Source organism: Onychostruthus taczanowskii, unplaced genomic scaffold (assembly GCF_017590055.1).
Source record: "Onychostruthus taczanowskii isolate IOZ18803 unplaced genomic scaffold, ASM1759005v1 scaffold68, whole genome shotgun sequence".
NCBI lineage: Eukaryota > Metazoa > Chordata > Aves > Passeriformes > Passeridae > Onychostruthus > Onychostruthus taczanowskii.
Genome location: NW_024504566.1, coordinates 2,044,182 through 2,116,270, shown reverse-complemented (window position 1 = coordinate 2,116,270; position 72,089 = coordinate 2,044,182). Strand labels below are relative to the sequence as shown.

The following is a 72,089-nucleotide window of genomic DNA, read 5'->3' as shown; positions in this document are numbered from 1 at the left end:
AGAAATGCCAGGATATTACTTTAAGATTAGAAACAAGAAATATTTATAAAATGCTACTCCTCTAAAATAATTCTGCTGAATGCATGAAAAATGGCACGGTGTCTTTTATTAAGTGTCAAATGCTGCATATGATAAAAAACCAAATACATGTTAGCCTAAAAAATAGCAACACTATTCAATACCAAAACACAAACTTAAAGGAATACAGCTGATCACTATTTTCTTACAATATCTACTGTATTTACAAAAATTAAAGATGTTAATATTTTATCTTTAATCACTTTAAGTGTTGCAGAAAAATTAATACACACTTTGTGTCATTTTCCAGACAAAAATATTTGATCCATTTTTCAGTAAAATGTGGGTATGCTTAACATGCATTGTGATGGTTAGATCCAGAATATAACATTTGCAATTTCATAATTAAAACTCAGGATGGAAAACATATTTCCTGCTCTGCAAATGGCTCCAAATCCAATTTTTCCTCTATTGCATTTGGTGATGAAATGTATTTTTTGTCTTTATGAGTTTTAGATGTTTTTCTAACCAATTCAGGAGCTTTCAGGAAATAAACTCTTGATTCCAAGTCTCATTTATTCACTAATCTTATATGTACTGTACACAAAAAAAAAAAGGCATCTCTGACTAGAAAAGGACTAATCACTTCATGGACGTTTACAGACCATTTTTCGGAGTTTCTGGCAACTTTTCCAAAGTTGTCATCCATATGCTTTTTCCTCAGGCATGTTATCTTTTCCAGAGGAAACTTTTTTCCAGACAAAATTTTCCCAAAATCTTTTTCTTTGTTTAGAACCTAATATATGCTTCAAAATACTCAAAAGGTAGTCAGGTCTGGATACTTTTGAAGTATTAGGGTTTCTTAGAAACATCAGATATAGTATGATCAGGGCAAATTCATATTTGTGAAATATGCTGCCACATTAGAAAATTCTAGGATATGCAGTTGTAGAAGCCTACCAGCTGCTAGTACTTCAGTGCTCTTCAGAACCTTCAGTTTCATAACTTCTGAGTTTTTAGAGTATGCTTATAAGAAGTAATCTGTCTCTCCTGGAAATTCCCTGCTCAAGTGCTTCTATTCTTCCCCTAAATACTGATCAACAGGTTTTGACATACAAACCATTTTGTAGGTCTTCACACCCACCAACAACATCCAAATCCAAATGTCAAGAGACCATAACCACATATTTGTTTTCTAAATCCTTTGCTACACCCAGTTTTTTTGCTGTTTCTAAGTTTTGACATTGAAGGGCAAGTGAACAATATATACATTGACAAAGTTTTGCAGTTTTGCAGTGCTGTTAGTCAGGCCAAAGCCGCAACCTTTCCACAGGCCACAAAAGGTGCCAGACTGGAACCCCATGATTCTACAGGAACCACCTGGCTTCCTGCAACCCCTGCTGAGAGTGCACTGGAGGCCACATTCCCATGTTAACATTATACATCACAAAATCTGATTGAATGTGAGTTATAGACCCCCAGGATGTCATTTTAGTTTATTTGCATCTGTGCTACCCTTCTCTACTCCCACGGTTTCATTATATTGCTTCACTGGAAAATTCCCTGACTAGATGCCCAACTTCCAACCCACACATACAAATACTGTGCCTCAAGATGCCACTAGGCTTGCACAATCTTGTGAAAGAACTCTAAGAGGAAGCATTCTCCCAACCTCAAATCTCCCTTTTCTATAGATTAACCTCACTGCAAAGTAAATCCTCATACTATAACAGCTATCAAAAAAAGCTGAAAAGGATTATCAGCAAATGGCAGGAACTGAGGACACTGTTAATAGTGCCTAACAATTTCCTTCTTCGTAACATATCTGGTTTGTGTGCAATCCTACATACAACATCACAATGTATTGTAAGCCTGTAGAGATGAGCCAGAATGTCTAGGTTGTAATATTACATAGAGGCTATTGTGACAGAACATTTCTAGTGCATTCTCTGAGACAAAGGTTCTGACCACTTTTTCTCTTTGTCCATAATTTTTTATTTTCTCAGTAATCATATTGAAGTTAGAAGAAGGACATATTATGGACATTTAGTTACTACCTACTTTGTTAAAGGAATTTTTTCTATTCTTCCCCACTTGACTTACTGGTTACTTCCTCTTTATTCAATATGACTGATTTATAAACAGATAGCAACCTAGTTCTTGTTAGAAACTCCCAAGAGGTGCTGCTGTAACAGATGCTGGGGTTTATCTGCTGAGTCATTGTGTCGTCTGATTATGTAAAAAGCTACTTCCAAATTTACAGGTTTATACCAAAATTAAAACAAAATCACTAGATACTTGTAAAATGCTTTATTCTGGATTTATATTTGTACACTCAGCACTCAGGATTAAGAAAATATGCTGCAGACCATTACAGAGAAGTGGAATATTTAGTAGGATGAAGTGTCTCAGCGTCCTAGCCACTACTTGATGGGACTGTGTGTGCCTGTCTCTCCAGAAGAGACCTTATGCTAGGAAATAGCATTTCTAAAACTTAAGAAGGAAGAAAATTCTAGACGTGTAGCCTCAACTAACAGTCCACAATGTAGAGAACATAGGTGATACAACATTTTTTGGCACTGCTTTCATTAGAAATGTTTTGAGACAGATTTTCTTATTTTCAAACCAAATGCATGATAATTACAGCAAATAGGATAAGGGAAATAAATAGAAGAAAAAAGAATTATTACCAAGACAAAGAGATTATCAAAGCATCCATGACCTTTGTCCCTCCAAAACTACCTGAAAGAACACAGAAACTCCACACAAACCCTGAAGGCTGGGTGCTGCCACAGGCTCTGTTTTCAGAACAGAGACAGGCAGAGGGGAATGCAAGATGGAGAGCACCTCCCCAGCACTTCCTAGAGATTGCCTGTCTAGAGAATAAAGAGAGGCCTGCAATAGCTGGACATTTCCAGTACGTACCTACCAGTCCACACTGATTATATGCTTGCCTTAAGTAATCTATCTCTCCCACTTTTTCTTTCAAAGATGGATACCTAATTTCAGCAAGGAAATTCTAAGCCTGATGTCCTGTATTAGTTCCCTTGACTAACACATGCCCCATATGTACCTCTTCTTAAAAAATATTTCTATGTGCTCTCCATTGATTTCCAAATTATCCTAGTCTAGGAGGAGAAGGACCAAAAATTATAACAGAAGAAAAGCCATGTTGCACTCAGTCAATTCTATCTTTGGTCATGTATTGACAAGGAAATGACAAATTAATCACAAATAAGTTCCTTCTTGATGATCAATAACTGCATGTCATGCTAGAACAGGAACAATAATTACTTTTTGAGATTGTTTGAGTTAAACTTATACAGTGACATTCATGTTATCCTACTTTGGCTTGCAATGTTATTCATGAGGCTTATCATGTAGCTAAAGGAAAAAAATTATTCCTGAAATTCATGTAGCTGAAATAAGCTGTAAACAAACCACCCACTCCACCACACCTTCCTTCCAGTAAAGATATGGAAGAGCATTAGACACAAGAACATATTTCTGTAACCAGTGTGACGTCCATGATTCTTTCCCATCTCTGAGTGTATTTAATATGGGCCATATTTGGTAAGATTTTGGCAGCTTTGTCCTAGAGACAGCAAACTCTACTGCTCCCTAACACCACTGTCCTCACCAGGCACAACATGCTGCAATGAAGGAGACACTGAAAATACTGGGTGAAGAGGCTTAGGGTTCTGCCTTCAGTGGGAGCTCACACAGGGAGTGAGGGGTGAGGCACCCCGGGATATTTAGGAGCAATCCTGCAGCAGTGTGCGCTGGGCTCAGCACGGCAGCAGCCTGCCCTACCCCGCAGTCTGCCACTAGAGGGAACACGGGCACGCTGCAATTGGGAACGCAGCAAAATCAAACGTTTGCATTTTCTTTCTTATATCCCTTTTTAGAATTCTTTTATCAAAATTGTCACCTACATAATGTTTCTGAAATGTCCCCTACTGGTCCATTTCAAGCCAGAAAAAGTACAGTAATGAGGTTTTAAAAGAAAGCGATAGGGATATCGTTCAAAGTGAAAAGAAGTCACCTGCAATTCAACTTTTTGCAGCCCCATCTACCCCATTTTCTTTCAGATTTGCAGAAAAGCCCAGCAATATCACAGACTTGTTTGTAAGTTAATCTGGGTGAGGACTTTTCAAGGAAAGCAGCCCAACAGAAAATACTGACTCACTACAGATTTTTTTTTTCCAGAAAGAAACTCATATTTAGGCACAGTGTGTTCTTCATTTCAGCTTTCATGAAATTTCTGTGCAAAGAACAGTGTAAATTGCAATACCAGAGAAGCCTTCCTTTCAAACGTTCTTGCATCCCAGGTGAGAAGAAGTGCTCACACAACATTGACTTGAACTTTTTTACAGAAGCTGTTTCTGCTTCCATAAATAAATGAAAAAACCTGTTGAAGCAGGAGTTCTTTCCATATGAGGTCAATGCACTAAACTAGAAGCATATTTACTGTTCTGGAATCTCTTTCTACAAAATATTTCTACCTTCTGGTCTATTCTAAGACAACATAGAGCACTTAAAGATCAGAAAATTCTGTATAACAGAAAATCTTTTCCATATTCACATCAACACCCCCTCAGCTGTCAAAAACAGTACTGTGTCTGGGGTTCATTGTCTTTAATGGGAAGCATACTTACAGAAGTACAAGAACTCAGCTCTGCTTATAGTTGATCTTTCCTCCCTTGCATTTAACAAGTCTGTAGCTTTAAGTCTTGGATTGTTTGATTTGTGATTTCTACTGGACCAGTTACTTGTATGTTGAAAGACACAGAAAAACCTTATTATTTAATATGAGGATTTGTTTATAATGTGAAAAAAGTTTTACATGGTCTTGACCCCTGCTGAGAGAGAAGAGTATTCCCTATGTATGGCACCCCAGAGTACATGGCAAGGCCAATACATCTTCAGAAGATATAGAAGCCATCAACAGATAAGCCTACATGTGTAAAGCAGTATAGTGGTTGGAAAGTTAAAAGCCTGTCATCCAGATTGCTAACGGGGTTTTAAAAATATTAATTTAAGATCTTAAATAATTTCCACAAAATAATTAATGGTTTTCATAACATACAAAAAATATACACAATTGAAATTAATAAAAGTTATGTCATGTGCGGGGTTAATACTTTCTGAGAAGATTAAGCTATAAAGGACCAAACTAAGCAGTTTTTAATTAAAAAGAATTTAGACTTTAAAATTAAAAAAAAAAAGACCCTAGACAGGACAGGCTTTTTCATCATCTACAGATTAGAGAAAATAATTTAAAGGATTTTCATAATAGTGCTGCACTACTTTTAGAAAATAAATACTTCACAAGCCCATAAGGTGGCAGCAAACTCCTTTTTAATTGAGAGCAGTAACTGTTCGCTCTTTTGCACAGTTGATGCTACAGATGTTTTAATACCACCTCTTCATCGTCCAATTAACATTAAAAAGTAGTACACCAGTAGCATATGTATTCCTCTCATTTAAAAAGCATTATTTCCTCACTGTGTAAATCAGATGCTTTAATATTTTATAAAGTAAAACTAAATGATCTTTAGAACCTTGGGGAAAAAATAATAATAAAACCTCCCACAATGAAGGGACAGAACGTGCCCCACTGTGAACTGACTGGTAGCTTCTTTTCATGATACATCAGCTGACCTCAGTGCTCTGGCTATTGAATAAGCAGAACTAACAACATGGCTTATGCAACAGCTCATTGCAATAAAATCCCCTTCCCTAAGTTTTCACATCACTGAGTCCCATGCCTTTTTAATACTCAGTATCTCCAGAAAGCATATATTCTCAAGCAGCTTGGAAAATATGTTACTTTTCACAGATATGTTTACAGCTAAGAAATCTGTCCATCTGTGTGCTAGAGGTTGGCTGTCAGAAATGAACAAGCTGAATTGTATACGAAATATTGTCATTGTCATTGCATCTACAAGTCTATGTTTGAAACACAATATCTGCGGGGTTGACAAGTCTGAACGAGTGCCTTCTACCAGCCCCATCCTGTTTTTCAAATCTGGTTGATGCCAGAAACAAGATGCCATATGTTTGAGGGTTCCCAGCTATATTTAATCTTTTTCCACTGAAAACATGTCCAGGCAGAGTCAGTGGTACTGTACATTTGTAAAGGATTGCAAATCACAGAGTAATGGCTAGATGTCTGGCCTCACATACATCCCAGGTACTTATAGAATCACAAAAACATTTAGGTTGGAAAAGACTTTTAAGGTCACTGAGCCTAACCATTAAACCAGCACCCAAGTCCTCTACTAAACCAGGTCTCCAAGCAGCACACCCACATGTGTTTTGAACATTTCCAGAGACAGTGATTCCACTGCTCCACTGGGAAGCCTGTTCCAATACTTGACCTCCCTTTCAGAAAAGGAATTTCTTCTGATGTCCGATCTAAACCTTCCCTGGTGTAACTTGAGGCCATCTTCTCTTATTCTGGCCCTTTTTACTTGGGAGCAGAGACCAACCCCAATCTGCCCAAAATGTCCTTTCAGGTAGTTGTAGGGAGAAATAAAGCTCCCTCAAAAAGGTATTTCCCCCTCTGCATAGATATTCCTAAACTCAGTACACATAAAATTCACCTGGTACTTCTGCAAGTGTTTGATTCACTGAATCTATATTTCACTGATATTTCCATAATTTCATCATATTTTCTGATCCTGTACAAATACTAGCCCATAACACCCACTGTTCATAGACCACACTAACACACACGCAGACAGACACACACAAAACCTAAGTGCTTATAGCAGACATTTAATTTTGGTCATAGCATGTGCTAGCCTAACCACGTTACTGAAGTTTATATTTAACAGTGAGAGCTTGTTTCTTCAGTTTCCAAATAAAGGTGATTTTTATGCCTGCTACCTACAACCTGAATCTGGAGTTTTGCAAATCAAACTGTGTTAAAAGCTGCTCCCCTTGTAAAACAAAGCAAGGCAGAAGACTTGTGTTTATGAGTTGCCAGAGCCTTCCTTTGTTTCATCAACAAACTAATGAATGAAGAAGTTGTGGACATCCATTAACAGCAAGACAAAGCAGACAGTGGAAGCAGACCTGAACTAGACCACATTGTCTCAGTCCACAGGGTTTTATAGATGCAACTTTAACAACTATCACCATTCCCTTGCCTGTGAATGAGCGAGGAGCATTGAATTTACTGTTTCCTGACTTTCTCACAGGTGTTTCCTATTCCCAGGCTTCTCCTCAGTTCTTGTGCATTTCAGTAGGCACTGTTTTCCCTGTTTCTGCTTCCATAAACAATGACTGAACATTGTATTTTGTTAGCTGAGACAAAAGAGATCAATGAACACTACGTTGATAAAGAAACACCCAATGTCAGGATATTCCTTTGACCTTCCAAAATAACATCCTTTTTATATGCATTTCATGTATTACCGTGAGCCGTCTGGTTTTACAATTTCCTGATTCAATAAGATTGTACCTTACTTTGTCATAATTAATGCACCAATATTAATGACTATACATTATTTTAAATTAAAATAGTACAAGAAATTAAACAAGTCCCACATCAGATCATTAAATACAATATCAGAAACTTGTCAGAAAACTGACCTGGTTTAGTCAAGAAGATTTACCAACACAGCTTCCACATGAAAGAACTCTGACCTTTAGCTAGCACTATAATTTTTTCTTTGAAGTTTGTTCAAAAGATAAATCAACCTTGTTTCATGGCAAAGCAAAATAAGCAATAAAATGTCTTTATATTACAATCAAGAATTCAGGCAACTGGAAGATATTCATGCTTTAACACATTCATATTTAGGGAATGGTTTAATAAAACCTAAAAAAAAATCAGTGGTCTGAATTGTTTTATAAATTGAATACAGAAATATTTATACATGTAATAAAATCATGGCATGAGAAAAACACGTCTTTATTCAGCACTTCTATGAATCAATGACAGAAATAAATTCTATGATGTCATGCAGTTACTTCAGAGCTAGAAACAGATCTTTGGATTGCCTTTTTGGGAATGGAAAACATGTTTTTTTCATAGTACTACATCTTGTATCAGTGGTTCTCTCATACCTCTCCCTTTTCCCCATGTGAGGTGTAACAAACTCAACTGTTTACATAATAATGCTTTAGGAAAATTGAACTTTTTAAGCAAGGCACATCTTGGAGCTTTTATTTGTACGGAATTTCAAATGAAATGGATAATACACTTCTAGAACAGAGAACAGCACAGCCAGAGCTGCCCATTACCCTTAAGAGAAGTTACCATCCTCACTCTTCCATTCCATTTTGCTTTCTAGATACCTGTTGAGTGGTGCCAATTACCTTGTTTTCAGAGCCACATGATAGACAGGAAATCCACCCATGCCAATGTGGGACATCCATCCTTGGAGATGTTCAAGACCCAAGAGGACAAAGCCCTGAGCAATACTGTTGATCCTCTGGCCAAGAGGCTGGAGTAGATGAGCAGGAGCACCCTTCCAATCTGAATGATACTGTGAAATATTCTTTTCTCCTCCATCAATTGTATGCTGTGACAAATCATGGGTAATGTCTCCATGAATGAGAGTGAACACAAATGCAAATCCCACTCTGCAACTGCAAATCCATGCAGCAGCAGCAGCTCTGGAAATCTGATCTGGCTTTGAAAGTAAGAATTTCAAATTCAATTCTTACTTTCTTTATAGGCGAGAACCTTAAAAATACTTACAAAAAATAATTATTTTAGAACAGTTTCACTTTCCCTTTGCTGACCCCCAAATTATGCCCAGATTACAATCTGTATTCACTTACCATTCAAAAAAAGAAATAATCATTAATTAATACTCAAAAAAAAAACCACACACAAAAAAAAAAGCCCCTGAAATTGTGATGGCAGTCTTGGTAGAATTTTATCCTTAGCTACATTAGAATCTCAAAGCAGAAGGTATTTTCAGGCTATACTACATGAAGTGATACAGAGTTTACAATTTAAATAATAATTATCTCTGAAAGCTAATTTAAAATCACTGGCATTTCATAATGATCATCCAAAGACACAGAAGTCTGTAAAGCAGCTACAGCTTTCTCAGGCTTTAGAGCAAGACTACTTTTAATGTAATTACAGCAATTAAAACCCTTCTATTAATAACTTTCTTTTCAGATTAATAAACCACTTATGTAGTACAATATAAAGAGGCTTCTAATTACAGTGACAACATTGTGATTTCTGAAAACTGCTTAATAATGTGCGATAAGCAACTGCCAACTTGCATTAAGATGTTTTAGGAATTCTGCATGAACCTGATGTTTGATAATCCTGTTTTGAAGACATGATTTGAATTGCAAATTGAATTTAAAGGAAAATTCAGCATTCTCCTGCCAAAAGCAGTAGAATCTTTATGTTCAGGGCGGAGCAGACCTTTGAAAACATAGCAATGCTTGATAAAACAATTTGTTTTTGTTTGATGTAGCTGGCTACCAGATGCAAGGCACACTGGTGACAGAAAAACTTCTATTAAAAGTATCAGTGGATCAAAATCTGAAGTGAATGATCTCGTTTAAACAAGGCATTCCCTCAATAGGAAAGATAAGGTAATTCATAAGAAATTAATAAATATAAGTTATTTCACTTATCTAAAATCAGAAAACAATAAGTTGTTGAAACTGAATCTCTATTTAATTGCTCCAGAGCAAGGTATCTATTTCAGGTATTAATTAAGTTTGTCCCTTGCTGCATATAAAGCTCTCGAATTCTTGTTTTTTTAAATCCATTTTTTAAAGGTCATATGGATCTATGGAAGACTTATTTTTCATATTTCAGACATGAATACTGAGATACAGATTTTTCAAGAAATTAAGTTAGCTGACTCTACTTCTGAAATTTTTATCCCCAATACATTATTCAGAGTCATGTATCCTTTTCAGGTTACTGAGCTTAGAGTGAATGGTTGCTAAACTACATGGTATTGATAGCTTTCAAACTGAGCTACCAAATTGCGACATGTTTTTGAGAACACCATTTTTCAAATGCTATTATTATTATTATTATTATTATTATTATTATTATAAGAGATTTAAAAAATGTCTTAATTGTCTTAAACACTGTTAAGACCACCAAAGGACTTTGCCCACTGCAGCAAACTGTGCAAAGAAGAAACTCTCATCTACAGCCACTGAAGCTCAACCCTCCAGATATATGCCTTCTGATTTCAGGAAAGTGGACAGTGAGTTAAGCCACCTGACAGGAACTCCAGATAAGATAAAGGCCACACTATTGTCCAAGTATCTCAGGTCTGAGGAGGAGCAAACAAGGCTGGGCAGGCCACAGCCCGCAAACTCATTTGCCGAGGCCAGGTTTGCATGCTCTCCTCCCACAAACAGAGGGGGAGCAGGAGGGGAGTTTTTGGGGAGGTGGTGACAAAGCCTCTGGTCTCCATAAAACAGAGAGGTTGAAAATCCACTGCTGAAGGCTAAAAGCTGAGATTTGGGCCAGATAAGAAGCAGATCCAGCAGAGACAAAATAGTGCTTTTTATCATGCCAGCAGTCTTCGCTTACACAAGCTGGGCCAGCTGTAAAACTCTCCCTCCCACCCTCCCAGGTCACATTTTCACAGGACATTCCACTGCCCTGACGTGAGCAGTAGCTGTCATGTCTAGAAGGTGTCACAAACCACCAAAGACCCAGGAAGCATGCTCCTTATTCATTCCTGAGGCCTTCCACCAAAGGATTGCACTTGATTCACACCTTGCAACAGATTCATTGTTGCAAAAGGCAGTGTAAAACATCCCCACCTCAGGGGAAGTGCTTGGGCATTCCCACCTGTACCTGAACTATATTTATCCACAGAACTCTGTGTTCCATGGGACCCCAACACTGACAAGCTCAGGGTGAAAAGGACCAATGGGACACCACTGGCCCCACAGGGGTGGTGACTCTTTCTACTTAAGTTCTACTTTCTCCTTCTCCCTCCTGCCCTCTCTTTCCTATTTCTTTCTCTCTTTCTCTATTTCACATTTACAGTTAAATAAAATCTGTACTATTGGCTTTGGCATATGGTCTCACATCTTAATTTGAGCAGAGGCATCTCTCTCTAATAATCGTAATAATCATATCATAACAATTATACAGTCATAATTAAATTCATCTGTTCTTTAAAAAACATGAAAAGAGAAATCCCAGAGTTATTTTCTGCAAAAATTCAACTATTCATTTCGCAGATTATAAATATTAGAATTGTAGTTGGATACACTTTTGGAGGGAATAATCAATTTAACAAAAAAGCAATTTTACATTCTGTAATGGCATCTATGATGCTGGACTGAATCTGACAAATAGGCTTTATTAAAAAACCCAAACCAAAATAGCCATTTTCAGGGGTCATTTACAAAACCAGGAAAAAAATGTATATTTTCTTCCCAAACTTTATCCACTAGTGCATATTAAAGTTGCCAGGGAATATAGAAATGGCCCTGTTTATATATTCTAAGTGTGACTAGACTAACAATTATTTCACATTAAATGGAATGGGTAATTATCCCAAAGCAGGGGTTACTTCTTCACAACAGGGATTCTGCACAGAAAGGGATGTGCTAGAAAAAGGACATTTCTTTTCAAAGCTGTTCTGTTCCATACAAAATATTTTAAGTACATACATGATAAGACAGACTGTTTCATAACATCTGAGGTTACAGGATTTGTGTGGGAGATTTGGTATAAAAATAAAAAGTATTAGAAAAGGCTGTCCCATACTTCAAGTACAGCTGAAGGCCCTAAACACAAGACTATCCAAGAAGAGATCAGTACATCCGTTTAGGTTGTTTGCTGAATATAGCCACTGACTTCTATTCAAAATGCCTCCAAAACGAGACTCCAGCTGTCAGAAAAATTTTCAAGGAAACAGGCATAAGAATTGTTAGCTCTGGCAAAAGAAAGAAAAATATTCTTCACTATTCATGTTCTAGGAAACATTTTAATTATCTGGCATTAACAGGAAATCAAATAAACTTCATTCTCTCCTCTAATGTTCCACATCCACAAAAAAAAAAAAAAAATAGCAGTCAACAAATTTTAGAAGAAGAATGGAATAATTTATGCTATTATGCTGGGTAGGATGTGAAGCAGTAAAGCTTTTATCTCGAATGGCTGATTCTCGATAAAGTTATAACAAACTGAAAATAGACCCTGTACTGGAAGCACTGGCTAGCCTTGGCTCTTGGTATTGTATTTTGTCACTCGTGGAAAAATAAGCAATGAAATGAATGAAAAAAGCATTTGAGAGGTAGGTACACTGAATTCTGACTTTCTTTTCTTGTGTACCTTTTTGAATATATTGCCTTAGTAACAGACAAATATAAAATGCTATTAAGTTATATTAAAATACTCTTTTTGAGAATGGAAGGCAAAACATGGATGAGAAAAGTAAACTAAGACTTCAGTTGCTCCATATAGGGAGTGGGAAGATGACGAAAACCAAATAACAGAACAGCAAAGCATAGAAAAAAGGTGATAGAGATGAATGAGGAAAATGTATGAAAATCTCTAATCTGATAAACCATGTTGTTCATACAACATGGTTCATCAGATTAGAGATTTTCATATATTTTTAATAATGTTTTGTGGTCTGTACCAGTAAAGGAGTACAGTTGTTGCATACATAAAACAGCTGTGATAAATTGTATTGTAATGTTTCATGCCTACTATACACAGAAAAGAAGAAATATACCATACAGACAATGAACAAGTGAAAAACTTAAAATGAGATACAACTTCAACAGCTTCTCTTTTCCTCAGCATTCGTGCATCATATTCTATCCAGCTTTTGAGACACAATATACTCATTGTTCATTAGTACTAAATGCTCGAACCAATGAATGATACAGATTTCAGTTCTTAGCTTTCACACTGTTGTAATTTTTCTAGTTCCTACTGAACAAGTCAGAATCTAGACAGTACTGTAGCTGAAGATGTGCAAACTTGCTGATAATCTTTGGGAATCAAATTTGTTTCTTGGTCTGTGGTATGAACAACAGACAGCTTCCCCATGATACTATCCAGAATACAGGAATTCTAGAGTATCATCTCCTAAGCAACTAGCCCCCCATGCTTGCCTCCACCTATTCATCTGCAAGGGCTAATCCCTAATCCCTTCTGGACATAATTTTGTCACAAAGCTGTCTCGCAGCTGTATTTAACAGTCCTCCCAATTCTGCTTCTGCAATGACTTCTCCCATTATCAGTCTCCTCACTTTGAAGTTCCACGAGAACTTCTCTGCTACCAACTACACCATCATGCTCCTCTCCTGCTTTCTCTCATGTTCGATTTTTTCCATTGTCAGTTCAGGTCTCTAAATTCAGCTCATTAAGAGGACAGAAAATTAAATAATGACAAGATTAACACATTTCTTCTGGTTACAGAGTTGAATGGGCTACTCAAGGAATCAGATAAGAACCAAAGATGACAAGTAAGGTCATTAGACTGGGCAAAGGGCAGAAATGAAGGAAGAAGGAAAAATCATATAGAACTTCTGCTTTAGCCAGAAATGGATGTTAGATACAATCAGGTGTCTTCTCTCATTGCTCCTCAGCTACACAGCCACCTTTACTACATTTTTTTAATCATGTGAAAATGTTTTTATTTCTCTCCCATTTGTTAATGGTATGCAAGTCATTGTACCACTTAAAGTCAATTTCACCATGTGGCTCTGTAAAGCTAAAAGCACAGGCAAACTACATGTAGGACAAGCCCTAAGAAAGACCAAATTCAGTAAGCAAATATAAGCATCCACCTGTGGCAGAACTTATGCCTCTGTAGGCTCTTTGTCACAGGAAATAAAATCAGATTTTCTGAAAACTTTTGAAGACCTTTTTTATTGGTTGAAAAAGCAGTTCGCTCTGATTCTTCAGACAACAGCAGCAGTCCTGCATATTGAGCCATGCTTTTCACCTGTTTCAGAGCTAGAAAACCTCTACACCCAAAGCTTCCAAGACAAACAGCAGAATAAAATGGCCTAAGTGAATTATATGCCACGTATTTTCATTTTAAATGAAGGCACAGATGTAGGAAAATTATCTCTGTGGCTGACGTACGACTCTCAGCAAGCATCTGCTAAAGGATCAGAGCCTAAACTTGTATTTCAATAGAGGCAGCAAATGCTAGACTCATATCAAGACCATATTGTATTATGACATTGTTATATGAAGAAGGATTAGAATGCAGTAGAAAGTCTTCCAGGACTGATAAAAACAGAAGTGGCAAGCCCAAGCAGGGAGTTTACTTACTGTAGTTCAGATAATTGTCCTAATTTTAATTTTTCTTCCTGTGTACCATATATACCATCTGAAACAATAAATCATATTCCCTGAAACTAGTCCTTTGACAACCTGTAAGTTACTGAGTAAGATCTCAAGTCGGTACCTTTTTGTCTGGGCTAACAGTAGGTTTGATCAGTAAAAAAAGCAAGTCTTTGATCTATCAAAGTAACAGCTTGGAGACCGATGACCCTAATGACAACTTCAGTCCATTTAATAGAAAAAAATAGTGCTTGCAGAACCAAGCCAGAAAATGTTTTGATGGCTCTGAAAAGAGGCTGGTATGCAGAAAGTCTGATCATCAGAGCCCTTTTCCTAAGACTTCACAGGCTTGCTTTTCTCAGATGTGGGTGGCAAGTATCACAGGATACTGGATTATGAACAGACACATAAAGAATTCAATTACCTATTAATGTTCCTTGGCATCTGCAGTCATAAAAGCATGATCTCATATACCATAACTACTTTCTTTCAATAGCATTAGACATCATCTCTCCAACCATAGGCTGAACTTATTAAATACAAATTATAGCAAAAGAGTTGCTATGATTCTATCCAGATGGTACTTAAATGACCCTTCTCTAGACATATACAATCTTTATGTAAATTATTACTAATGGAAAATCTGAGAACCACAGAACCTTTGCTGGAGCTCTCTTGCACGGGAAAGAAGCCAAACAAGAGCTCATAACATTATATTGTCAGCAGAGCTGTATAGGAAATTAGTTCCATTCCACAGTTTTTTTGAGAGCATAAATAAAAAATTATCTTGCATTGCATTGGAACAAAACCAAGAATGTTCCAAGTGAGAAACCTGACAGAAGCAGCCTTTGAACTAACTACTCCCAGAGTGGAATTATTCCCCATGGTTGCAGTCTTCTACATTGTGACCTAGGCAAAGCAGCATCAGATATTGCACTTCTGCAACTCATGTAAATACCTTAGTCCTAATGAGATGGATTTTTTTTGTGTGTTCTCTAATGTCATCAAAAATTCCACTCCTAGTATTTAAACTCCTGCAGAAAATTTTGATTTCAAAGAACTGCTCTGTTGCAATGACAAAATAAAAAACTGTTTTGCCATAAAATTTCTAACTAACCATAGTTTTCAAAATTTTTTTTTCTGGATAATGAGAGACCTCTGACATAATTCACAAAAAAAAAAAAAACCCCAAAAAACTAAAAAAAAAAAAAAAAAAAACCAACTAAAAAAAACCAAAAAAACAAAAACAAAACAACCCTTTGACTTAGATGAAGTCAATGTAGTTAATAGATTAACATCAAATTTCTGCTCTCTCTTCAGATGGAAAATACAAGTATGTAGACAGCTGTTCCAAATCAAAGTATACCTGTTTCTTTTGTTCCAGGAAGCCCAGATTGGGACACAATACTTCCAATAAGGCATTATCAGCGAATAGAAGAGAAGGATCACCCCCTCAACCTGCTGCCCAGGATATCCTATGTCTTCTTTGCCACAAAGGCAAATTGCTAGTGCATGATCAACCTGGTGTCCACCAATACCACCATGTCCTTTTCTCCAAAGTTGCTTTTCGGTGGCTCAGCCCCCAGCAGACAATGGTGCCTGGGGTTGTTCCTCCCCAGCTACAGACTCTGCAATTCCTGTTGAATCTCAAGAAGTTTCTGTCAGCCCATTTCTCCAGCCTGTCCAGAACTCTCTAGATGGCAGTAGGACCCCCTGGAGTGTCTGTCACATGCACCTGTTTTGCATCATCAGCAAGCTTGCTGTGAATATGCTCTGCCCCAGTAATGAGGATGCTATTCTCATCTACCAAGCCAGTTGTCTCTTGGATGCACCTCAGGATCATATCAGGTTGGTCAAGCATGACTTGGTAAATCCATGCTGACTACCTTCGTTCTTTATGTGCCTGGAAATGATTTCTGGGATTAGCTGCTCCATCAAACATCACAGGGATAAAAGTGAGGGTGACTGGCCTGTAGTTCCCTTGGTCCTCCTTCTCCTGCTCTCTGCTATATATAACATATATATATATATATATATATATATATATATATATGTGTATCTCTGTTTTTACTTAGTATTTTTCTGGTACCATACATTTAATTTCTTATCATTTATAATACATTTCTAGTAAGTGTTTGAGTAGGTGTTGATAGGGTTTTTTTGCCCAAGTAAATTTACCTCTATCAGAGATTTAATAATGCAGGAACCTTCTTCAGGTTGTAACTACACATGTTGTAACTGGGACTGAGAATCAGAGATTAAATAAAAGAATTAGCTCCCTTCTCCAGTACATAATATCTGAGTTATATCCAATAATTGACTTGGAAACCTAAAAAAAAGTGACATGTTTAGTTTCTATGCTAGGTGACCTAAGGCACATAGAGGTCATGGAGCAGTCCCATAACTCAGAACAGACTCCAAGCCATGAAGCATACCGAGCAAAAAAGAAATAATAGTCAGCAAACAGCTGTCTCCCAACTTAGCTGAATCACCCATACTTGATACAAAATAACTCTGCTTGTTAGGAAACAGAGACTCCTTCTATGGAAATTCTTTCAAAGAAAAGAGCACGGCTTACTCTTTCCTTACAGAAGAGGCTTTTCTTTTATTGTTTTCTCTCCTTCTCTTTATGCTCCTAAAACTGTCCACAAAGTGGGAAAGTTCAAGTTCCTCTTCTGGTTGAAGGAAGTTTTGATTTTCTCAGCAAATGTCATAATCATCAAGCTACACCACATTTTTCCACCATTTTGCTTTGCCACTGTTTCAAGAACTGAAAAGTCCCAGGCACAGTCAGGGAGAACAAGAAAGAGCATGACTGTAGCCTGTGTTAAGGGTTCTTTGGGTAAGCACTCATCTGTAAAACTCTAAGTTTACCCAACATCTGGCCAATGTGGGCCTTGGGAGTGCATAGCCACACAGACAGATCCACTCTGTCACTGCTTCAGCGAGCAATTTTTCTCATCTGTACAGTGGAACTACTTTAAAAGCATAGTTAATACAATGTAGCCAAAGTCTGGTAGGCAGGCCACAGTCCTAACAGATGGAAGCTGTAGTTTGATTCCCCATCACGCTGATGAAATCTTAAGACTTTGTACTCTGACTTGGGGGAAGGTTCAATATCTACTCAGGCTTTATAGCAAAAGTGGGGCAGAGCCTCTTCTTTCTACATTCTTCATAAGATGCCTCTCTGTAGAGTGAAGTACAGTGAAGTTGAGTTTCTAGATTTACAATGGATGAAGTATGAAACAATTATCAAAATGACTGTGTCAATATTAACACTCACAGCATCTGAAATCTGAGACAGTAAAAAGCAAAAGAATTAAAGTACAATGGAAAATCATGTATATGCTTACCTGGTAAGCAGATAATCAGTACTGCCTCCAGACTTACAATTTTTGATCTCTGCACCCAAATTCCCTTCTGGGTTTTTATTAGACCTGCCACAAGACATTTTATGTAACATTCCTTTGTTTTATTCAGATGGATAAAAAAAGGCAAATATTATTCCCTTCTCAAACTGAAATGCTTTTTTAAAACTAAGTTAGTGTGTTAAGCCACTTTGAAGCAAGACAGACTGCTTACATTTATATCACATTTCAGACTGTATTTACAGAAAAAGATCTTAAAAGCACAATGTCATTTCTTCTAACATATAAAACACTGAGAAAACAGCAAAAGCAGAAGAATTTAACTGGAAGCTAGTCTCAAGTATTTGCTTGAAAAGTTTAAACAGAAGAACTGTTTATTAAATAACAGCTTTACTGGAAATAAATTTTCAGCATTGCTCAGTTATGATACCTTCCATCTGAGGATGGACATACAAATCACCTATATAATCTACATATCTAATGTTTGGAGAAATGTGGTTACATTTATATTATAGTATCTGAGTGCAAAGAAAATTGTAAAACCAGGAAAATTATCTGACAGACCATCCACACTCTGCTGTCCTCGTTCCCAGAAATGTATATGGCAGAAGTATTAGCCTTTTCCCATCTGCCTGTTGGCTTCATGAACGTTGCTGTGGGAAAGTTAGTGCTGGGATACAAGATGCTCTTATACTATATTTATAAATAATAATACTAATATTTAAAACAGGTATTGGCTATTTCCCAGACAGTTATAATAAAGCCGAGCTCTGAGCCCTGGCATGTCAATGTTGTTCTCCTGGCAACTTCAGAATCTTTAAGTAGAAGAGTCATACAGGATCGTATTCATGGAATAGGCAAATTAAAGCCATAGAAAACACAGAAAACAGCTACAATCTTAAAATGCATCCTTTATTGATCTAGGTCTCAGAGAAAGTGCATTCCAACAGCAACCTGCTGGTTTGCAAACCAGATGTTTTATATTACTGCCTGCATTTTTCCTTAGACAGCTGAATTTGTAGGCTTCATGTGTGAATTTGCAGATAGGAGAGTTGTTAAAAGATTATTATATTCTGGCACTAAATATGAAATATGACATATTTCACAATTGAAATATGCACAAATCACAACCAGAGCATCTCCAACTCAAGAAGTTTAGGAAAAATATAAGCAAATGAAATTATTCTTAGCTAGCAATATTATAGCTTAGTAGGGAAAAAAAAAAAAGAAAAATGAAATTATCAAAACCATTACTATACTATTATATCCAGAAAGATAACGATAAGCAAAATACACTTAAACCATACAAGATTTTCTTTCACTTCTTTTTTGTTTCCTAGAATGAAAATATGCTCCTACATCCATTCCCAAATGAAAAGCATACAGTGATGACTGTGATGGTTTCATTTCTCTGCTTAGTATGGTCAAAAATACCTATCTAGTCCTTGTAATTGCTGGCATTCAACAGCATATTTACTGAACAGGAACAATCTCCTGCTTACTCCTTTGACCTTAGCCTGAGGAAGTTATGAGGCTTGATGGTATTCAAACTATAGGGTCCCAGGTACACCAGCATCAGGCACTCTTAACTTCCCCTTCTCTTTCAACCCCAAACCACCAGGAAGTAACCAATAAACCAAACAAAACAGAGTGAGAACCAGAAATGAAAACCAAAATGTCAAACCAAACCAAACAAAATACATGCAACAGTTCCTACTGTTCACCTCTAAATACAGCAGTATTAGTTGGTGGACTATGTTCTGTCATTTTTTCTAATCATACAGCTTGACCCACCCTCTCTTAGTCTTTTACTGAACTTCTTGGTCAAGATCTGCTGCACAGATTTACCTACAGGAACTGTTGGCCCATGGCATACACCACAATGCCAGTCCTAGCAGAAAAGTCAGTTTTGCTTTTATCTGCTTACAGATAACAAACAAACAAACAAAAACATTTTTGCTTTGTTGCAAACATCTTTCAACAAGCGGTGTCAGACAAAAAAATTAAATGCTGAAATATAATTATCTCTGGCCTCTGGGGAAGAAACAAAATTACCTAAGATCAACTTGAGAAAAGTTGGTAATTGTGGAAAGAAAACACTAGATTCTGCAAATGAATGAAAAAAATATCTATCAAAATTTTCACCATCTCTTCCTAGGGTAGTTATAAAGTCTGTAGGAATGTTTGCTACTTTTTCCAAAGATAAAAGAAATATGAAACATTAAAATATTTATGGAAGTATTCAGTCTTGAAAATGCTTCAAATTTTTGTCATTTTTCATTACATATACATTATAGGTAAAGTACAATTTCTATTATCAGTGGCATCACAGGACTGAACACAGCATACGTGTTTGAAGACTGGGATCAGAGTTCAACTTCTTTCCCGGCAGGCAGGAAGGTGGAGTCTGGGAGCCAGCCCTTGGGGCACAGCCCTGCCCAGGAAGGCGCTGGGAATTCGGGAGCAGGCTCGGCCAGGCGGGCCGCGGTAGAACCTTGCCCCTGCTGCCTCCTGCTCCTCCTCAAGTCAATAAACCACAGAATTGTTAGGGTTGGTAGGGACCTCTGGGGATCATCTAGCCCAATTTCCCTCACAAGGCTGGGTCACGTAGAGAAAGTGGCACAGGAACGTGGCCAGGTGGAATGTCTCCAGGGAGGGAGACTCCACGACCTCCCTGGGCAGCCTGTTCCAGTGCTCTGTCATCCTCAAAGTGAAAAAGTTCTTCCTTACGTTGAGGTGAAACATTTTGTGGTTTAGTTTATAGGCACTGCTCGTCATTCTGTCACTGGGCACCACTGAGAAGAGCCTGACACGATCCAGCTGACAGCGCCTTCGAGATATTTATATGCATTCATGTGATCCCCTCTCAGTGGTCTCTAGACTAAACAGGCTCAGCTGCTGCAGTGTCTCCTCATAAAAGAAATGCTCCAGACCCCAAATAACCTTTGTGGCCCTCATTGGACCCTCTGCAGTAGCTCTTTGTCTCTCTTGTGCTGAGGAGCCCAGAATTGAGCACAGCGCTCCAGGTGTCGCCTCCCAGGGCCGAGCAGAGGGGCCGGAGCACCTGCTGGCCACACTCCTCCCGATGCAGCCCAGGTTACCACGGGCCCTCCTGGCCTCAAGGGCACACTCGCATTATAGCCCAAGATTTCCTCTTTTCTCATGCTTCAGGAGGCTCCGCATTTGCAGGGGTCTGTACCCGACGGCGAGAGACCGCCCCAGCGGTGCCGCGCCCTCACCTCCCGCCCCACCGGGCTGACTCACGGCCGGGCCCGGCGGGGCTGGGCGGGGGCGGGGATTGGCTGCCGGGCCGGCAGCGGCCGGCGGGGATTGGCTGCCGCGCGGCCTTTGTTCGGCTGCAGCCACTACCGCAGGGCAGCGGAAGTTTGAGCGTCGCCGAGCGCGCGAGCAGAGGCTCCTCCGTGGGAGCTGCCTCAGAGCCCGCCCCGCCCCGCCATGAACCTGGAGAATAAAGTGAAGAAGGTAAGGAGGGCTCCCCGCCGGGATATCTGCCGCGCACGCCGCTGTCCGCTCTCTGGGGAGCGGCGGACCCGCCTCGGCGCTGCAGCCCCCGCGGGGGCTGCGCTGGGGTCGCGCCTCGGGTGCGGGATCAGCCCTTCCCGGCGCTTCCCGGCCGGGCCCCGTCGCAGGAGGGCTCTCCGCCGGTGCCCCGTGCGCACACAGCTGGGCTGCAGTGGCCGCGGCTGGTGCCCCAGGTGGGGACGTACCGCTGTTCTGTCATGCAAGTAAAACGTGTGTTCGGTCCCGTCCCCCCCCCCCCGAGATCTGATAGTTGTTTTCATGTACGTGCGCTCTGTATGTAGGTATGAAACTTAAATTACAAGCAGCCAAGTCTCTGTTTGTGGTTATGTCAGTGATTAATTTCAGACCTATGATCTGACTGACTCCTGACAAGTGTTATCAGCGTTCCTATCTATGGATTACCCGCTTGAGCGAGAAGCCTGGGCTTGATTTTTCTTTATTTTAAAGGTATATTGACTAGTTAGTTGTATCAAACTGGCAAGAAACAAAAGGTAAGTAAAAGAAAGCAATAGGTAATCCAGTTGTATTGAATCTCTTTCCAAAACTAACCATTTAAAACTGACTTCATGTAGGATACTCTTTTAAGACTTTGTTTCTAGTTCTTTCACAAATTAAATGTAGTGCTAAAGCACTGATTTTTTTTTTTTTAATTAAAAATTTATTTGTAGTATCTGTTTTGGTACTATTTGATAAGGGAAAAATGAGTTTTATATGTGAACATGGCTTAAATCTATACATAACCTTCATTGATATGTGAAAAGTAGTCTTTTGAAATGCATTTTGTATGAATGTGTGGGGAGTTTATTCCTGAATTGTTTTACTTAAAGCTAGCAACTTGTTTTAAAATACACATATGCACTTTCGTATACCTGTGTGCTTTTCCAGCTTGCAGGCTAGGAACTGTCTCAGGGGTGGAAGTAGTTGTGCAGTGTGGAAAGCTGCCTGTTAAGGCTAAATCCTAGCAATGGGTGGCCTTGAGTTACAGCTGGCTTCAAGTGATGTCACCATGTGATAGTGTCCCTTGGGTGAGGATCCTGCTTTGGAGGAACTGCCTATCTCAACCCCCAGTCATTACCAGCGTATACGTGTGTGTAGCTAAACACTATTGCTGTCTTTAGAAGCTGGTTGTGTGCACAGGGTTGTTCCCCTTCTGTGACTCCTTGTATGCAATGAAAATAAGCTTTTTGAGTAAATTTGCTTGTATTTTCTAAGCACAATTTAAAACTTAAACTTGATGGCATCACAGAGCTTGTTTGCTGGAAGGTTTTTGAAGTCCAGGAGGTGGGAGATGTATATTTGTGGAAGATAGATCATTCTAATTCAGAATTTATTCATCTAAAGAGAAAATAAATATTGGGTGTGAAATGACTGATAAAATTCTGCTGATAATGGAGTCTTGGTTTAAGTGAACTTGTAGCTGTTAAACATTTGCTTGAAATTACTCTGTAATTATTGGGTAGTTGTGTGTGTTTTAAATTTATTTGACTATTTTGCCATGTTTTTCTTTCTCTTCATCAACTTTGAAGATTCACATTTTCTCTGTTTCTGCTACATGTATATTGAGAAAGCTATGTCTATTATTGTGCTGTCTCCACTCTCTTGCTCACATCTTCTCATCTTTGTTCTCTTTGTAACTTGGATGAAGCTCATTTTCCAAGAGAACAGAAGAGGCTCTCTGAAAGTCCCTACAGGGGTACTAGGTACCAGTGAGTCTGGTACAAAACTCTTCTTTTTTGACTACCAAAATTTATTCAATCCAAACTTCTTGAATGTGGTACACTGAATAGAATAACGGTTTCATGTCAACTTGCATGTCTTCCTTTTCTGTCCTTTAATTCCAATTCTCAACCTGTTTATTATCTTTTTGCTTCCCTCTTTTTTTGCGAACTTTCTTCTTTCTTACAAGGTGGAAGAACATTCTGAGAAGTGTCAAGTCAAGATTATCAAAACCAGTGAACCACTTGGCTTTTAGAAGAAACTTGTCCTGAGGTGGAGATGCCTGTATCAGATTTTTAGTCCATCAGCAGCAATGGGTTGCTTTACCACATTCTGTAGTTCTCGCCTGTCTTTGTCTTGCACCTTGGAGCAAAATAGCTTGAGTTCTTTTACAAAATGTACTTTATGTAACCTTTTATTTTGTAGTGACTTGTATGTATTTGTTGCCTGGCAAATAACCTGGTAAATATTATGGAGTGGTGAGCTGTTAATCTGCCTGTTGGGCAGGAATTTCCTATAACAGTGGGCAGAAGAAAGCAGGAATTGTCTTGTTGTCCCCAGATAACTAATTCCCCTGCATTTTTGAACTCTGAGTTTGGATGTTGGCTATTCTGTAGCCCTGGTGTTCAGCAGAGCAGAAGGAAATGAATGCCTGTTGGAGCAGCATGTGGTGTGGAGGCTCAGACATTCAGCTGGTGCTGTAGAAAACCTTCTTCCCCTACCCACAACTGCTAATCCAGAACAGTACAGAGTAATATAATGGAATGTTTTCTGTTTCTGGGAAACCTGGTAGGTGAAGTTTCCAAGGTGACATTCCTAAGATTTCTCTAAGTGTCAGTAATCCATTAGTCCATTTTTCATTTTTGAGCTTCTGTATTGTCTGTTTGGAAAGCTACCACATACATTTATATCTACGTGTCTAGGTTTGTGTGAACAAAAAGAAAAAAACACTCAGAGAAAGTCTGTTTTCATTGCTGATACTGGGTTTGGTGGGGTTTTTTCTCCAAATGTAGCAGTACTATCACAGTCTGTCTAATTGGAATTGCTTCCCTCCAGTACAAGACCACTAGGACTCCAACAAGGTACCTGTTCTTCAGCAGGAAGAACTACTGCCCCACCTGCCACAATTTCTAACCCATCCTTTCAACAGTGGATACCTTAGATACTTTCTGTCTCATGACAGAAAAGCAGCAGCCCTGTTAAACATACCCTTCTGAAGGAATCTTAAGGGCACAGTTACTTTGGCTCAGACTTTTAATTTATCTTCTGTTTGGTTTCTTTCATGTGTTGTACAAGTCATCTTGCTGTCTTAATAAGTGGCCAAAGGAATCAGTGCTGTGTAGCCAGGTGTCTCGCTTGGTGTGAATCCGGGGCTCTGGACAGTCGCAGCCTGACAGAAACAGAAATCTCAGCGTGAACCTTCTCCACTGAGCAATATGTATGCAGAACATATGCACATGTGTGGTCATGTAAATTTTGTAGTCAGTTCACCATGCCTTTTAGGGCTGTTAAGTAACTGGCAAATATCTAGGCAGTGAATAGTGTCTTTTTAGCTGCCTTGTGAATACTAAGACTTTCCTGGTCTGTTACAATTTTCCTTTCAAATTTAGGGGAAACTGTACAGTTTTCTCTTTTTTCTCAGGGGGAATTAGATTTGCTCTTGCATTCGAGGATCCTGAAGATAGCATTTGTATAAAACAATTGCACAACAGAGCTGAAGGGTAAGGACACGAGCTCCAGCTTGAAAAGTACTTGTGCAAGAAACAGACCACTGTTTCTCCCCAATACAATATATGCTGTGTTCTCAGACCTTGCTTTGAGGCTATAGGGAACATAAAGATTTAATGCTTTGTGTTGAATACTCTAGCAGAACTTTGTTCTAACAGCCTGGATTCCTGCCCTGTCTGCCACCTCTGTGAACTTGGTAAAATGAATCAGTAGGTCACGGTCCTGCTTTTCAGTCGTGCTGGCAGCACGGTCTCATGCTTCACTAGAGAAAATAAGAATCTGGCAGTGAGTCTGTTCTCTATAAACTTTCACAGTATAATACTTGCTTTATAAAAAGAACTTTGCCTGCAATAGAGAAGAGGCAGGGCAGTTTGGGGGGAAGAGGTGCAACTTCTCTAGTGTGGAATTTGTGGTTATTTTTCAGTGACATGAGACTTAGTTTGTTCTGTTACAGTTGGAAAACCAAACACTGAATGTTTTAGACATTGCTAAGTCATCAACTGTAATGATCTTTGATAAATGAATGGTGAATAAAGTATGTATAGGAGCAAAGTCAACTTTTCTATGTTTTGCAAAGCATGATTTAGTAATGTCTGCTAGGCTGCACTTCCTGTTGAGGTCACTGTTTGTTTTGGTGTTACTGCTATGGAAACCCATTATAGTAGATCTTTTTTTGCTGTTTCATATGTATAGTAAGATCAAGGAAGTATACTTTTATTCAGGGGTGAGTTTTGCCTGGAAGTGGAAGAATGAAATAATTTATGTAGATATGAGAAGAACTACTTCAGTTTTGTTCAGATAGAGACTGCTTGCTCTATATGTTGTGAGGTTTGAGGGTTTTTTCCCCCAATCAATGTTTAAAAAAAAGTTACGTGAATAATTTTTTGGATCGCCTCTCTGAATCCACAACTCTAGAAATTTTTTGTCCAACATTCCTGGATAGCAGTTTGGCAAATATGGCACAGCTAAACTAAACTTTCTGACTCTTACTCATTTTTTTCCTTTGGCAAAAGTACTCCCCAGGTGTCTGACTATAAAATATGAAATACCTGAATAGCAAGTCAGGAAACTGTTTGAATGCAGGACTGCATGACTTTTAATATCAGATGAAAGTTTCTTCAATAGGGTATAATTATAAACCAAGTGTTTTGCAGCAAGGGAGAAAATTAGCTTACTTTGAGTTAGAGTATTCGGTCATAAAAGTAACAAAGATCTGATTCTGCAGTTGTTTTGGAAAAAAAATGTTTCTATTTTCTTCTAAGTAATAGTAATGGTGAGTTCGGTCATAAAAGTAACAAAGATCTGATTCTGCAGTTGTTTTGGAAAAAAAAATGTTTCTATTCTAAGTAATAGTAATGGTGAATAGCAATTTTCAATGAAATTTTATTGGTAAAAGCTGCTTAAAATTACTTTTTGTAATTCAAGAAAGTATACTGAACGTGTAATGCAACTTACTATCTTCTTCCTAGCAGATACAAAGTTTTAAGGATGTAGATGTAAATATCTATAATGTAGTATATATTAAAATTGCATTTTACAGTCTAAATAGATATGTATGTTTCATTTATATGTTACTAATACTTATGTGTATTGGTTTTGTGTGTGTGTGTGTATATATATATGTGCATGGTTTTTTATAGGGATGTGTATGTACAAATCCCCCTCATATATAATTTTTGCTGATGACCAAAGTTGGTGGGGTTCTTTTAGGTCCTGGAGACCTTCAGGATGAGCAGAGCTGTTAAGATGAAAGCATGTCACACCTGTTACCTGGTATCTCAAACGTGGTCAAATGAACAGGTTAAAGGAGGGAGGAGGCTTCTGTTGTGACACTTCCAGACTACACCAGATCTAACTGCACTACAGTACTGCTGTGTATGTGTTCCTGGTTTTGTTGGGGATTTTTTTTGTTGTTTTTAACTCTTTATTTGTGCCTTGTTTTCAGTGTGAGGTTGTCTAGCTACAGCTTTTAAAAGCAGAAGAAAAAATGTGTAGGTTTCCATCCAGGTCTGCCTCTCAAAACCTAATGTTAGAGGACACAACTGGGTATGAGTGTTGATATCCAAACAAAATACATGGAGTATTGTGAAAATGCCTCTGCAGTTCTGCATGATGGATAGTGTTGTATTGGAGGTTTACAGAGCGTGTTATAGTGTGTGTCAGATGCATTCAAACTTAGCTAGTGTAATGCTGGCCTTCGTGAATAAACAACACTTGTTTTCTATCCAGCTGAGCTGTCTTTGATAGCTGTTAGCCTTTTGAAGGTACACTATGTAGCAGTGTCTTAAATATTTAAATTCTGAGCTATTTGATATTTAGTAGAAGATACCACAACAAAATAAATTCCTGAGACTTTTGTACTATCAGGCTACTGCAGCTCCTTGATTTATTCCTCTGCCTGTCTAGATCATCTTCCAAATATTTTTCTTGGATGGAACCACTTTTTGGCATCCTTCTTTCTGTGCAAAATGGACTTGTGTACCCAGGGTTCTTAATTCCAGTCAACCTTTCCCTAAATCAAAACACATATAAAAAAACCCCAGGGTCACACTTGCCATCAATTTTAATAGACATGTTAAAAACAAGTACAAAGTGATTTCTGGGATACTACTGCTCTTTGTTACAGATATGAATATTTTTTTCCTTCTCATACAGTGTCTGTCAAAGTTTTTAAAGAGCATTGTCCAGATATTCCTATGTCTTTTGTAGTGGTTTGTTCTTTTTCTCATTCTGTAATCATAAGAAGTATCATTGCTCTTCTGTTTTTAAAGTTTAAATGCTGTAACCTATTTTAATTTTCCATTTGTTGTGTTTCCCTGCTAGAGAAGACTTCTGATGGTACAGAATATAGTGATATAAGATCAGATCTCAGCAACAGAGCATGCACAGCAGTGAGATTTCTTGGTTTTGGGGTTTTTTTTGTTTGTCCTTCCTGCTTTACCTTCTCTTCTTTGGAAGTGCCTAAAGCACATTAAGATGTACTAAAAATCTGTTCTCTACAGGTGCTTTCCCACTCAAACATCCAAATAGATCAATAGTTAACTAGTCTTCAAACCAGAACATTCCTAGGATTTTATGATAAATCTAAGAATAGCTTTAGCATGGATTACTTCAATTCAGTGTTTGGAGCACCTTCAAGCACAGGAGAAAGCTCTGCAAAAAGGATAGTGAAGAAGATTTAGTTCTGATCTGAGGCTCACTCTTAATTGCTGCAATCCATTAATGACAGCATTCTCACTGTATAGCCACATCCTTTCAAATTCTGGAGGGATCTGTAACACTGGAAGGGTTTTTGATCTTTTGCAGAGGCTAAGTACAAGTATTGCGTCTTACTGTCTGTGGCAGGGTGAAGCTCGCCTGTCTGGTGGTACAGGAGTCCTCTTGGAGTGAGGAAGGAAAAGCAGCTGAAACCTGAGTTAATTCTGGTCTTGTGATGGGATAATAAACTCAAGAATATACCCTTCAGATAAGCCAGGTTGAAACTGTTTCATGGGAACTGCTGTTTCTCTTACACTTGTGAACAAACTCTTAGACACTTGAATATGATCATTTGGGTTTTTAAGATGATAGTAAGCTTCTATGCATGACTCCCTCCTTACTGTAAAGTCAGCCAGCTTTTGTCGCTAGATTGCCGTGTGAACTGAAATGGACAGTCTTTCACTAATTGTCACTTGGCTGTGACCACTTAAAGTTTTTTGCCCTTGGGTACTATGTAATCTTGAAAGCAGCATGCAATGGATGATCTCAGTCATACTTACATCATCTTCTGTACTCAGGCTGTTTAAATCAGTACTGGGTATTTTGGTAATACCAGATGGGTTTGGTTAGCTTTTGCTGTAAAATGAAAATTAATGGTGGTAGATGGACAGGAACCTTTCCTTCTGGCAGGATTCAGCTGACCTCTCTGTGCTATTTCTCCCATAACTCCATTTATGGGTAAAATGGGTTCCCTGCTGTTCCAGACATGCATTACCTCTCCAGGGCTCAGCCTGCTCTGTATCTCTGGGTGCTTCTGCTTGGAGCTGGCCATGTTCTGCAGAAGACATGGAGATGGATATGGATAGCTCTAAAGAAGCATCACACTGAAGTTTTAGGCTTTCTGAATTTCCTAAACTACAGCTGAATTGGCTGCTGAAGAAGAAAATAATTTGAGACTGTTCCTTCCTTACAATGAAGGAAGTCCTGTTACAGGACTCTGGAGAAATATGTGTAATGCACTGACTTGTGGATAACAATAGCCTGCAGTGCTTTTGAGTTTGGCTATTTTATATCTTAATTTTTGGCAAGCAGCCATGTAGTTTCTCTGTCAGAACAAAGGCTGAGGCTGTGTGTGCATCTAGAGTCACATCTAGTTTGGTTTTTAGTGTGCCTTTCAGTCGTGAGCTAAACCTTTTCCATGAGGTGCCCAGACATTGTGTACAGAAAGGCAATTCCCTTCTTTCTGTTTCACAGCAAACTGAAAAACCTGTTTCAAAACAAGTCTCTCTCATTTGCTAGTTCAATTTATTTGTCTTGACCTACGCAAGCATGTACATAATGGTGTGATCTTTATTTCTGGGGAGGGAATATATGATGCTGTACTTCTAAAGAAATCTGCACTAAGACTGCTGGCTGTGAAAGTGCAAGTAGGCTGGCTGGTTGTTGTCCCTGCAGTCTGGAGAGAGTATGTTCTGGGTGGAGCATTTAGACATCACATATTTCCTCCCCTTAATTTGTTTCTGAACAGAGTTGGGTTTTTTTTAGCTTAAATAAACTCTTAAATGTTGGGAGGTTTGGAAATTGTTTTTTGCAGTTTTTTTATATTTCTTACTTGAATTTCAGATGCTGCTTTGGGAATTCTTGAAATGCCAAGCTTATTCCTCAGTAGTATAAAATAGTATAACTGTTACAAGTGATCCTATGTTTCTAAATATAATTGCAGTACTAACGAGTTTGATTATTTCCCTTTCTTCTCATTCCACTCTTTTTGAAGGAAGGGAGAGCCTGAGCATAAAGAAGTAATGCCAGTTTGTAACTGAAGTAACAGCGAGAGAGAATGAGTTAATGTTTTTTGGGGGGAGATTGGGGTTTTGGGGGAGTTTTGTGTGTTTATTAGGGCAGTGCAATCATATTTTAACAACTTTTTAGAGAGGATGACTTTAAAAACAAGGACAAACAACACCAAATGAAAACCAACCTGTCTCTCTCTCTCCTTCCCCTACCACCCCCTCCAAAAAAAAAAAAAGTTTTGTGTTGCTTTATCTTCCTTTTTTCCTTTAGAAAACATCCTAGCCAACATTTTATTCTCTTTGAGTGTGAATTGGGAAGAGTGCTCAGGTTTTTTTTGTGATTTGTGGGGTGTGTGTGTATATGGGAGATCTCTGAATTCCAGAGAAGAAGTGTCCTATAAATGCTCATCTTCAGTGAAACTTTTATTAACCAATTAGCTCAAAAGTGTAGCTGATGAAGAACCTAATCTTCAAAGTTATGCTTATTTTTCTTACCTACCGGTAGGTTTCAGGTTAGTACCTGTAACATGTGAACTTCATAAGTCCTTAGGTTGATGAAGATGTTACCATGATCACAGCCAGCTTATATTTCATCTTCCAGATATGGAAGAAATAATGTCGTGACCTTCTGTCCATCCTGCAGTAGCTTAATAGCTGCCAACATACCTCATTCTTCTAAAGAGATCATGATCTTCAGGGGTTGATGAAGATGTTACCATGATCACAGCCAGCTTATATTTCATCTTCCAGATATGGAAGAAATAATGTCGTGACCTTCTGTCCATCCTGCAGTAGCTTAATAGCTGCCAACATACCAACATAGTTTTCTTCGGGGATGTCTGATGATTGTTGAGGCAGTGATTCTTTTAATTATAAAGTAACTGAAAACATGGTATTCCCTGCATTTTACCATGTGTTCTGTATTAAACAAGTGGTTTGTGAATAATCTGTTCTTTATTTTGGACAGAAACCAAGTTGAAAAGTTGACCTGGTTTATATCCTTGTGCATACGACAATAATAGTATGGTTTCTCTCAGTAAATGGAAAAATTAATAATAAAATGCTATCACCACATGTAATTAACTTTGGCATTGTGTTGTTGCCAGAACTAAAGTTAGTGCCAGAACTAAAGTTAGTACCAGAACTTGTCATTCCTAGCTTAGTTTCCATTCATGGTAAAAGCTAAACTGCAGGCGAGCTGTTTCTACCTGCAGCTAGTTGGGAGCACTCCTCCTACTGCATGGAGTGTAGGGATGGGTTCCTCTCTGCATGTTGGGCATGAGCCTGCATACCCAGCTGTGGCCACATTTCCATGGTCCTTCATCTGTCTGATTTGAAAGCCGTGTTCCTCAAAGGTTTAAAGGGCTGGAGTGAGACACTTTAATTTTACTGTGTTATATGAATGTGTAAGTTATCATGCTTCATATTTATCACCTCAAACTTACAAGTAGCTGTTACTCAGTTAAATTTGCTGATGTGTTGATATATTGTGTGGATATTTTTACTCTGCACTGTCTGTATTCTCTGATATTTCCTCTGCATTATGAATTGGTCATCCATCCTTTTGAAACCCTTTACATACCGCTTCTGGTCATTGATTTTGGTAACTGTGCTGTTTCTCTTCCCCCTCAGAAAGTCAGCTGAAATGTAATTTTAAAAGGTATATGCTACTCTCAGTCACTATCAGAGTAGCCTCAAATATACTTGGAAATACTAGACAAGCCACTTAGTTGTTTTCTTTATTTGAGGTTAGTGCAAATAAATCTGGGGTCTGTTTATTTCTTGGTCTCCTGTATTTTGCCAAGTCATATACTGTAAGTCACTTTGTCCAGATAGCTGGATTAAATGTCCTTTGACTTGACGTCTTCTGGCCTCACTTACTCTGATTCACAGCCTTAGAGCTAAAGAAATGCTGCAAAAAATCTGCTTCTTCTCTTGTGTGAAGTTTGTAGAGCAAGCTGGGCTGGGGAGAAACATCACCAGAAAAGTACTAAGGCTACCTCTGCCTGCTTAGCTCAGTCCTGTACAGAGGCTTGTGTGACCACTGCTACTTATATAAATAAAATAGGAAGGTGAGTGCACCCCACATGCTGTCATGTCAGCTTAGTCAAATGCTTAATCTTTTGCTTTAGCTGTTGATTGCAGATTATAAAGGCATCAGTAAGATCGGTCATGCACCATAATACTTGAAGCTGACTGTAGTCATCTTCTTCTGTACGCAGATGGGCTTGGGCCATGAGGAAGGATTTGGTGCCCCCTGCTTAAAATGCAAGGAGAAGTGTGAAGGATTTGAGCTTCACTACTGGAGGTAAGTGACACCAAATGTATCCTAAGCTGTGACTCAGCGCTGCAGACCTTGACATATGTATGCAAATGTCTAAGTAACCATTCTTGTTCTCTCTCAATTAAACTGTTAAGATGTTTTTAAAAAGCTGACATGGTTCAGGGCCAGAAATTCTCAGATGCATTACAACAGTGTATCTAATCACTTGTGAACAAGTATTTTATCTGCCCTGAAGTGAATGGTAGTACTTCTACTGCAGCATTTGCTTTAGCTGACTAAACAATTGAAGCAGATTTGTAAAAATGTTTAGCCTTACTGTAAGAGACATGACAGGGAAGAAGTGTGTTTTATTTCTGTAAAAAAATGCTTTTCAACTCCTGACCAAATACATAAGCTTTGATCTGAGATCGTATGTAAAATTATTTTGAAAATATTTGCAACATTGTACACACCTACAACTTATTAGATGGGGAGGAGGTGTCACTTGTGCGTGTCACATAAATTCAGATAAATTAGATAATACTGAGCTTTGGATGGTGTACTGTTCCTAAATCAGTGAATTGATGATCGCAGTAAATAGTCTGTCCTTACTTTTGCAAAAACTTTCTATTTCATTAAGACTTTTCTTGCTTTACTGAAACAATCTGTATATATGTATATTAATGCATTTATGTATCACTGGCCCAGTTCACTCATAATACTGGGCATGCTCTAAGATGAAGCTTAGTAATTCTGATTTTTTTAGAAAAAAGGTCCCTCTCAAAGGGAAGAGCCTGAAAAGAACAGAAAAATAGCTGTTAATAATACTAGCACGTGCTATCAATGAAAATTACTGCATTTAACCAGTGCTACCTAGCTGGAGTGAAAGTTGCATTTGCAGTAGTATTTTGCTTTGTCTTATAAGGTAGCCTTTGTACGCCAGCTGTAGTGACATCAGGTGCTGATAAGGCCTAGGAATTTTACATCTTCACCCAAATATTTGACTGCAGATGAGACTGCTTAGAAAATAATCAAGTAAAAAAAAAACAAAACCTAGCAAAAAAGTGTTATAAGTTGATACGTAATGAAGAAGCTATATTCTTATCTGTAATATGTAGCTATAGAAACAACTTACAAATAATGACATGGATCAAGGAGTGTTTATGCACTAGTAGGTAAATGTGATCATCTAAAGATAAAAGAATAGTTTATGGGAGGACTTTTTCAATATCCACTGCATCACTGAGGGGTCATGTGTATAAGTAATAGTAAATAAAACAGAATTAATGTAAGTAATGCAATAAAAGAATTTTAAAAAGTGCAACAGTTAATAGTGTTTATCCATTGTTAGATGAGAAATTGTGTTACTTTCTACTGAAAGCTCTTTTGTTCATAGTCACTGTACTAGATGGGGAAATTACAAGTGGGGGAGGAAAAAGTCCAGTTAACCTTCTCTTTTTTTTTCTCTTGCCAGTGTTACACCTTGTAAGTGCTAGGTTATTCTGTAACATAAAATAATTTGGAATAAAAAGAAATAAAATGGCAAAAGTGGTTTATTTAAATCACAATATGATTGCAAAGTTAAAACGTGTCTTCTGTGTGTGTATTTGGGGTTTTATTGCCTGTGTTTTTCTTTATCCGTATTGCACTGTCTTCCTGTGTTTAGGGCTCATTGTGCCAGGTGCTGAAAACATAGCTCATCAGAACATAGCCATATAGGATGGACCTGGTAAATAAGGTGGCTGGAGGTAGTCTGAGAAGCTTCATCTAAGTGTCAGACAAATGTGGCACATACCTCTGAAACAGTCAAAAAGTTAGCATTTGAGAGAATTCAAGAATGGGTTGGAAAATAGCTGTTTTTCCAGCAGAGCTGCTACTGGGGACAGTTAGAGTGTGAATCTGAAGTCTTAATTCATTACTGAGTAAACAGTTTTCAGATGGAAAAATATCTTAATATGCTTTGCGTGATGGATACATTTTTGTAGTCCACCACTTAAATGGATCACATTGCATCCCAAATATCTTTTTACTTAGTTGTTAGCCTTTAAATCTGAAACCCTGTTTTAAGTAGGAACAAACTACTAGCACAAGTGGACAGAATATTGTCTTATAACATGAATAATCAAAATCAGTTCAAGTTTACCCACTTACTTAATTGCTACTTGTCTGTAAAAGACAAATGTTGAAGTAAGAGTTGTAATTAGAGAAACAGTTATACATTGGGAGAATAATTGGAGGTAGGGATTGACCTTGGTCAGCAGCCATACACCCATACAGCTACTCACTCTCTGTCCCAGACATCAGGGTGGAAGACAGAAAAGGAGAAACAAAAATGAGGCGACTCATGGGTGGAAATAGTCAGTTTAATAGGTGAAGTGGTGGGTGAGCAAGTGCTGCAAAGGGAATCACTGGCCATCTCCCACCAGCACGCTGATGCCCAGCCAGACTCCAAGGAGTAACTACTTAAGAAGTCAGAAATGCTGTCTTCATCCTCTATTTCTGTTTTATCACTTTTCATTATAGAATATTTAAACCCCACTGACCAGTTTGAGTCAGATGTGCCCCTTCCCAGCTTTTCCACTTGCTGAGGTGGGGTGGGGGCAGAGTTCAGAAACGGGGAAGCCTTGACTTTGTGCCAGAAGTGCCGAGTACTAGCAAGTCCTATCAAGGCTGTTTTAGCTAGAAGGCCAAAGCACAGCTCTGTAGGGCATTATGAAGACAGTGACCTCCCTGGAGGCAGATGCGGGGCAGTCGCGCAGCTGTGCCGGCGCGGTTCTGCTGCGGGCTGTGCGAGGCTGACACTGCCCTCTCCTGGGGATGGCCGAGAGGCGTCCGCGCATCGCGCAGCTCCTGGTCGGATACATGAAAACGCTGCTCCTCAAAGAGCCAACATGTCATTTCTTTTTTGTACTTCCATACAAAAGACCCTCAATTTTTTCCTCTGGGGAGTCAGATTGTAAAGTGCACAAAAAACCCAAGTGTACCTATTGAGTAGCAGGGCTTTACAAGGAGTTACTACACCTTTCTTCTCTATACTGGGAGTATTTGGAATAGATCTCTCCTGGGGTGAAACATACTGTTTTAAGCCATTTATGCTGTAAATCTTGACACACTGGACAGGTTTTATAGGTGCAGAACTGTAAATTGAGGCTAGTATAGAAATAGTGGTAAACCAAGCCTTTAGTAAAATTTATTCTTAAATTTTGAAGTTCTGATAGCCTCAGTGTTGAAAGCTGAATAGGAAATGAATAAAATGAGAGATGTGGTCTACAATGGTAGTTGAATGGTTAACAATTGCCTGGTTTATCTTAGTGTGTTAATAGCTTTTGCTTTAAAAATTGTCTTTAGAATCATGCTTCTGTCCAAGCATAACAGCAGCAGAAGGTGGAGAAGGTCTTTTTAATTTAGGTGTTAGATTTATTTCAGGCTGCAAAACAGCCTCTACACGTGTCCAGTGGGTCAGGCTGGATGTAAGAGATCGCTACTCAGTTACATATTGCTCTTTGGGAATGTATTTCCCACTAGAGGGAACTATGGGACAGGAGTAGAAGTTGCTGAAAACAGGAGAAAGGTTCTGATTTATCTTGGTTACATATATACCGGAAAGTGGTAACTGTCCCCTATGTGACGTCCCAAGATGTTAAAATAAATCTCTGAAAACAAGACTCTTAAGCTTGGGAATGATCTTTTTCATCATGTGGCTTCTCTGCACAGATACAGTATGTGGAAGGCAGGGAGAGCCGTAAGTTGGCTTTTAAGATTTTTTGATACTGCAGCCGATAGGGAAGCAGTGAAATGCAGTTCAAACCAGTGGCAATTACTTATAGCTACATTAATAGCAAGAAAACATAACAGAAGGAATCATAAAATCATGACTTGGATGACAAAGCAAAGTGCCTTCTCAGTAATTTCATTGATGATGCAAAGCTGGGAGGAGTGGTTGATACACCAGAGTCCTGTGCAGCCCTTCAGAAGGATTTTGAGAAGTTGGAGAGATGGGTGGAGGAGAACCATCTGAAATGCAAAGGCAAATGCAGGGTCTTGCACCTGGGGAAGAATAATGCCATGCACCAGCACAGGCTGAAGGCTGACCTGCTGGAAGTAGCTCTGTGGAGAAGGATGTGGGCATCCTGTGGAATACAAGCTTTCCCTGAGCCAGCAGTATGCCTTGGGGGCCAAAAAGGCCAGTGGTGTCCTGGGGTGCATTCTGCATGTGGAGTGCTGTGTCCACTTCTGTGCTCCTCAGTGCAAGAGGGACATGGAGCTCCTGGAATGGGTTTGGTGGAGGGCAGCAAAGATGATTAAAGGACTGGAGCACCTTGGAGCATCTCTCTCAAGAGGAAAGGCTGAGGGGGCTGGGCCTGTTCAGATTCAAGAAGTGAGGGAACCTCATCAATGTCTATCAGTACCTTAAGGGAGGGTGTCAAAAGGATGGAGCCATGCTCAGCTTGGTGGTGCCGAGCAAGAAGACAAAGGGCAATGGGCAGAAACTGCTGCACAGGAAGTTCCACCTGAATATGAGAAAACTTCTTTACTGTGCAGGTGACCAAGCACTGGAACAGGTTGCCCAGAGAGGCTGTGAAGTTTCCCTCACTGGAGATATTCAGACCATCTCAATTTCTGATTCTGATTAGGAGGAGGTTAGTCATTCTGCATGGGGGCCCAAGCCTCAGGACTTGCCAGGTCTTTGAGGATTTCTCTATGCTTGTAGCTGCTGTCTCCTGTCACTAGGAGCCAGCATAGGAAGGATCATGATCTATCTTATTTTTCCTCTCTGTACACCAAAACGTAGGCAATCAGGAGGATGGTTTACATTTGATTTTGGAGAAGGAGCTGAAAGTCTTTGATCCTTCGTGTCAGTAGACATTCAGGACACAGGAATTCATCACTAGAGAGAATGGAATCTCCATACCTTTTTTCCTTGTTCTAACTACTGAAGACCTGCTAGCAAGGCATTATCTAATAGACCTGTCTTTACAGTGATACCCAACTTTTTATTCCATAGATTTTGAACTTTTCTCCCTATCTTCCATGTTTTGAGTGGGAAAAGCTTTTCCAATTGCTGAGATGGGGGGATGACAGGTCATTACTGTGCTTTGATGAGGTCCTGAGAGCTGTGAAGACATAAGGAGGAGTCCCTCACACCTCCTTACTATATACTAGATACTCCAAAATATACAGTCAAAAAAATTACCAGCCAGTCTATTCTAAAGAGAATTCATTGGCCATATACCTTCTTCAGAGGGGACAGTGAGTGACTAATGAGCAGAATTGTGCTGTGGCAACTAGTGAAAGGAGTTAGGACTAAATTGTGAACAGTATTATTCAGGAACAGTTACATATGTATCAACTGGATATCTTCTAGTGCTGGAAATTATTCAAGAGGAAAGACTATAAATCAGGACAGGACACTTTTTTGGACTGTTAGTACCTGTATGGACATCTTCATATGGCTGAGGTCCAGGGGGAGCGTTGGGGAGCAGGGGAAATGGCAACAGCCATGAGGATTTTCCTTTGATTTACTAAGATATGCTGACATCAGTTGTGACTCAGCATTCTTCACGTTTTTTCTGTATTGTTTTGTCCTGTATTCAGAGGCATAATGGTACACAAGTTTTAATGCCAAGGCCACTTGTAACATAGCCTCTGTGGTGGCTTCTTGCAAACTGTTGGCAAAGAATTATTCGGTTAATTTTGAAGGAGCAAGGAGATTAGATTGAAATGTACAGATTCAAATTCTTAATTTCAGTGGGTTTCTAGTGGGGAAGATTAGTGAGTACCTCATTATTTTCAATGCAAGTATAAAGCACAGCAGTTCTATGCCAGTTTTCACAGTGAGTCCGAGGAAGGACCTAAGGACATGCTTTCACTTCTTCACCACTACTTCTTCATGAAGAAAGCAAAAAAAAAAATCTCTCAGATACTGCAGTCAGTGAAACGTTAAGCCTTCAAGGTGGGACCAAGAATAATAACAGCAGCTGAGTCACAGTGTTCATCTAATTGAAAGTAGAAACAGGATCTCTAAGCTATTCTGAAGGAATACTATTAGGAGAAAGATATGCAATTTCATGACGTAACATGAGCAAAAACAAGGTGTTCTTGTGGCTTTTCCAGCACGCGTGAAAGTCTTAGGATGAATTCCACCACAGCTTGTAGAGAGTGATCTGGTCTCTCACTGCTGTACAGCCTGTGTCACGTGGCAGTTGTGACCACACAGGCACTACAGCAGTATGAACTGTTCTTACTGAGGTCTGTCTTGCAAGCAGAGCAGTTCTGGACAGCATGATTGTGCTTGAGTTGCATAAGTCTCTGCAGGGAGCCCAAGAATGTCTGGTTTTCACCAGTGTTATTAAATCACATCCTATAAGACACAAGACTAAAACTGGGGGTTACTGTTGCTAAAGATTTAAGTTATAAGAGTAAATAAAGTGTTTAGTGTCATTGTTTGGATGGACAAATTACTTCAATTCCAGTGGCGTGTATGCTTTGAGGCATAAAGCTGCATGGTGGTCATGACGTAAATCACTAAATCTGCAAAAAGCAAGGTCTGATTCTGTCACCTGGTATTAGATCTCAAAAAAGATATGACTGAGAATTGGTAATAAGGTATAATCACATGTATGCCATAAAAGATGAGCAAAGTGAATATGAATTGCTTTATTAGTATATTAAATAGTCTCTCAGTATTAGCTATGTAAAGGACTTGTGTAGGCAGATGTTGAAGAGCTTGAAAAATTTTATGTTTCAAGTGCTTGAGATGCACAGTAAAGCTTTAAGCTTAGTGGGAAATGCTAGTTCATGCTTGAATGTATTGGTAAACTGGGAGATTGCAAAGTGATTAGTGTATAGTAGCTGTTCAGGTAAGTATCAGCTTTGAAATTCTGTACATCTTTCCTGTTGTGGAAATGTGTTGAAAGCAGAAAGTCTACATCTCAGTCAGCGATCTCTTTAGGTATTTGTGTTGCAAAGTGAAGTCACTTCTACTTAACATTCTTATTTTTGCATGAGGGGCTCATTTTTAGAGTTTAGGTATTTTTGTTTGGAGGGGGCTTTATAACTTAAATTACCACAGTGTATGTTTTCTGTGTATCCAAATGACCAGTGCAGCATCCACCACACACGGAAACATTAGTACCCCACATTCTAAACTGGTGTTCATATAGAGAGCATATGTTTGGGGCTGGCTGTGAATCACTTCAGGTTGCCAATTACAGGTTCTCCTTCCTTTCCCATTACCTCAGGGCCTTGCTGTAGTTGTGACATATTCTTGTTGTGTTCCTATGACATACGTTATGGTACCTAACTTGCCCTCAAGACTGTATAAAGCAAGATGCAGAACAATGATGAGTTTTGGCAGGCAGGATTCAGAAGCATTTTATAGCTAATAGTTTATGCTATTTGTTGTATGAAGGATAAATAATGGGGTGAAACACTGCTCATTCCTCTTCAAATTCTAGAGATCTAGAAGGTTGATATGTTTTCTTAGTCTGTAATAAGAACCTTTAGTTAATACCTAATTTCACTGATTTCTGGCTGACTGCTTTGAACTGAAGTTCTGGAGATGCTGTTAATAAATAATGAACTAGCTTGTCTAATCCAAGGTTCTGTTCATTATATGTGAATTGTTTAATTATGCTTAAGGTAACAAATTACTTTCTAATACTCGTTAGCCAAAGCAGTTGAAATATGTTGTATATGGAAGAATATAATTTATATCCAAGGAAGTAGATATACTTTTATACCTTTTAAGGCTGTTTTCTGTGAAAAGTCTCTCTACAGCATGTGCCAGAGTACCTCTGACTTGGTTCAGAGCTGTTTTGAAAGCCTTTATCCATATAAGCCTTTAACTTTTCTTTCATCTTCTCTTAAATTGTGTGCTTTGAACAGAACTTGGTGCAATTATACTTTCCAACTGTCTGTATGCATTTTCTTCCTTTCTTGGAAATATTTGTTTCCAGGCAGTAGCAACCCGGTGATAACCAAATATCATGCATACAGTGAAATACATATGAAGAAAATAGTATAGTGCATGTAACTTTGAATGTATGAAGAGCAATTGAAAAACTAAAATCCCAAGCAAATGATTGCTGGGGGACTCATGTTGGTGTATTGAGTAATCTTATAATAAATCTGGTAGGTGACTGATAATAGATATGTATGTGTTTGATCAGTACTGAGATGTAACTGAAGAAATTACATAGCTTCATATTAAAAATGCATTAGTATAGTTGACTGATAACAATATCTGTAAATAAACAATGTAAATAATGCAACAGGACACATAAAGGAGGTATTTGATATATGGCAGAAAAAGTGTATATTTCCTAAACAAAGCACTGAAAACATAGGTTTGGGTTCCTGGTGATGTTGCTACACACCCAGATGGTGTGAGATTGTAATTTTGTTGCTGTTTCCATGAATTTCAGGAAAATATGTCGCAACTGCAAATGTGGCCAGGAGGAGCATGATATCCCTTCAAGCAGTGAGGAAGATCGGAAAGTGGGGAAACTCTTTGAGGATACGAAATACACAACCCTCATTGCAAAGCTGAAGAATGATGGCAATCCCCTGTATAAACGCAATGTAATGATACTGACCAGCCCCGTGCCAGCCAAGAAGAACATAACCATTGATACTGTGACTTATGAGTGGGCTCCTCCTGTTCAGAATCAGACACTTGTAAGTCCTGCTCACAGTTTGTCATGTTCAATGCAAGAGTTGGTGGGAGATACAGTAGTAGCGCTTACTGGAAGGATAACTTTGCCCCTTGTAGTCTTCCTTTCTTCATCCTCAAAACTGAAAATATGGTGCCTGTTTAATGAGTCTTGCATCTGTTGTCTTGCTTTATGGATGTTTGTCTGTAGAAATTCTTAAAACCTGGGGAGGTAAGGTATTTTTTAATACGTAGGATTAAGAGTTATCTACTAAGTCCCTGGAATCCAGTTTCTGTAACTTGCTCTCTTTTTATTTTCTTTTTTTTCTTTTTTCAATAAAGTTGAAACATTTGCATGGAGAGTAGCCTTAGAGGGAAAAAAAAAACCCAATACCCAACACCACATCAATTTATATAATTGTTTAAAGTTAAGGAGAACACTTAGTCTTGCTTATAGCTTTTACTGTATATGGCAAGAACAAGGTCAGTGTTGACATCTGAAAGAGCAGCTCTCTTCCAGTATATTTTCAGCTGAAGTAGATGAGATGGTAGATAGCCTTCTGAGGATCTTGCTTCACTTTTCAAACGTTGAGTACTAATTTGTTGTACCAAAATGTTGTGCAGTCCGTGCCGGAATGCCATTATCTCAAATTATTCCTTTTCGGTGAATTAATCAAACCTTGTGCATCTAAGACTTATTTAACATTCAGTTACCAATTTGAATTTTAGCCTCGTCATTGCTTTATTTAAATTAAGGTTTTTATTTTTTCTCTTAATTTAGCTAGAGTTATTTCTTCAATGGGCTGGATGTCCCAAGCAGATTATTTCAGTTTCTACTTTTCTAAGACTGTACTCATGATCAGTATTTATAGATAGAGACAAGGTACTGTGTAAATGTTATTTATTCAGAGAAGTAATAACTCTTTTCTGTATGTTGTAAAAGGCTTAAAAAGGAGTCTTTCACTTACTCTGGGAAGAAGCCAGTTAATGCATCTGCTGTATTTTATCTCCATTACTTTTTCAGGAGCTTAATGTTTATGGAAAAAAATCTTGTTTTTGACAAATATGACTGTCGCTAAAAACAGTAGAGATTACTTCATTATGTGTTTGCTTATGAGAATGGGTCTGTAGCTGAAGTGCCATCTGATGTGTAATTCCTCCTGATTCAGGCTAAACAGTACATGCAGATGTTGCCCAGGGAGAAGCAGCCTGTTGCTGGCTCGGAAGGCGCGCAATACAGGAAGAAGCAGTTGGCAAAGCAGCTGCCTGCTCATGATCAGGATCCTTCAAAGTGCCACGAGCTTTCCCCGAGTGAAGTTAGGCATATGGAACAATTTGTGAAGAAGTACAAAAAAGAGGCACTTGGTGTAGGAGATATCAAGCTCCCTGGTGATGTGGAAGTGAGAGCTCCTGATGAGAGTAACTTGAAAAATGGTGGTGGCAGAGGTACCTCGTCTGCTGTTGGAACAATGGAAAAATCTCCAAATCAAAAAGCATCTCAATATGTAAGTATAAGAAGGGAAAGATAAGCAAGGTGTATATATAAAGGTATATTATCATCTGATGTACCTTCTATTTGGTCATTTTAACCCAATTAGATTATTTGTTATTTTGGAATAGCAAAAAACCTGGGGAGGGAAAGAAGGAACTGAAAAATGTTGTGAATGTCTGCATAGAGCCATGGTTTCTGATAGTATTTAATTCATTGCAGCAAATAACTTCCTAGGTGACACTTTCATCCTCAGTGCAAAAACATGTTAGCTTGGCGATAGTATATTAGGGTGGCTTTTACAGAATAATAATCAAAAAGTTTGTGTCATCTTATGGACTAATTGTTATATTCTTTTCCTCTTGAAAATTTAGTTTAATTTTAGAAGCTTGTTTTCTCCTCTTTTTTATAAGAGCACTGAAATTACCCACTTGACTAATTGTGTTTCAAATGAAATTAAATTAGGGTACAATAAAGTAACATGTCTCCATCCTGTGTCCAACAAGTTGAACCACACAATGGCTCTTTTGACTAGTCTTCTTTTCATATTCAGCTCCATTTTCGTATCTAATTTTTTCTTGTGGCATCTGATTTCTTCTTCTAATAGCTCAACAAAAAACAAAGTATATAAAACTACCCAGTTTTCATTGATATTTCAAAAATTATGCCCTTAATCAAGTATTTCTGACATAGCTACTGCTGTACATGCCTCAACTACCAATTACAAATTCAAAATAGGGTTAGGATTACTGAAGGAACATTAAATCAGTTTAGTGGAGGTAGACATTACTTAGGAGTGTCAAAAGCTCTACTATAAGTTGATTTCTAGAAATGTTGCTAATATGTGTATGAATCCTTAAAAACATTTGTCTGCCAGTTGCTAACAGAAAATTAATATACAAGTTCTAGATGCAGAAAAAAGGTTTCCTTAACACTGGTTGTAGAATGGTAGCTTTTGGTAGTATTGAGGGGAGTGATGTGGTTTTGTTGTTTGTTTCTGAACTGACAGTATATATGACTATTGGTGTGAAATCTAAAATCAGCATTTAGGTTGTAACTTTGGACATGGCCACTTACCCAAAAAATTTTCAAGCTGTGCCATTTGGTTACCGGTAGCTATTTGTCAGGGGTTTTTGTTTGTTTGTGGGGTTTTTTTGGTTTGGTTTGGTTTTGTTTTGGGTTTTTTTGGGGTTTTTTTTTTGTTTGTTTTTTTTTTTTTTGGGGGGGGGGGGGGTTGGTTTTTTGGGGATTTTTTGGTTGGTTTTTTGGGGTTTTTTTTGGTCACTGTCTTGTTATGGAGAATCTAAGAAACAAGTTATTTTACCATGGCTTGATTAGGTTACTGTCATTTTGTTTTACATCAGCCTTTCCTGCTGGTTTAGTGTAGTTTCACAGTAGCAATTCTTAACTTATCTCCTCAAGAAAGACCTACAGAAATGACATTTTGCATTGTGCCCTGCTGACAAACTGCCTTGGACTATAATAAGTCAATAGCAGGAGGCACTCTGTCCTCTTGAGTAATTGTATCAGAAGGTGCTTTGTTTTTTACATTACACCTGTTCATCACTTCCAAACTTTTCTTACTCCAGTACCTGAGTATTCTTCCTGCAGTTTAAGCCAAGCATATATTATCACTGTGGGCTGTGATTTAGAAAGAGGCTTGTAGGTGCTTTATAGCATAAGTGAACATTTGGGTTTCTTATCTGTTGTTAGGCACTGAGTGTACACTGGGTTAAATAATCAGGATTTAGATATGTTATTTTCAAGTATTTGGCAGAGGGGTCTAATTATTGCAACAAGACTTTGTTTCAGCTGTATGATTCAGCATTATCTCAACTGCTTTTTGACAGTTCAGCATAAATTGATACAGAAGAGCTCTTAAATACTTAGCAGAAGAATGCCATCCATGTCTACACTGTTTTTATTGGTTCTGCATTTTTGCTCATCAGATTTTCTTGCACATTGTTACTCAGACTGAGTTTGAAAGCTGTATTCCAGTAGCTGTGGTAAAAAGAATTTCTTGAAAAATTAATTTTCATTATAGGAATAGACTGCACTTCTTTGAAACCTGATAAAAAATAAAAAGCAAACCAAACAACACTAACAACCAGGTCTCCACTATTAATGTAAATATACCTCCACTGTGAATGTAGATGTACCTATAATAATTGTCTCTGTGTTTACAAATACAAAGCTTTTTCACCATGACTGAAACCTGCATTAAAGAAAAATAGGTACTTAGCATATTTTCATCTTGTAAAGAAGGAAATTTTTATGTACCTTTTAACTACCAAAGCTGGAGATGTTGTATAAATGGTAGGCAAGTGAATCACATTGCCTGGACTTGGGTCTAGGCAGCTACTTAACCTTCCAGTGGACTTCTCTTGGAGTATGAGGTCTAAAGTAGAAAGGTCAGAAACCTCTATATACATGTATATTTGAACTTTCCCTTTCATTAATTTCCCTGCATTCTGTTGTTGTTCCAAATTCTTCTTCTATTGGTGGCTTTCTCTCTATCTTTTGAAATTATCAGGCAGCTGGGATCTGATCAATATGCCTTGTAGCCATGGCACTTTATGTGTATTTTATTTTTATATGAACACACAAAGCCATTTGTGGCTGATGTAAGTCATAGAGGAAAACCTTCCCAGGATGTTCAGCCCAGTCCACAGACCAGCTGGAGAGCCAAAATGCCAAACTGGTGATTAAACTGTAGATAAAAAAAATTTGCTTCAAAAACATAAATCATCTGTGTTTTTTTACTTGATGACACGACCCTCTCTGTAGGCAGGTATAGGGCAGAACACTATTGTGAAGTCTCTGGAACTATTTGTAGTGTAGCTGTTTATGTGTGCTTTGTAGTTTATCCATAGTCACTCTCCTGTCCTAAAATCATTAGTAACAGACTGTTGGACAGCAGCCATGAGTGACTAGCATCCCTAGAACACAGCCTTAAACAGAATCAATTTGAAATATTCACTAATTTTTTATTTTCCCCACCAGTGATGCAGATATGGTTTGGTCTTCTCATGACCTATAAGTACAGCCATTTCCTTGTCATGCATTCTAGTCATAGTTGTTAGCTTGCATGGAGGATCATTATTCTGTCCTTGTTCATAAGCATGTAAGATTTACAGAACATAACATGAATTTTAATTGCCTGTTGTTTTATTTAAACACTGGACGGCAACTGCAGAACGTGAATACAGCAAAGTACAACAAACCTTTTAAGGAGCACTAATGCTATGACAGTGGAATGTCCATCCTCTTGAATGGCTTAGTTAAACCTAAACTACACTACGTGTATATCCTCAACCACTGCTGTCTACTTGTGGGATTAAACTAATGCTTGAATTTCAGTCTGGAAAGATGGAACTTATTAAATATATCGACAGTATGTAATTTTTATAAATACAGCTCTCAAAGACTTAATTAACTTGGTAATAACCTCTTTCCAGTCCTGCTATCACTGCAAACTACACATGAAGGAAGGTGACCCAGCTGTCTATGCAGAACGTGCTGGATATGACAAATTGTGGCATCCAGGTTGTTTCGTCTGTTGCACCTGTGGTGAACTTCTAGTAGACATGATCTATTTCTGGAAGAATGGTAACCTGTATTGTGGAAGACATTATTGTGACAGTGAAAGACCCCGCTGTGCTGGATGTGATGAGGTAGGAAATATCCTAGTCCTTTCTTCTAGCACAAAAGTTTGTTCCCTGATAAGTATTTAGGAGTTACTAAAACATTTCAGTGCAGGAAGATGATATGCCTTCACCAGTATAGTTGATATTTTAGTTGCAAAGAACTGAAACCAGTATGGACACTGCACATTCAGAAAACCCATAGTTTGCTTTGGATTTAGTGGTGATTTTGCACAATCTATAGGGACATAGGATGTGATATGTGAGGGCAAATTCTTCCAAGAAGTCACACTTATGCAGTTGTTTCCTAATCAGGGGCACTTAAGGTCAAACTGACCCTGGGCAGCAACAGGGAACAGTTCTCCTGGGATCTCTGGCATCTGTGAGCTCTTGGGAGCAGCATGGAGGCTCTTGGGAAACAAACAATGGTGGACCCACTGGGAGTTCCTTGCAAATCACAAAACATCCAGAGGCTAGATTTACTTAAAGCTACACTGTTTAAATGAATGTACTTGTTTACTTGTACACTTGTTTGTATCTTCCTCACAGCTGATATTCAGCAATGAATATACTCTCGCGGAAGGGCAAAACTGGCATCTGAAACACTTCTGCTGTTTTGATTGTGATTGTGTTTTGGCCGGGATAACCTATATAACAGTGAATGACAAGCCAGTCTGCAAATCCTGCTACATGAAGAACCATGCTGTGGTAAGTAAGGTCCTTACAGGTGTCTTGGTGTTGTGAAGGAAGGGAACATAAGTCTGTGGAGCTTCAAACTCTTACTTTTTCTCAGTCTGGGAGTATCTGAAGAGTATAATTTGAATATTTAGGCTTGAGTCAGTCATCTTCCCCTTCAGGAAAAAGAAACCAAAACCCACAACTTTAGGCAGGCAAGTATTTTGTGACTTCATAAACTTGAACAAAAGCTGCTGCTGGGGTGGAGGGGGAGAACCTATTGGTGAAACACCTTGAACTTAGCCAGTGGTGAAGCAGGATTTGGTATCAGAAGGAATAAAGTAGGTGAAGATGAATGATGCTGCTAAATGTTTAGTTCTCATCAATTGTAGTTCATTGAGCCTGGTGGGAATCAACTTCAGCTGCTGCTAAAGGCCTGTAGTTAAATACTGCAGTCCAGGTACTTGTGTTTCGTTTATTTCAACACACATGTGTTAAAAAGGAGAGTGATTGACAGGAAAAAAACTAGAAATTTGGAAAAGAATGGTAGTTCTTGATTTGTGGTCATGCTGAAAACTAATCTGAGATGATGGTCCATTCATATCTGTAAGTTAGCTAGCTACTAGTTGGGGCTCAGTCTAATGTGCACCTAGGTGATTTATATAGTGAATAGAGGAAAAAAAATGGTCATCTCTAGTTGGCAGTAAATAATATTATGAGATAGGTGTGAGGAATTGTTTTTTTGGAGAGGCTAGTTTTTTTCTCTTAACTTTCTCAATCTAAATTATAATTTGTGAACAACCAGATTTTAAGATAAATTGCATTCAAGACTTTCTCATAATTTGGCATAAGCACAGAGCTATCAATGCACAGGAAGACTTGTAGCTAATCTCTTCACATATTTAGGTTAATATATGAAGATCTGTGCCTTTTGACATAAAAGCTTTTTATGATTATTTGGGTAGTGGGAAATCCTAATCATCATAACTGTCTAAGCTTAGTCCCAGCAGCAAATAACTTGCATGTTCATTTTATTATTCTGTGCCCTCAGCTGAATTCTAATCAAACCACTTCAAAAATAAAGAAAAACATCTAAAGCTGGAGACTTTTTTTAAAGGCTTCTTTTAACGCTTGTCTCTCTCCTCCAAAAACATTTAGGAATTCCAGATTTTATTGAACCTGAAGAGTGCATGTGTGTGCTTCATTTCAGTGTTGCTTTATTTCTCAACAGATCTGCCAAGGCTGTCACAACGCTATAGATCCGGAGGTTCAGCGTGTAACGTACAACAACTTCAACTGGCATGCTAAGCGAGAATGTTTCTTGTGCTCCTGTTGCAGCAAGTGTCTAATTGGCCAGAAGTTCATATCTGTGGAAGGGATGCTTTTCTGCTCAGTGGGATGTAAGGAAAAGATGATGTCCTAAAAGTAGGCATGCACAGAACTAATCAAGTATTGCTGTGTTCCAAAGGCTCTTGCATTTCTACTGTAAAATATATAGTGTCAGGGCATTTAAAATTATTGAAAGTATTAAATAGCATTTCCCAAAGATTTTTTTTAAATGTCTAAAGCTTCCTATGTAATCCTCATTTCTTAGCTATAATAATATTTTCTCTTTTGGAATACTGTTTCTGAGTCTTACTTCAAATTACTTCATATCACAGAAATGGAAGAAAAAAATGTGTTACCAACTCTATACATTCTAAGGGAGCTCTTCACTGTGAAGAATCTTTCTGCTGTACCTTGCCTAATGGAACAAGAAAATATGAGAATGCTCCGATTTATCTTGTTTTGTATGATAAATTTAACTCTTCCACTTCTGGTTTCACTAATTTATCATTTTTATAGGTTTTCTGCTTTCATCAAGCACTTTAGACAAAATGATCAGTTTCACTGCCATGTACAGCTTTGTTTTCCTGACTTCAAGTATGCAAGGAGAATGACACTTAAAAAAATTTGCCTTCAGTAATTTCTTTGGTTTTGACACATGAGTTCTTGGGGAATAGTAACTTCTCATGTCTAGTTTTGAAAGTAACTCCACCAGTAGAAAAATGTTGGCTCATGTTTCTTTTTTGCAATTGTTCATGCCTGGAAAAGCTTTAATTTTACAAATACTAAAGTTATGTTATAGATTGGGTGTGGGGGGTGTTGGTGTTAGAAAATAAGAGCAGGTCTTGCTCAGAGCAAAAAAAAAATTGCCAGAAGTAGTGGGTGTCATTTCTAGCCTTTCAGAACTGGCTTCTGTTTTATATCATGAATGTTCCTTTCCTAAGTTGTGCCTTCTATCAAGAGGAATGTGGCACATAGTACTGTATGCATTTCCAAGAATGTATTTCTGCAAATGGGTCCTGCTTTTGACTTACAAGTTCTGAACCAAAGCATGAAGAAATCTTTCCCAGAAAACTTCCAGTAGTTGAGTGAAAAAATTCACAGCTGTGTATTAGTTTTGCTTACTAGATAAACCAAATGTGTGGCTCTTTCTTGTATTTAATAATTATAGACCTACAGTGAAGCTTCTTAGATGTCTTTGTGCCAAACACTGAATGGGGAATCTTTGGCCTGAAAAAAATAATAAAATAATTAATTTTTAAAGAAAAGTCTATGCAAGTCTTATGTTTGGTTCTTGTAAGTTTTATGGTGATTGTATTGTAGCACCTATAAATAAAAATAGTGGTTTTCACTTTAAATTGTCTACTAATTCTGTTCTTGTTCAGTCCCCTTCAGGGGAGGCAAGGAGGAAGGGCAATATTCCTGTACTTTAGCTTGGACATCATTTCCTAAAAGCTGAAGACCTGTATGATTGTGCAGTGGTTACTGTCTTGTGTGACACTGTTAATATGCTTATAGGTGCAAAACAGCGGGTCTCGTTCCAACAAATGCACAAGTTCAGAATTCAGTATTGTTTTTTGTTCACATAAACTATTTTGAGACATTGGGTGGGAAGTTTTGAATCCATACAAGTGAGGCAGTGTGTCAAGAAAGTAAAGTTCATTATGATCCTTTGAGTCCTGTGAAAATAAGACCCACTGAGATACAATGGGATTTTTATATGTTGTCCAAGTCGTAAACTTTACATCCATGTTCTTTGAAGCCTGTGCAGCTTTTCTCAGAGATCCTCAGGCAGTACAAAAAGTATATGTATTTCAGCTCATACCAATAACCTGTATCCTTGCCAGATTTGCAGGTTTAAACCAAGGAACACCAGAATGTCTCAGTAAGAGAAGGTTTTTCCATGTAAGTGCTACTTAACCTGCACCAGTTTATGTACTTTAACCTGTACAGGAAGTGCTGTGAGAATGGTGTCTGGGGGAGGGATAAGGTCTTATTTAATGGTTGTCCATAAGATAGCTTAATAGTTACTGGGGTTTATGTGTCTTGAGTACATCTGTCCTCAGCCACTTGCTAACATAAAGTCAGCTGCATCTGCTGAAAGACACAGCTTTTATAAAGAACTGTGAAAAGATCTTTTGCACCTTTCCTTGCCCTTTCCTTGCCATGCTGTGCAACAGCTTTCTCATTAATGTGATTAGTTGGACTGATAGCAGTCATACTTTTCCCTTTAAATCTTGTTTCGAACAGTTTTGTTTGTTAAAATTTATTATTGTATAACCTTCATTTACAAAGCTGAGCAGGAGATACTTCAGGGGTTACTTATTCCATCAAGACACAATGGCTGAGAAAATTTATGTCAAGCCAAACAATTTCAATAGTCCATCATCTAGGACTAACTTTTTCCAGGCCTCTTCTGAAGCATGTTGGCTTGCTGGCATTTGAGTATCTTCCCTTGCCTGCTTGATCCCCCTGGCTCCCCTCCCTGGAACCTGATGCATCTATGTGTTTCTCCTGTGGGGTATCCAAAGTTTAATTTCTGTTCATGCAGTAATTGGAAAGGATCATGCCTTAAGAATGTCAGGTGTAACATACACATGATACAGAGAGTAAAGATAGTGCTGTGTGACTTCACAATAGGTCAGAGATGATTAGGAGTGCTGAGCTGTTCTTGTAATGAGCTGAAAAGGAATTTATGTTCCTGCAGATAATGCTTTCTTGTGTTAGCTGAAAGATATGTCAACATACTTGAGCTCAAAAACAAGAATTAAAGAGAGTTCATTCTGTCACTGTCATAATAAAAATATTGGCAGTAAAGTGTTGGGGTTTTTTCTCTTGCATTTTTTGGCTATTTTATTAGAAGTCCCTTTGGACCTATTTATCATAATAAACTAAGAATAGAAGCTGGAAGCTTTTGCATACTTCAGTAATAAAAATATATACTTTCCAGATAAAATTTTGTCCTCTCTTGAATGTTGAAGTTCTTTGCTGAAGAGTAGAACTTTGTTGGTAAGAAAGAGTTATAAGCAGTCATTTTAATAGCTAAATCTTTTTATTTAAGGAAGAAATATCCTGTGTGTCTGTAAAATTAAGGCTGGTAAAAGCTTTGCAAAAACTTTCAAAGAACAAAGCTAAGGAAACGCATCTTTGAATTAGTAACATATTTATACATGGTAGGAATCATCTAATTTTACTGAGATTTGGATTACATTTCAAACTTTGTATGGTTATACATATGCTATAAATAGAAGAAAAACATCTTTTAACCTTTACCTCTGGAAATCTAAAGTTTATGTATTAAAAGACGTACTAAAGAGCAACCAACACAGCAACTTTCCATTTGCTTCCAGAATCATAGGTTTTGAATCTGAAGAGAGTTAATGGTGTGAAGCAAAATTATCTGACTTTGTAGTAGTAATGACCATTAGCACAGAAGTGTTTGCTTGCAGAACTAGAAGTACTTGGACACTCCAGACCCTCTGTTCCCAGAACTGGTGAGGGAGGAGTGGCAGAATGGTAACATTTTGCTCAGTAGGCTCTGATCAATTTCGCATGGGTTTGGGATGCTAGAGCTGGGAATGGGTGGCAGGAAGGAGGCTGGCAGTCCATGAAAGGGTCAGCGATTCACCCAGCAGCAAGCTCTGCAAAGGAGCAGCGGCACGATGGCTGTACTAAGAGCAGGCTGAAGGGAGCTACTGTGTGTAGCAGTTCAAGGGCAGAAATTCAGAGCTCAGGTAGGGTGTCCTCAGGTCCTGGGCATGCTCTCCCGCCACAGCGGCATCCCATACCTTGTTGAATCTCAGCGGAAAGCCATCTTAAAAAACACCTCCACAAGAGTAGTCCTCTGCGTGCCAAGTAGTCTTCCTTTCTCAGCCCAAGCAAAACACTGACAGAGAAGATTCCAGTCTATTCACATCAATATACATGAATGTTTTTGTGTGGTGAAAAAGGGTAGGCGAGGCCAGTCGAAAATCTTTTGCTAGGCCTCCACACCTCTCCATGTGTCAGGACTGTGGAGTGCCCTGTTTTATCCTAGAACTGACAGGAACACACTCCAACTGCTTGTCACATACCCATCAGTCTCCATTGAATGCAAATGTTATTTTCTTTCTTGTTTTCAGTGTGAAACACAGGCAAGGTTTGTTCACCTTCTTTTGTGTCTCTGAAAGAGTGAAGTGTTTGCTTCCAAAAGTGGGAAGTCTGGATTCAAGGCTGTCCTCAAGCATTTTAGCTCCAAATTCTCCCTCTCACCTTCTGGGAGAACATCCCAGCCATCGAGCTGTGGTGTCAGCTCCAAATAGGCACCCTTCTCATCATCTATTGTAGGTAGACCAAAGCAATTAAGAATTTCGTAGTCAACCTAAAGTACACATGATACTATGTGTAGCTATGTATGTGTACACACAGTACAAAAGCGAATGTTTTTTAATGTTAACTGAAAAACACCATTGTGGTTGTATTGCTATGCTGTTAGCATTCAGCAGTGAGTAGGATCACACAGAAGCAGATTTGGTGATTTTTGTCTTGCAAAGACAAAATCTGCTTATTAATGGTATAAAGTTGCAGCCTCTGCACTCATTGCATCTACTGCATTATTTCTTCAAAGTGCTGAGGCTGAAAAAGTCTATGGGCCAGGGCCTTCTGCCTCTGCCTTTACTCAATCCTTCTGCCAAAAAGTAAATTGAGTTTGTTAATTAAGCATAAGGCCAAAAAATGGTACTTAGTAGAGTTAAGTGTACTGCCAAAGAGGCCCTAGAAGTAAGTGCTAAATGGAAAACATATCATTTGATTATCATCAAGTACTGAAAATAACATGTTCATTTTTTCCCTGTCCTTATTAACTTAAAATGATGGGTAAAGGAGCTTTAGGGACCTAAAGTCCAAACTTTCTGAGCCAGGCTCAGATTGTAGACTGCCACCCTGTGTTCACTGCCTAGCTCACAAAAGCTGAGCCAGACAGGTTTTACCTCTGGCAAGCACAGAGGCAATCCCTGCCTCAGGGTGCCACCACCAGAGCTGCAATGTCGGATTCGGTGACTGCTATGAGCAATCACGACAAAGTGTTACAGATCAGTTTCCCCCTTTGCCTCCCCGCTAAACAAGTGAAAAAACAAGAGGATGTTTCTGCTACAAATTAAGCCCAGCATTGTTCAGATTTGGATTCACGCCCAGCATTGTCACAGAAAACTTTTGCACCCAGTTTATGAGAGACTAGTCAAGCTTCATATATTTGTTAACTTTTCATTTGTCAAAAAAAAATTAGTGTCACAATAAAGCATCGAGGCTATTTATGGGTTGCCCTGACTGAGTTGTTTACATGAGTCAAGACTTGATTTTTCTGTTGGCAGTAACTGAATTCTTGGAAGCAGGCGCCTGATGTTCCTCAGTCCCCCAGCAGATGCCGTCTGTGCTGCGCTCAGCGCACGGGCTGCTGCATCCACAGGGCAGGGCTCCGGGAAACAGCAGGAAAATAAGTCTTGAACTGAAAGATGTTCTCAAGGCTTTAAGGAGTAAGTCTGGAAGGCAGTGCAGAACTGGAAAAGAGCATGACCAGGAATTTGGATGGAAGAAAGAGGCAAAAGGAAGATATTTTAGAATTAGCATGAGCAGAGCAGGAAAGTAGAGGGAAAGCATATAATAAGCCATGTAATCATGGGAGGACTGTGAAATAGTTTTGGCTTACTTATAAAAGCTAAAAAATATCGAGTGCTGAAGTTCAGTTACTCTAGAAAAAGAAAATTGATGATGCTGTTTAATTGCTATGGGTAGAAGTCAGACCCTGAGGGTAAGAACCAGGCTGCAATAATCAAGGTTGTGAGATAAGAAGAAGAGGACTTCAAGATGACAGGTGATGAGGAGAGGTGGCTCTTCAGCCCTGATGAGACATATCTGGAGTGCTGTGTCCACTTTTGGTCTCCTCAGTACAAGACAGACATGGAGCTTCTGGAGTGGGTTCAGCAGAGGACAACAAAGCTGACTGAGGAGCTGAAGCATCTCTTATGAGGAACGTCTGAGGGAGTTGGGCCTGTTCAGCCTTGAGAAGAGACAGCTGAGTGGGGACATCATCAATGTCTATCAGTGCTGAAGGGAGGGTGTCAAAGGCACAAGAAGCAGGCTCTGCTCAGTGGTGCTGAGCAATAGCACAAAAAGCAACAGGCAGAAACTGATGCCCAGGAAGTGCATCCTATATTCACCTGTATATAAAAAAGAACTTTACTGTGCAGGTGACTGTGCACTGGAACAGTCTGCTCAGAGAGGTTGTAGAGTTTGCCTCACTGGAGATATTCAAGAAGCACCTAAACCCAATCCCGTGCCATGGGGTCTGGATGAGCAGGGAAGTTGAACAAGATGACTCCTGTGGTTCTTTCCAGTTTTACCCATTCAGTGATTCTGTGATTCAGCAGTAATCCATGCTCCTAATGTTGCACACTTATGCCTAAAAAGTTATGTGTTACACCTGTATGGTGATTAATAGGTGTGCCTCATTTCAATAAAGCAAAAGTTGTTTTGTGTGCTAATGGTCTGATGCAGTGTGCTGAAGTCTGCTGCCTCAGGCTGGCTTTATCACTCTTCCTAGCAAGGAGATCTGATTCTGAGGAATTTCACATCTCATTAGGAGGAATTAGAGCACATAGAGCAACATAAAAGCAAAATAAAGTATCCATCTTTCAGCTGTGAAATCAGTGTTTGAGGGCTCATAACATCACACAAAGGTTTAAACTGAGGAGACCTCTAGGAGTCATCCAGTTCAATCCTCTGCTGGAAATGGGGTAAAATTTGTGGGTACATTGTTACTCAGGGCCTCCTCCAGCCAAGTCACAGCCTGCTTATTCCAATGACAGTTGTAATTTAGTTCTATTTATCTCCTGGCCTGCTCTGGCTTTCACTGTCACACACCACTGAAAAGGTACCTACCTTTCTCCCTCCAGCAAAGATCTTTGCTCCATAACATCTTCCTTATGACAGCCAAAGCATTTCCAAGTACCTGAACCAAAGCAGCTTAGCTCCCAGAGGTTTTGTGATTAATTGACAATCTAATTGTACTATATTAATTTGCAGCAAGAGTTTCTCCTGTAGACTTCAAAGAATCTAATTGGGAAACCATACTTATAAATGTATTTATGACTTTTTATCATCATCTACATTTGCTGTGTAGCAGAGACTCCACAAAGGCAAGAACTCTGCGGGTTTCTGTGGCTTAATACACACTGACTAATGCATTTCCCATGATTAGGGAATTCATTAGATTTTACTTGCCCATGTGAAATTTATGTTGTCTGTTTAGAGTCTGAGGCTCAGCAGAGGTTCAGCATTAACAGACAAAACTTGTTTTGCAAGTTTTTTGAAACTTTTAGGAACTTAATATTAGATGTCTATCCCTCTGCCAAGTTTGGCTAAGGTTACAGGAGAAGAGGCTCCTCTGTCTCACACACAGACCGCCTACATGGCAAACACATCCACACATGACTCAGTCTGAAGAGTCTTTCCAAAATTACCTTAACTAACACTTCAGTGTGGTCTGCACCCATCTCTATCTGACACTAGCAAGCTTCAGAACAGGCAGAAAAATCCACATTGCAGCATTTCCTACTAGTGTGTTTTAGTGGTGTGACCCTCTGTTCAGCATTATGTCTCTAACTTTTACTGCATTTCAAGTTCTGGACCCAAAAATGGCACATTCTGACAGACAAGGTTCAGGTGCTGACACCTTTTGGTTATTTTGTATAGAAATTTGACTCAATGGAAGCTATTGCGGCTTATCTTTTCTCAGTTGGACACATATTCATCAAAGAAAATATGGAAAAAAGTCAACAACATAGCTTAAAGTTCCAGCTGAAACAAGCTGGGAGGTATTTTTAATTAGTAATTTTGGTGGTGTATTCAGGAGACAAATCAAGGCTAATCAGTAAGAATAAAATCAGTAAACAGTTCATCAGTTCTTAGAAAACATTTTAATGACCTTTCAGAATAGGGAGCCAGAACATTGTGGGCAGAATACAAACAGCATCTCTCTCATTCCAGGAATTCAATGCACTTTTTTTCGCTTCAAAAACTCTCAATATGACAGGCATTCTGAAGTTTTTCAGGCCACTTTTGTGGACTTGTATCTATTCCATTTCTTCTTTGTTTTATTTTGTTCAGGTTTTTTTAATATATTAGGGAAATTGTCTCTAAAACTGAGTATTCCTCTACAAATCTCTTAGTCATAGCAAAGAGACAGATTCTAAGCCCACCCTAATTTAACTGCAATGCATGGAAGGTATCAATATGCCCGGCTTGGAATCCGTTTTATCCTTTTACCTCTTTCTAAAAGCATAAGGAATTGGCATAGTTGAGCAGACTGCAGAGTACGACTGCAAAGCAGAAACAGCCAACATCGAATTCCAGTTGCCGGCTGAATGCAGCAGACATTGTCTAAATTCCTTGGGCATTCTGTTCCTCCATTCCCATCGTATGTGGGATGGCTGTAACAGCAACTTCACCGTGATACTTTGAGGCCTGGTTCACTCTAGCCAGTAAAGTTTATTGAATCTGTAAACTGTATAACTGCAGTGCAGTTCTATAAATGGTCTTAACAGTCTTTTCTGAAATACCTTTTCTCTTCATTTTGAAATTCCCATACAAAACTGCCAAACAGAATCTGGGCTTTATATTTAGGAAGCCTGTAATCATTCCATAAAGTTTAAGAAATCTGGCAGTGATCTGGAAAACTTAGGAGGTAATGAAAGTGGAGGAATGTAGAAGTGCCTTGTATGGTAGTGGAGAGCAGAACCAGTACATATTATGACAATACAGCACAGCTCTTGTCTTTGGGGTGGGCCTTGGTTGTATAGCTCTGCCTGCATCTGAAATGCATGGCAGTGTAAACATCACACAGAGATTCCCTTAAACATTTGTAAATAGTTCAGCAATTTTGAGAAACTGGGTGGATCTTGCCGATGGCTAAAGAAAGAAGCATTATTCTCATGCCTGCTGAACTCACTGTCCCAAGCCCAGTTCTGATCCTAATGTAAACCACTGCCACTTGCCTTGAGGCACAGTTGTACAACGTGTGTCTGACCAGACTTGGAAGGCACACACTGTTCCAGAGAGGGCTGTGCTGCATCCCAACCTGACCCAAGTGTGATACCCCAAACTGAGGATTTCTTTCTACTTAGCAAGCAAAACTGCAGTACTGAGTACATTGTGGGTGGCTTGGAGGAGATGAAACTTTTTTTACTGAGAACTAGTTCTGGAAACCAGAAATCCTGAGGTATTGTCTTGAGGCTGGGTTTTCTTTCTCTCACTGCTAATCACTTACAGAAAGTGAAACCTTTTCTAGTTCTGTGGATTAATTTTTTTTTAATTAGAATGGCAGCACCAATGTTTCTGGAACCTTCTGAAATCAATTAATAGTTTTAAAATAACTTGAAGATGAAAGGTAGTAAATGTTTATTCCAGGTGACTGTGTTCTCAACATTCCAGTTTCACAGAACTCAATATAGAAATTTTCTTGGCCGACAGTATCTGGCTGTTACATGTAGGCCTTGAGGCTCTAGTTGCATGTTGCCACTCAGCTCCCCTGCTCCAAATCTTGGCTCAAGGTGTGGTGTCTTTTATTTCAGAAATACCCTGATGCTGTTACTGCAGGTAAATTTTAGTTCTCCATTCAGCCAATTGAACTTGTATACTGAGTTAACTGCAGCTATTTATTTATTTACCGGAAGACAACATTTAAATAAAGAACCAAATCAAATAAAAGTTAAAAAAAAACCCAACATCCTTTAATCCAACAAAATCCCAAATGGTCTCATTAGGATCACATGATTAGAAGTATTATTTGCTATAGCAGCACTACACTAGTCTGCACTACTAATCATTCAGAGAACATCTATGGGTGGGCAATCTCATTAGTGCAGGAAAAGGTTGTATCAGCAAGTGCTCCATCTTTCAAACTGATAAGAAAAGGCCCCTACTGACAGCAGTCTGTGGAAAGGGAATAGGATGTGGGATTTTAGGCTCCCGTTTCAGAGGAACCTGCCAGCATTCTTCATACGTGGTGGTACACAGGTCCCAGTCCCATTAGCAGAGGTAATAGGAAAACAGAGCTCTTTGGGAGGGGTTCTCTAGGGACTCCAGTAACAGGACAGGAATTAGAAGCCTCTGAGGAATGTCAGAGTCCCACCCCATTAGCTAACCCATATCCTTCACTTTCCATTCATAGCGATAGGGCTGACCTCCACAAGTGAGGCAACACTGAATCATCAGCATCATCTAATCTAGCAAATTACTTTCACAGGATTCCCCACATCTCAGAAAACAGACAAGAAATGTGGAGGTGTAATTTTTTGGTCAAGCATGGTTCTTTCACCCAGGCCAGTGACATTGCCTCTTCTATTGTTAATAGTGACCCATACAGGAAACCTCTCAGAGGGAAGGTACAGAAGTGAGACCTGGCCAGCTGCCTGCTCATACCAATCTGTAGCCAATTCAGCTGACTGAGAGAATCACAGAATGATCACAGTTGGAAGAGATCTTAAAGATTTTCCAGTCTAACCATCCACCCAGCACTACCACTGTACCCACTAAACCACATCACCCAGTGCCAGATGCAGATGCCTCTTAAACATCTCCAGGCATGGTTAGTCAAGCACCCCCCTGGGCAACTTATTCAAATCACCCCAACAGTGATTTTTTTTTTTTTTTTTTTTCTAACATCTAATTTGAATCTCCTGTCTCAGCTTAAGGCAATTTCCTCTCACTGCAGGCAAGTAGAAGAGACAAGCCACCACCTCATGACAGCCTCCTTTCAGGTAGCTGAGGAGAGTGATGAGCTCTCCCTGAGTGTCCTCTTCTCAAGGCTAAAAAAACCCAGTTCCCTCAGCTGTTCCTCATAAAACATGTTTTCTGGACCCTTTGCCTTATTGTCCTTCACTGGACGAGCTCCAGTGTCTCCATGACCTTTTTAAAGTGAGGGGCCCAAAACTGAACTGTACTCAAGACGTGGCATCGCCAATGCTGAATTCAGGAGGGAAGTTCTCAGGTTTTGGAGGGGCTCTTTTCTTTTGGGGCATTGTTTTTTTACTCCAGCCAACAACCAAGCCCCACACAGCTGCTCACTCACTGCCCCACTACCAGGATAGGGGGTAAAATCAAAAAGCTGGAAAACTTGTGGATTGAGATAGAGACAGTTTAACAGGGAATGCAAAAGCTGTGCACACAAGCAAAGCAAAACAAGGAATTTATCACTGCTTCCCATGGCAGGCAGGTGTTCCACCATCTCCAGGAGAGCAGAGCGCCATCACATGTAATGGTGACTTGGGATGTCAAAAGCCATCACTGTGAACATCCCCCCTTTCTCCTTCATCCTCCCAATTTACATACTGAATATTATGTAGAATGGTAATGTATGGAATATTGCTTTGGTCAGTTTGAATCACTTGCCCTGGCTGTGCCTTCTCCCAACTTGCCATGCATCCCCAATCTTCTCACCAGCACTGGTTAGCAATAACAAAAACATCTTGATATTATCAGACTGTTTCCAGCACAAATCTAAAACGCAGCCCCTCAGTCCACCATACCTCAGTTCAAACCAGCACATAGGCTTAAGTCAGAAAATGTTGTGAGGGAAGAATTTGCTTTAATAAGGACAAAAGGCAAAAAACCCATTGTCCAGAGTATCTGCATGCAGCTGACACTTCCTCTAGTGTTAAAAAAAAAAGTTTTATAGATGTTCACATTATCAGGACTGCAACAGCTTACTTTGAGCATAACATTGAGGCTGCATGCACTCTATGCCTATAAAAGTAGCATGGGACAATTTATAGTTAAGCAATGATGTAAAGTCTGGAGAATAATAATAGAAAACAGAATTGGAAAGAAGACAAAAGTTATTTCCTTTGGAAAATGTTGCTTTTGGGTCTCCAAATTGTCTCTTAGTCCACTAGACTGTGCTAGGTGCTGTCTTACAAGGAGCTATTACAAGATTCATAGCTTACTTTAGTAAGTACATAAGAATAAGGTAACTTCTTTAGACTAATAAATAATGCTTCATGTTAACAAATAGATCAAGGGAGTCATTTCTTTTCTTCTTTGTGTAAAAAATTGGTTCATCCTTCAGAAAATTTCCTTTTTTCTGGAGCACATCTCTAGCACACTGACCAGACAATATCTGCCAAGTTAAGCAGACATTTCACTTCCCACCATGGGTGGAAGAGTGGAGATTTAGGCCACCATCTCAGGCAGGACTTTTCTCAGAGTGAAGTGTCACCATGATATTTTATGAAAAATCCCTTCGCCCAGGATTCTTCTGAGAAGAATCCTAAGCAAAGAGATTTTTCATAAATTATCATGGTGACATTGAAGCTATTTGCTCACAAAATATGTGAGTCCATCTTGAATGAGCAGCAATGGTAAACACATATTGTGGCAACCAGAGTCAGAGAAGAAAATGCAAAGTCCTGTTTTATATTAGCAGCGAACAAGTATGTAATAGTCTTCAAACTATGAAATGTTTTCTTTCCTTTGTTTTGACTAGATTTGTAATGAGTCAAACAATATAATAAAAGTCAGAGCAGAGCTGCTAAAGCCAATCCTCTCTTTGGCCTAAAACAACAGTAATGCAGGCAAGAGAAGTAGTTTACTCTTCCAGTCATTTTGGAAACTAAACTGGATGGATAATTGAGTCAAAGTTTAATTTCCTGAATATTTGTCAAAAATTCAACATTTGTTTTTGCCGGATGATAATGTGCTATACTCACCATGTTCAAAGTCAAGGCATAACATTGTTTAGTAGCTTCTATTTTATCTCTGTGATATGAACATGAGCAGTCTCTATGAGTTAGCTTCTCACAGTCAAACTGCTGCACAGTTTATGCAAGCCACTTATCTGGATTGCTGTGAAATAGTGCTGTAAAATATGGTAAATACCGCCTGAAAAACATTTTTGCGTTGCTTAGACACAAGACTTCAGTGAGAGCAGGGTTTGCCTGCCAGCTTGCAGGGGAGTTAAATGGGCTCAAAAAGGTGCTCTCTGTTCTTTCAATATCTAATTTTTCCATGTGTACTTTATACCTTGCCAGGAAACAACCAGGCAATAATGTTGCAATTAAATAGCAAAGTAGGTAACATTGGAGGTTGCGGGCAGCTAATGTTGATGTTCCCGCTGTCCCTTTGAGTGTCTCTTCCCATTGACTGTAATTGAATCTGGATTCCTAAACTTGCATTTCCTTAATTGCACCCAAGGTAAGTGCCTAAAGCAAGCACAGTATATCACTGTGTAAACATAATAATTGTATGTTCAATCTATTCCCACTTCAGTGTCTCTGCTTTCCCCTTTTCCTGCTTTTTTAAGATAACAAAAGAAAATAACTTTCAGATGCTTAGTATTCAGCCAGATGTGAGGTATGCAAACTCTTTTTCCTACACCTTCACTTCCCTCTGGTAAAGGCAGATTAGACAAGTAGCAAACAAATCCTTTCAAATCTGGTCCTTACATTTTTAAAGCTGTAACTGCAAATTAGAGCCATGTTATTGATAGGAATTTTGAGTGCTAAACAACATTAGAGATACAGTATTTAATCCTGCAAACTGATGAGCACTCTTGACCTGACCCAGCACTACATTTAAAAAGATGTATGGCAGGTTTTTTACATAAGATTGCTGTTCAATGCTTTGATGCATTGGGTGAAAATAGATAATGGCAAGATCAAGTTCATGTCACCTAATTTTAGCCATTTAACAGTAAGATGTCAATCTGAAGCTAATCATCAAAGCTCAGCCTGGTTCTAAAGAGAGGAGGTAAAAGCATCTCCAGAGGGTGATTCTATTTTAGACATTTATTTATGAATGACTGAATTTTTTCCACTCATTCCTCTCTTTCTCTCCTGATGGTAGCCCTTTGGCTTCGACTACACATGTGGCTTTCTGAGAGTCAAAGTAGTTCAGTCTTATTACCTATTCATTTCTGCAGAATTTGTAATGGTTTCATTTAGCCAGCTTAAAATATTGACACAATTTGAATGCAAAGATAAGTTCTGTGTCCCTCTGTTATTACATGTAAGCAGGAAGAGAAAATAAATGCTACCAGCCTCTTGAACTCTTTTTTTTTTTTTTTAAATATTACACAAGAATGAAATCACTTGGCCACAAAATTGTCAGAGAGAAATAATTTATTCTCTTTTTATCTATTACTGTATCTGCAGATTTCTGTCACACCCACAGTGATAAATTTATACCTAGTTCTCTGATAGAAAGAATTCAGGCAGTGAGAAGCCTGTTAGGAGTGGAGCTCTTATCTGGATGTGGAGTCTCAGCTAAAAATGAATTAATAATTTGTTGAGAAAAAAAAAAAAAGCACAGCACTTCCATTCTTACATATTAGAAAGTTTTTTCAACAAGTGGATCACAACTAAAGCTAAAGATCATCAAAAGGCAGACACACAGCATTGTGGAAAACTTCGTAGTTGAGGTTTGCCAAAGACCTCCTTGTGTGGTCTTGAGATTCACTGAATTCTGATAAAGACCATTAAAAACTGTGATAATATCTAAGTGCACTAAGTACTGAAAGGAAGAAATGGAAAACTTGATCATAAAAATCTAGAACGAGTGAAATGTGGATAGAAGATGAAAACTTTTGCACGGTACCTGGCTTTATTTTAATTTCCATGTAGTATCAATAAATAAAACTCTTATCACAAGCTTGACACAACATATTTTTGAGTGCAGTGAAGGCATTTTAAACATATGTTCTCACTCGCTCAAGTTAACACACCTTAATTGTCTGTCAGTCAAATGGCAGTGGCTGTGCATGTGCTGCCAGCCCATTGCAAACAGGCAGCTTCCCAATCTTCATGGGTGACTGCTTATAATAAATCCAGTTTCCTTTGCATTTGCAATGGGCCAGGATCACACTTGGAGCAGTCAGACTCTAGCAGATCACTGAAAGCCAGTAATATCTTGCAATCAAGAAGGCAAATTGAATTAGAAATGGGAGCCTGAAGAGCTATTGATACTTTCACCAGTGGATTTTGAGGGGGGGAAATGCCAAAATTTTCCCTTTTACTACATTTTTCTTTCTTCAGCTGGAAAATAATTGTATTGCAGTGTAAGTCTGAGCCACAGTTTGATTAAATTGTTGTGATTTTTACCCACAATTTTGGGCTATATTTATACAAGTCATTGCAATTCACACATATTTCTTCTTAATATATTATTACAGTGGGGCTGATTTACAAACTATTCCAAATTATTTATATCACCTCTAGGTCTTTCTTTTAATCACACAGAAATGCCTTCTTTTGAAATAAAGCTACTGATGCACCTTTTTTTTTCAAGACCTGTGTTTCTCATCTGATAGCTTATGCATCTGATTTGAGCTTATGTGGATACCTGGCATTTTTTCATTTAAATGACCTTTGTACGTTTCAATTTATTAATTGATGCCAATTTAAATGTAATTTTCCTGTTGGGAGAAGTGACAAAATTGAAGTATACTCATTGAGAACCATACTGTACTAATTCTAAAAGGTAATGCACTGCCCTGCAGTCTGGCTAGCCTGTATGGACCCAGAGAGGTCACTGGGGCTCTTGTGAATGCAGGAGTCAGTGTGGGATGCAGGGCTGGGGCAGAAATATCTGTTTGCTTTACCTAGAAAATGGATTTGAAATATTCCTGGGAGGGCTTTCAGGAACTGCCCAGATGAATGTGTTCCATCTTGAAGATGGATAATACTGATAACACACAGATGTTGTTTATTTGTAGAGACCCATTTCTTAGATTTTAGAAATGTCAGGGGTATACTGAGGAAAAAAATTTCCAGCGTGGTGCAGCCTACCCTTGGTAACAAGGCATTTGATCTCTTCCATGAGCTACAGTCCCAGCAACTGACTCACAGAGAGTCTAAAGCAGATAGAACCATGCAGAACTGCTTTATTTGCAGGGCCAAGAGATTCTGGGAAAAGGCATCTCTGGAAACTACTTATGAGCCACAAAGCCTGCACAGCATCTAAGAAAACTTCCAACAGCTCGTGGGTTAGATCTCCAGCTGCTGCCAGAACATGTTCCCCATAACATTATGGCCTTGGGACAGTGGTAGTAGGTCACAATAAACCCCATTGACACCAACATCCTGTCTCCATCAGTGACCACAAGGCAGTGTCTAAGGAAGGGTGTGGGAACAAGGAAAAACAAGATATATCACTGAAATGCATTCTCACCCTTGAGTAATTTTCAATTAAAAGTAAACCCTAAGAGCAATATGGGTATGTTGTAGGCTTCATTCTGGTTTTGTTCGTTGCTTCTTAATTTACTATTTACTGATTTAATTTTCTTAATTTTCTATTTACTGATTTCTTACCCATGGCCTTGTCCAGTTTCCTTTTAATGCTCTGTAAACTTTTACCATTCACAGAACCCTGTGGCAAGCAGTTCCCAAGCTGAACTATTTAATGAAGAACAATAACTGTGCTCTTTGTTTCTCATCTATGTCCCTTAACCTAGAGACAAAACCATGGACAATTGTGGCAATCCATCGAGATTTTTCACAGTGACACTCATTAAGACAGTACTAAGCTCTGCGGCTGTTTTATCACCGTTGGGTCCTGGGGTTTTTGTTGTGTTTTTTTTTTTACTGATGCCACTTGTGTCCCCTCCTGAGGAATAGCTGGGGTCAGTTCCCAGCTCTCCTGCAGGCTGCTTCTGCCCTCTTGGGTACCTTATCTGTACAACCAAGTGTTGAAAGTACTGGAAGTTGAATCCCTTAAGCTTAATTTCCACATTCTTAACAATGGTTTGCTTCCCCCACCCTTTGCTTATCTTGTATATATACACAGAATGGTTCACTGGAAGAGAGTCTGCTTTTTTCTTAGTATACAGACACCCCAAATCCAAAGGAAGGACAAATAAACTTTTAGGTTGACTTTGAAATTGAAATACTTAAATGAAAAAGAAAAACAATCTGTCTTCTTTCTATTCTGCATCTGGTTATGAACGCTAAAGGTCTTTCTTCACATTATATGAATTAGAATCTTTTTTTATTAAGCAACAGTGTCTTGGCACTCACATGGCACAAGAAAAATCAGGGAAAAGAAGGCCTGAAGAACACTAAAAAGCTTGAAAGCTATAATCAAATCATAAATATCACTAACTACAATCACTTTATCTTTACACAAAAATGGCATGTTGTTTTTCTGTTTTATTTTTGACATTTTTGGCCTCAGGAGGATTATGCTTCTTAGGAAAAGAAACTGGAAGAGTAAAGTACACTTGTGTGTCTGCAAGTAATTTTCTCCTTGGTCTAGCTGTATTCATGATCATTTTACTGCAAGATAGCTCACATTGTGAAATTCAAGAGCATTTGCTTTGGGAGTATTTCAGGTGAAGCCACAGTAAAATTGTGGTTTCAGTGGTGTGTCAAGGTATTATCAGGGTCAGAGTGAAGAATCTTGGAATGTGCCATAAGTACATTCTTCAAGATAAGCACTTCTTTGTGTCTTCTCTTAAGTCAATAACACTATAGCTTTGAGAATGAATTGGGGTCTAGTCAAAGATGCATTGACTTCCAACAGAAATGAAATCAATCTTCTTTCATGTCAAATAATGCATCTCTGAATTCAGACCAACAAACATGGTTTCCATCATTTTATCTCTCCCTTGATAGATAAAACCAGAGTGATGAAAGAGCTGTCAAGATATCACTGACTCACCTTCCACTGAAACCACTCCCCACAGGTGATTTTTTATCTTGCCTGCAGATCCCAGTGGAAAGAACCTGCAGCATCCCTTGGTCATCTATGTCACTCATTGACCATACACTGCTAAGCAAAGCACGCTGTTTGCTGACAAACACCCTCAGTTTCGTAATTTGGAGATCTGCTAATTAAGGAAGATCTTTCTTAAGAAGGAAATTGTTAATGGAAGCTCTTATTGTAATGCCTTCAACCCAGCCAAACTGATTGGGCAGTCATGCTTTATTTAAAACTAATGCAGATCTTTTCCCATCTCAAACTCGAAGACTTTTAATACCCTAGAAAGTGCTGATTTGAAACAAGTGTGGGTTACTTTGCAATGTACCTTTTCATGTACTTAGCTTGAGGAACTAGTGCTTTTCTAACTTTTCTTCCTAGCATAGCCTTCCCTAGCCGAGGCTCTTAATAAACCAGCACAACATTTATAACCTTCACAGCGTGGCAGCACAGAAGTGCAGTGAGGACAAGAAGCTGTCTCCTCACGGGTGCAATGTTCAGAGTGCCACCCACGCCAGGGAGGCCGGAGTCCCCCTCCTGGAAAGGGCACAGCCAGCCCAACCTGCAGGGCCCCACTGCAGCTTCCCGGGGCACCCAGCGTTTCCACGGAGGGTGAAATCTTCTGCTGGCTACATGCAGGAGGGAAAAACGTTTAGAAATAGCCAGCTTAGAAAAGTATGTAACAAACGCAGCTCCAGCGAGGAATAATAGTTGTTGGCATTCTCTGAACATATTGCATATCCTTTACAGGTCTCAGCAAAATTCCTACAGAGCGCCAGGCCCAGGAGTGAATTAGTGTGCTTCATGCTGGTGAAGCCGTTTTCTTTAAAAAAATTACAAACTTTAGGAATGGCAGGAACTTTCCAAATGGTGTTTTCTCCTTATCTGGATAAGGAGCAGTAACCAATTTATAATTTCTGGTTAGTTATGCTTAGCTTATTCTAATTTCTTTCAGCTCCAATATCATTGAGCAATTTCTAAATGTATTTTAGGTCTGTTAGGCAAATTGCTGTCCTTGAGTTGCTTACCAGAGTCCCTGACTGCCATCCAAATTTTTTTTTCTTGTAATTTGCATGAGATATGTCTGTAATCTGGCAGGATGTACTCTATCCAATAGCCAGGCATATTGCAAAAGCCTCTTGTTATTTTTGTCCAGCTTAGCAAAGTTATTCGAGGAACTTTCAGTGCCTTAATGTTAAATGGTTATCTAGGTATCTGTTAAAAGGGAACAGTGTTTCCTGACTGATTCTACAGTGTATGGATTCCACTTTATTTGTCATAAATAGCTTATTTCTGCTCATGTAAAAGAGTTCCTCTGAGCAACTGGAATAATAATGTGGCAGGCAGCTACAGTCCTAGCAGCCAACCAACCACAGCATGATTCTTTATCATAGTTTTTTTGCATTGTTCTGATAACTGCATGATGCCAAAAAATAAAAATAATAAAGAGAAATCCTTTGTTCCCTTTCACTAACCTAGAAGGTCACAAAACAGACAGTTCCTTCTTGATTACACTAAATAAATAAAAGTCTGATTCATAGAGGGGAAACAATCATCTGCCAACTGCCAAACCCTATAAAGGGTAAATCTGTTTTTACTTTGTGAGCCAGATTGATGAGTCACCGAGACTATGACTACTACCAGCAAGAATTAAAAGTACCCAAAAATATAACCTCCCTTTGTGCTACACAAGGGTACCTCAACAGCCCCAGAGCAGGCACCAGCCCAGCATTTGCTCTCCACAACCAGGGGCTCTTCCTACCACAGCTACTGACATACTTCTGCTTTATTCACAGGCATAAACTCACCAAGGGAGATGAATAATTAAGTTCATTTGGCAAATCAGCCACTATGGAAATAAACACCCACCTCTCCTCCCTCCTCCCTGCCCTGGGTGAGCTGCCTTCAGAGCATGCCATGGCCAGAGGTTCCTCCCGGAGCCCGGTGACGCGCACTTGGATGCGGACAGGAGGGTTCTCAGCAGGAAAACCCAGGCAGCCTCATCCAGGGAAAGACAGAGGTAAAGACTGGGGGGCTTTTTTGGATCTTCTTGCAAAGCGTACTCTCCAAGAGGCTGGAGAAAACAGGATGGAATTAACTGGTCACTTAGCACTTTGAATATTATGTAACAAAAATGTTAAAATAATGACAACAAGAATAAAAAGGATTTGTTCATTCATTCAATTTCTTTAAATGGGTGAATTTGCAAGTCCATTATAGTCACTGACAAAATTACTGTTGATGGTAACTGTGCCAGAATTTCACCACCTGCACTTATCCCCTAAATGCATGTTTTAGTCACTTATCAAAACTAATGCTGTAAGACTTTTGTTTTTAAGTACAGTTCTTTCCACCAAGACACATCACAACTCACCAGAAACAGTCTTCAAAGACATAAGGTAAATCTTTGTCAATTCTTAATTCAGCTATGTTTTACTTCAAAAATTAACTCCTGCATCCTCAGTCATGCATGTTCAGAGTCCACAGATAATCCTTAGAAATTACACAAAAGAAGAGTCACCTAAGGTAAACTAAAATGAAATGAGGAAAAAACAACTCTTGCCTATGGATGAAAGTAGTTGTCAATTCTCAGGTAAACATCTATATTGTCAGCCTGGCTTTTGGGACCCCTTCCAGCAAGACTTATCATGGAAAATCATAGAAATCATTTTGGTGAAGATGTACCAATGAGAAAAATAGAAAGAATGACGCTGTATCAAACACTGAATCATTAACAGGGAAGAATGCAAATACCTGCACACTTCTTTTAGGCCTTACATGAATCTAAACAGCAGAATAATGTCAACCTGTACCAGTGTGGAAGAGCTGCAATTGATGTTCAAATCTGGTTAGAGCAGGTACTTTTATGTTCTCCACTGCACTGTAATTGAATGCTGTAACCTTTGGAGAGCAAGGGTACAAGTGCTGAACTGGAAAAGAGTACCCTATTTTTATGGAATTTTATTTCGTTTTCTTTAAAATTCCATATATTATTCATTTTTCTAATCCAACAAAATGTTTACTTTTTATTTAAATCTTTTAACTTAATTTTATTTTTATCGCCACTTAAAGCATGAGCCTGTTAAAGGGTTTTATGATTAAATTTTGTAATTCAGACCTTAAAAAAATTATATGCACAGCTCCATACATTTGGTAAATTTTTATTGGGACACTTTTCTTGGGAAACTTTATATTAAAGCTACTTTTTTTTTTTAGTGATTTGATCTTTAGCACTATATCTCCTCCTTAGACTGAGGAGAATGAAGTAAAAAAGTAGATAATTCCATGTTTATTCTACAATTTCAATCTTTCACCATTATTTCAATCTTCCACAGTTACTATAACAGTGACAATTGGGTATGTAATTAAATATAAAGAAATATGCAAAAAAGCACAGAAACATATTGGCCTATGCAGTCACAAAAAGGTAGGAGAAGTTCAGATACCAAATCCACCTGTCTTGCCAGCATCAGTTTAGATATAAATATCTACTTTTTTTTTCCTGGTGGTTCCATCAGAACAAATTAGCATAAATCCCTTGTGAGAGCAGGGTTATAAGCTGCAGTGATATTCCTGTCTACGAAACCTCTGAATAATACATGTAATTTGTGACTCATATGCCAGGAATCTCAATTCAATGGATCTATCAGCAGTACTAAGAGTTCTACTTTTTTATTAAATGAATGAAATGTTATTTTGTGTATGTATATATATATATATATATATATATATATATATATATATATCTGTAAAAATGGGGGAGGAAAGTCAGTGAAATGGAAATGGGGCAGAGCCTGAAATCCTTCCCTAACCTTGTGCAAGTGGCTAGTTTTTCTGCGTCTCAGTTTTCCAGACACAATAAGCTCATAATCATTCTCTGCCTTGGAGAAGTGTTGTGATGACAAATCATGTTTATATGAGAGGTTTACGTATACAATGATGAAGGCAGCCATAAAAATAAGTAGGCAGATAACAGTGATTCACTGACTGAAATAAAATGATGCTTGTTAAATTAATTTCAAATTTCATCTTCTTGTCTGTGTATAGAGACCTATGGTACAGGAAATTAACCATGGGTTTACTGCTGAGGAGTTGACCTGAAAAGAAATCTTTTTCTGATTTTCATTATTCTGTTCATCTTTCTTGATCTCAGTCACTTGACTTCATTTTTCCACGTTTCATTGGAAATTTCAAAGTTGCTTCCACCCCATCCTCTCCTCCCAAACTGAATATCTGGACAGATGTGTGGGCACACACAGAGGGCTGGGATGGAGCAGGATGGAGCATGACATGGCTGTGAGTCTTTAAAGGAACAGGGCTGTGCCCAAAACTCAGAGTGCTTGCAGGGGCAAGGTCACAGATGCATAGAGATGCACAGAGGAATCTGACTTGAACTGAGAAAAGGCCTGGGAATGGGGAGAGATAAAGCCCAAAATACCAGTAATAGAAAAAGTTATGTCCTGTTTTACAGCTTTGTACGAATGATGACATACTTCTATGTCACAGTCCAGACAGCCACAATACACAGAGTATCACAATACAATTTCAAAAAGCTCTAAGCATTCACCCATACAGAGTAACACCAAACCACATCAGAATGCTTCAGGCATTTGCCCACAAAGAGTAACACCATATCACTTTAGAAGCTTGCAAGCAGCTGCTCTTCTTGTTCTTTAGCCCAACCTTTTACACCCCTGCTGTCCATGCAGTGCCCCTGTGTGCCCTCTGCTCCCTTTGGTGGTTGCTCAGTGCCCCTGGGCACTCCACGGCTCATTGCTGTCGGTGCTGCTCACCTGCTGCTCACAGCTGTGCCCATTGGGATGAGGCTCTGCTGCAGCCCCACTCCCAATCACCGCAGACTGTGTGCCTACACTTCTATGTTATTTACAGTGAGGATTAAATTATAGGGTTTAGAACTTTTTTGGCTACTATTTTTTTCACATGACAGAAGCCCCTGAAGAGCTGCACTGTAAATCCAGATAATGCACAAAGCTGGAGGGCTTCAAGCTCTATGCTGAAACTGGCACCTGGATACCATCGAGTGTCTGTGGCTCAGAAGCCCCAAGCTTCCACCAAGAAGAAGCAAAGAGAAGAAGAAAGCAGTACATGCAACCAATGTCTAAATGAGAAAAGCAGGAGAGCAGTGTGGATCAATGGAAGCTGAGGAGTGATCTCTGCATACAATAACCAAAGAGAGGCAGCCTAAAGGGTAATATAACCAGAATAATGATTACTGCAGCGTATATAAAGGAAAAGAAAAAATGAACACATGGGGACACACACAAACAAAAAGGAAAAAAAGTCTCCCACTGAAATTGTGCCAAACAAAATTTAGCTAGATTAGTCTTCTGTCTGCAGAACTGTAAATTCCACCTCTGTATGTGTGACACAGCAAGGCCCCAGAAACCTTAATAAAGCCCAATAATCAGAGAGGAAAGCTTGGAGTAACATTCACTAGTGGTAACAGTATAAAATGTACAGCTAACACTGAACTGATTGACTGCCTTCAAGTTCCTTTCTCTTTTTTCTTGCTTTTGTTTCTCCCTTGCCTTTGAACAGTTTGTTGAGACAAGAGGATTCTTTTGGAATGCTTAGAAAATTAAATAGGGACAAAAAGGGGGAAACACAGCGTGGCATATCATTTTCCTGACTTAAGTAAATGAAATGGAAACAGGGACATTAGCTTTCTGAATTGTTCTGTACCACGAAGTTGTGAAATTGCAATGGAAATTAAAAGAAAGGTAACAAAATGAAGAGTTTTCACACCTACATTGAAGGGTCTAGCAGAAGAGAAAAGCCATATGTCCTTAATAAGTTCTTTAAAACATTAAATGCAAACTCTTTCATGAGAAAACAAGATTGCTACACATGTAGTGAACACAGACATCAGCATGACACCAAACTCTATCAAACTATTTCTATAAGCAACCAATACATGTGATTCATCCTTTTGTAATGTAACAGTAGTGGGATGAAAGTTAAAGAACATTTAGAGGAAAAATTGAGCTGTAGCTGTAGGCAAAGAGAGTGGAAAAGAATATGGAGTACTCAAATCACAGTGTACATGTGAGAAAACATGAGAAGTGGAAACATATTGCAAGGGCTCATTTGAATGGACACTACCAGAAACATAACACTGTAAAAGGACTGATTAATAAGGTTCAGACTAGGCCCTGGCACAAGGAGAGGGCAGTGGCAAGGAAAGAAAAAAGAAATTATAAAGCAAACAGAAGGAGCAGCAACAGCAGTGTTGAAGTACTAACAATTTGCCTTGAGCAATACTCAAGAGAAGAAAAGAAAATGAAATTAATTAAAGCCAACTTTGAATAATATGATGACAAAGCCAATTACTAATAGAACAAAATAAGCTGACGTATTACTGGTTTTATTGCTATTTTTAGTTGGGCTGACTCCTACCAAGTATATTTTCACACTTGATATTGGATTTTTGATCCATGGTACAATTTTCAAGTCCAGATTATAGTGGCAGGGGAAGAAGAGCAGAAAGAAGATCAGATCCTGAGCATATTTCTGCTTTTCACTTTGACAAGCACTTTCAAGAACAAAGCCAAGCTCTGAACAAGGGCAAGCTACTGCTGTGGGAAGAAACTAGGTGACAGGTTTCTGCAGGGGAAGCACAGACATTGATTACTGGAGCCATATGTGTTCAAACACC

The 72,089-nt window shown here is 38.8% G+C and overlaps 1 protein-coding gene across 1 annotated transcript; it reads left to right on the top strand.

Moving 5' to 3' along the window:
- Positions 1-21,015: 21,015 nt before the first annotated feature.
- TES (testin LIM domain protein) lies at positions 21,016-49,006 on the top strand. The gene is made up of 7 exons (XM_041421073.1): positions 21,016-21,147; positions 31,862-31,947; positions 40,329-40,581; positions 41,725-42,060; positions 45,503-45,718; positions 46,238-46,396; positions 47,595-49,006. Exons 1-7 carry the CDS (start codon positions 21,121-21,123, stop codon positions 47,784-47,786), a joined length of 1,269 nt encoding a protein of 422 aa, XP_041277007.1. The 5' UTR covers positions 21,016-21,120; the 3' UTR covers positions 47,787-49,006.
- The last annotated feature ends 23,083 nt before the right edge of the window (positions 49,007-72,089 follow it).

Bases quoted from the DNA above. Each gene is read 5' to 3' on its own strand.
- TES (XM_041421073.1), top strand. From the start codon at position 21,121: ATGAACCTGGAGAATAAAGTGAAGAAG. The intron at 40,582-41,724 runs GTAAGTCCTGCT...CTCCTGATTCAG, and splicing joins CTGTTCAGAATCAGACACTT to GCTAAACAGTACATGCAGAT. The intron at 42,061-45,502 runs GTAAGTATAAGA...ACCTCTTTCCAG, and splicing joins ATCAAAAAGCATCTCAATAT to TCCTGCTATCACTGCAAACT.